Raw genomic sequence first — 72,089 nt, forward strand, 5'->3', positions numbered from 1 at the left:
GGTTAGCTCTATCTCTTGCACGCGTAAAGATGAGACACACTCAGTTTTCTCTTCGGAGATGCTGGTCCCAGGCTACAGAACCGGATTCCAAAATGATTCTGGTCCCATCCTGCATGACAGCGGATCTTCAATGGTGGTCATCCGCCAGCAATCTTTTAGTGGGGACCTCCTTTCAGGAGTCCAGCCCACAAGTAATGGGTACCACAGACTCCTCCCTTCTGGGCTGGGGAGCGACACTGCGTCACCTCGAGGTGTACGATTTGTGGACACCTCAAGACAGGCAGTTCCATATCAATTACTTGGAGCTCCTGGCTATTGTTCGAGCGCTCAGGGCTTTTCAACCAACTATCACCAACAGTGCGGTTTGCATCCGCATGGACAATTCTGTAGCAATGTTTTCCATCAACAAACAGGGAGGCACCGAGTCTCCTCTACTGGTGGACCGTGTGAATCAAATTTGGAATTAAGCTATCCAGCAGAATGGGCCTCATTACGAGGCTGGCGGTAGCTGTGCCTGTAGTACAGGCACGGCTGCCGCCGGTATTCATTTTTTTCCAGCACCCAGAAAAGGGCAATTACCGGGTCATTACGACCTTGCCGGACCCGGTAATTGCCCTTTTCTGGGCGCCGGAAAAAATTCTTCCCAATTCCCATTTGAGCCCTATAGGGCTCAATGGGAATGGGAAAGGTGGTAGCACCGGTACCGTTAATAATGGTACCGGTGCTACCGTCATGTTCTGCTCGCGGGTGCCAGTAGGGCCACCAGGTCAGAGCTGGTGGTTGCAAAGGCACCCACGAGCAGAACTCGTAGTTTGCCAGCACAGTAACAACGGTACCAGCAAGCTTACCGGTACCGTTGCTACTGTACCGGCAAACTCGTAATGAGGCCCAATGTCTGGCTTCAGGCTGTTCACATTCCAGGTCACATGAATGTGTCTGCAGACTCCCTCAGCCGCCCATCGGCAGCGAGTTATGAGTGGGAGATGAACAACGAGGTTGTCACCAGCATTTTTTAGCAATGGGGTACTCCAGAGGTGGACCTCTTTGCGACGTTATCAAACAGGAAACTTCCTCTTTATGCATCCAGGCACGGGCTCAGGGTCTCTTCCTTTGGGGGACCACCTTGAGATTCCATGGGACAACTTGAAAGCTTATGCCTTCCCTCCATTACCACTGGTTCATTGGTCACTTTGCAAACTCAGGAGCACATCGAACTGTACTCTCCTCTTCATGGCTCCTTGGTGGCCAGCCAGGTTCTGGTTTTTGGAACTGCAGCACCTGTCGGTGCTTGCCCCAATCAGGTTGCCACAGATTCCTGACCTTCTTCACCAGAGCAATCACCAGCTGTGGCACCCCTCCCCACAATCGTTCAGCTTGGCAGCCTGGTGCCTGAGTTCCGATCACTAGCGCAGTTCAACCTTTCTGAGGACAACATGCGCATAGTCCAAGCAGCAAGAAAGCCCTCTACAAGAACTCAATACAGGAGCAAGTGGCTCTGTTTTTTTCATTAGTCTCTAGCCAAAGAGCATGATCCCAGGCATGCTTCCATTACACTGTTTTGTCCTTTGTTGCTGACCTTGCAGCTTCAGGGATGCATGTCCTATCATGCAGGACATATATGTCTGCCATTGCAGCTTACCTGTCTATGAACAGCTGCTCTTTTTCGCTGGCTAATCCAGTCATCAAAAAACACTTTGTAGGTCTTCTTCACCTTTATCCACCGGTTCGGGTTTCTCATCTCAAATGAGATTTTAATGTGGTCCTCACTGCATTATGTCATAAATCTTTTGAACCTATTGCTACTACTGAACTTGTCTTGGAAGGTGGCGTTTTTGGTTGCGGTAACATCTGCAAGATGGATAAGTGGAGTTTCTGGCTCTTTCTGTGGAACATCTGTTCCTAACTTTACATAAGGATAAGGTGGTGCTCCACACCCACCATTCTTTCCTTCCTAAAGTGGTTTCGGAATTCAGTTTAAACCAATTTATATCTCTATCGGTCTTCTTCCCGAACCCAGTTTCTGATGCTGAAAGGGTTCTGCACAACCCTGAAAGCAGACGGGCTCTGAAGCTCTACCTCGACAGGAAGAGTGAACTTAGAAGCTCCTCGCAACTGTTTGTTACATTTGGTGACCCAAAGGGGAAACCTGCCTCAAAAGCATCCATCTCCCGCTGGGTTGCTTCATGTGTTTCGGAGACCTACAAGGTTCAAATCCTTCAACCACCTAAAGGCATTCATGCACATCTGGTCCGGGGCAAAGCGGCTGCTGTTGCCTTCCAAATGTATGTCCCTTGGGTGTCCATTGCCAAAGCAGCTAAGTGGGCCTACCCATATGCGTTTTGCAAGCATTACTGCTTAGACCTGAGCTCCTAGGCTGATGCCCAATTTGGCCACGCAGTTCTCAAGAACTTATTTCAGTAAGGGAACTTTCCATCCACCCGTCAGTGCTTGGAAAAATCCCACAAGTATGGAGGAAAGGGGATGGGACATAGGAGTATGACAAACTTACTCACCATAGTGACTACCTTACTCCTAGTCCATAGTCCCATTTCCTCCATACGCCCGCCATCCCCTCTAATAAGTATCCTCTATTGTTGCTTAAATGGTCTCAGACCTGGCAGTAGAAAAAGACTGACAGGCGATTCGCAGGGTGCAGCTTAGGAAGGCGGCGTTACGGTCACGTGCGGTAGCCCTGCATAAAAATAAAAGAAGGACAAAACATTAATTTTATTATGGTTTTTACAAAACTGCTCCGGTCCCGTCCCGAAGGACAGAATGTTCCACAAGTATGGAGGAGAGGGGACTATGGACTAGAAGTAAGGTAGTCACTACAGTGAGTAACTTTGTCCATTTCTATCAGTGGCACTGCAGAGTGCAAAAGGGAGCTGTAAAATGGTGATGGAAGCGCAATTTAAGCCCCAATATGAACTCTGTAGTAAAAAATGAACTAATCCCGCCTGCCATTTAGGTTTAGGCTTGGCAGGTGGCATTTACAATGCCTTTCTATGGAATCAACCTGCTTTTTACTGGTGTAAAAGGCAGGCGGATGCCACAGGAATCCATTGAATAACGCATGTATGAAAATGGCATGTTGGTGTAAAACCAAGTTGTTATTGAAGGCAGAGGGCAAAGGGAGGTGGAAACATAGCTCATGTTCTGCCACCCCCCTCCGCCACCTTCAAAAACCATAACAATGCCCCAGACTGAGAGTGGCAATGTTAAGACAGGTCCTCAGGATCTGCTGAACCCCACAGTCCCCCCAAGATGTTACATTCTCAACCATGTTATAAACGGCTTAGCCCAGAACATCCCCAGGGGAAAGGGGAAGTGGATAAAATAACAAACAGTTCAGATTCCTGGCCTTGACTCAGAAGGATATCTGGATTTCCCTCTACTATATGCAGAGGAATTTTTCAGTTATAACATATTGTTAGAAAATGTTTCTTAACAGTTGTCTAGATCACTCCTAAAAGTTAAGGTGTCCAAAAGTTGGTTTCCTTGCTTCCATCAGCATTCAAGAGTAGTTTAAGTCTTTGTTGCTCATGTATCCTTCTGCATAACTCTGCTTCTTCAATTCCTGAATCTCTGGTTTTGTTTTCAAGAATTAATAAGAGTAACTATTTACAAATATTGTTTCTGGTTGCATTCCTAATACCGTGCTAACCTCTCCTCCAGAAAAATGTTGTTGTCATAAGTTCGAAAACAGAAAGTGAAAACATTTTACTGCTAGCTTGCAGTAACATAGCATGCCCTCTAGATGGCAATATCACAGCGCTAGTTAATGTCACAACATTTGCTCTCATGCTGCCTGGAAACAGTTATATTTAAACATCGACTTCTCTTAGACAGCTATGAGTACACAGCCTTGATAAAATTTAACTCCTGCTGATTTCAACCAAGATAACAAGATCAAATAAGAACTTAGCTGCTGCCTTCTGTTGCTGAAGCTGCTTTCGCCTTCACTGCTTCACTGCTTCACCGCTCTCCTTGACTCCTGATTCACTCCTTTAATTCTTCCAGGAAGTACAAACAACCAAAACTTTCTGCTAGGGTTTCTAGGGCCGAAATTAAAGGGAGCTCAGAAAACATGACCTGCCACTTGGGTAAAACTAATGAAAGGCAGTTTAGAATGTTGGTCAAATGGTCTTTGTTATCACTGTAGCCAATCAGCATGTTGGTTATCTTCCTCCATCTTGGCTTGGGGAAGCTTCCCCACTCAGAGCACAAGAGTTAAGGTCTAAACCAAGATCAGAATACATACTGAGAAATAATAAGAAAAAGACCCACACATACACAGGTAAAACGTATGCCCTTCTGCCCTTGGGCCTGTCCTGAGAAACCAGCAGCACCAGGAGAGTATGTCCATGACTCTGCATCTTATATGGACAGGATGGTGGGGGCATCAAGGTTAAGAAAGTGGAAATAGAGGGAGGAGATATGGTCTTCATTGATGGGTCCTCAAATATAGATTCCAGCACGGGACACAGGTTCCGCAGTGGTATGCCACATGCATGGGGAATTCTGTATTACCTCACAAATGCAGTTGCCATTACACTATCCAACAAAGGCAGCAGAGTTAGTGGCCCTAATAAGTGCACTCCAACTGTACAAAGGACACGTGGCTAACATTTTGTCAGAATCGGCTTATGTTAACTCCATTGTGCACTCAGGATTCCTCCCAAGGAAATGACATGGCTGACAAAGCAGCCAAAGAGGCAGCCTACATGCCCGAATGGAGAACTTGGCTGTATCCAGGCGCAAAGAATAGGATACCTAAGATGATTGCAGGGGAAAAAGGAATATAAGCTTTAATGATACAGAGAATTTTAACACACTGCACAGGTAATTGACCTCCAGGTGGGAACGCTCCAGGAAGAAAAGGATCTATGGATACCGTGGAGGTGCTCTCTATCTCCTGCTGATTTGGTGTGGAGACAGAATAGCACAGTGAAACCAGTAATGCCCAGAAAATTGTTGGCTGTAGCATCGGAACAGCTACACATTCCCGTCAATGTGTCCAAGGAACATGTGGCGGCAGAAATAAATGAAGGATGGTTTGTCCCAGGACTCCATGGGCCTGATTCATGGATTATTTGCGCCAAAAAAACGGGATTTGTGACCCATTCTGCCTGCAAATCCCCATTCGTTAAACAGGGATTTGCGGGCAGAATGGCGCACAAATCCCATTTTTTTGGCACAAATAATCCATGAATTAGGGGCCATATTTTGGTGGCTGAATTTATAGGGCATTGTTTGACATGTCAGAGGTTTTTCATAGGACACACATTAAAAATAATATAAGCAACACAACTGTGACCGGAGGGGCCCTTACAGCACTTGCATATTGACTATGTCGATATGCAGGATAGATGTACTTTTTACAGGTACAGGATTGTTGTTCTCTGTCCTTTCAGACATTGGCTTGAAGCGGGACTGTGCTCATAATGATGCAAAGTCTGCAGCAAAATTCTTGGTGCTAAAGGTGTTCTCAAGATGGGGAATATATGGCGAACTGAGGTCAGATAATGGGCAGAACTTTGCCATTGACATGTTCAAGGAGGTTACAAACCTCCCGTGGATAAAGCACCGCCTATGCACAGTGTACCGCTCACAAGTAAATGGTTTGCTTAAATTTGAGCAAAAATTTGATTTGCTTTATTGACTCCCTTTAGAGCTTTTTGCATTTATTTATTAATTGTGCATTTGTAAGGTGCTTCTACAACAAGTAAATTGTGTTTCAAAGTGCCCACAGGGCTACAGGGAGGGAACATGGGAGAGAAAAAGCAAATATAACAATGAAAGATAGCGACAGACCTACTAGGCTTTGTGAGAAATTCAGAACGTGCAAGTGCAGGGAGAGAGAATGGATGAGGAAGTGAGGGTAAGTGCTAGGTGTTCCCAAGAGTGAAGTGCTAGGGAGTAAGTGCAGGCCTGTGGGGGATAGGCCAGTGGGTGCCAAGGAAAGTGCTTGGAGCGGGCAGAGGCTGAAGGCTATTGGGTGTGGGAGGCCATGACCCAGGAGGACACATAAGGGCCCTGGTCACCAATCTCAGAAGGGGAGGGAGGAAGTGAAGGAGGAGTTAAAAAAGGAGGTCTTGGGGAGCTTATGGAATTTGAGGAGATCTGGCTCAAGACGAAGAGGAAGAGGGAGGCTGCTCCATAGGATAGAGCCTGCCGAGGAAAGCGATTGGCCACCATCACACTGTTTAGCGAAGCGCTTGACATACAGGGAGTTGGTGTCGGAGGAACGTTAAGATCTGGAGGGAGATTATTTAGTGAGAGCTAGTTGTAGACAGCGTGGTCCCTGGCCCCAGACAGGCTTATGGATGATGCAGAGGGATTAGAATGTTATTCTTGCAGTGACAAGGAGCCAGTGGAGAGATTTTAGGGCTGGAGAGATGCGGCCCCTAGGTTTGAGGCCAAGGCTACGTCTTGCAGCCCTATTCTGGATTGGCTGGATGGGTCATAGAGAAGAAGACGGTGGTCTACGTGAAACCTACAGCAGTAAAAGTTACAGACCGGCATGCATGGATCTGTATTTTGGATGTTCTCAGAGACAACAGCGTCGCCCCCTCTGGAGAAGAGGCGAGGGGCCCAACTTGATGGGCAGTATTACTCAACTATTGTTAACTTTTTTATCTGCTATTAGACTTTACAGGAGGCATGTGGAGGAGGAGAGAATTGTGCAGGGCAACGATCGGGGGATGGGAGAAAGTTAAAATTATGATGTGCTTTGAATAGGTGTAGGATTGTTTTGCCTTTTCCTGTTTCTTTTTCTTCTTTGGTTTTTATTGCATAAAGAATCAGACGGCATGTCAAAAGAAAATGATACAAATATATAAGCTAGAAGGAGTATATTTCATATAGAAATGTTTCATGACACAATTGGGGGAGAGCGGGACATGGCATCTGGGAATATGTGGTATGAGGAAATGCAACGTGTTGGGCAAGAGAGGGATAATGGCACCTGCTGTGTGTGCTCTCTAATCCCACATGTCACAGGGACACCCAGACAATTATTGCCCCAAGAGGTAACAGCAGGGGAGGAGGGATGCATAATGCAACTGTCTTTGTGTAAAACCCATGGCTCTCCCAAGGGCAGACAGTAGCTGTTCACTGGATAGACAAAGGAAAGGAGGTGTGCACGAATAATTACAGACAGTTGGAAAGTATGGCCAGAAAAGATGCTACAAAGCATATAATACTGGAATATGTAACAGACCCACAGCAGAGTGCACTGTAAACATTCTACAGGACATGACATTCCATGATGCCACACCAGACTACTGATGAGAATACGGGGGTCAGTGTTTCACCATGGAAGATGGGAAGGGGGCATGGTACTGTGTCGTGCAGAGGGCTTAGTTGGATTTGAGGAAGGTGTGGCAGCAAAGATAAATGAGAGTTGTCAGGCGGTGTTGAACAAGCATGTGCATGCTTTGATTTGGATAGATGAGAAACGTCAACCGGTTCACAAAAAGCCTCTTACACAATTTTCCTTATGTTTCAGGACTATAGGTCCAACAGTTTTGGTGGTCAACACTGGCTGCGTGAAGACGATGAGCACCCCGACACTCCAGACTGGGGTGGAGTGTGTCACCTTGTCACGCTCCACAACCCTGCATTGTTAGTGCTGCAAGCAAACCTAATATCCTTCAATGATCAACCAGCAGTGGTACAAAGAAAGATGATGGGGGTACAATGGGCACAAGAAGGAAGGGAGCACACAGTAAACAGGAGAAGGTAGAGCAGTAACTACCTGTCGGATGAAACATCACAATGTTTGGACACAATTCCTGACCATTTGTTTTTTGCATCACTATTGCTCCCTGGAGTGCAAGCAGCCACTAATGCCAACTGGCTCCAGATCACGAGTTATGACGTGCCACAGCTTGTCAACTAGACTGAAAAGGGATTAAATGCAGTAAGGGAAGAACTTTGTGCAGTCCTATTGGTAACCCTTCAGAACAGACTTGTTTTGGACATGCTTACAGCAATGGAGGGAGGCGCATGTTGCAAAATAGGATGCAGGTGCTGCACGGCGAACCCCACCAACGATGCAGCCAATCGGACACTGACTGACGCCATTGAGGAAATGTGCACTCTACACGGAAATATGAAAAAAGAGACACATGCCATCACACAGGACATTTGGCTGGATTCACTGTTCGCTTCAGTGCCCACGTGGTTGGCAGCAGTATTCAAAGTGACTGTCACCATGCTCGTTTTGGTATTTATCGCCTTCTTTGCAGGCCAGCCGATTATAAAAAACTGTAACTGCAATAAGAGAAGGACAAGCTAAATAATGTCTATAACTGATGGTGGGAAGGAGGGTAAAGAAAAAGATAAGATGATAAAGGCCCCATCTTATGAAATGAATGAATGCGATACGCAGACAGTTTATGTGGTGCCACTGGCTAATACAGAAGGTCACTATGCTTTTTGGGTAGCATACTCAGCAGATGGGCGGGAATGCATAGTGATAGGATCCACCATGAAAGAGTATGAAGAAGGGGAGGCATGAACAGAGTGGAAAGGTTATGGGTGCCCAAAATGGTAAGCAAAGAAATGGTGGGAAAAAGAGTGTCAATCGATAGATCGATTGAAGGGGGGAATGCGGTGAAGGTGCAGATTCAGTGCTGTCAGGTACAATGTGTAGTATATGTGGCGAGTGTGCATGTGCAGCTCAGGAAATTTGGGGGCAAGACGGGGTGGGGCACTCAAGGGCGCTCAGGGCAGAATCAAGGGCTAGAAATGGTAGTATAATGCAATGTGAACCACATAACAGCCATTGTGGGGCGAAAACAGGTAAGTAAACCACTTGGGTTTCACACTAACAGGCCCTGCATAGTGGGCAGACATGAATTTCACAAGCACCTCACAATAGCGGTGAGTGGCAGTAATGTTGCGAGCTGGCTGTTCCCAGGAGACAGCCGTCACGGGGCCGGGGACTGGCAGATACATACAAGGTCAGCGAGCCAGGGTCTCGGGCACTCGTTGGGAAAGGAGAAAATTAAATGCCTAACTACATGCTATGAGGGGCAGATTCACAGTGCAGCCGGTGGTTTCAAATTTCCCCTTGGCAGATAAGACTGAGAAGAAGGCTGTAGAGTGAGGGGACAAGACAGGAGGGAGCCAATCAGCAGGAGCAGGAAGGTATGTGATGTCACATAGGTGGCAATAAACAGAGGGGTAAAGATTTTTTGCTCTCATAATTTTTGATTATCCTATCTCTAGCTATAGGGGACTGACATAGTTTCACCAATCAGCTCTGTAGGACTAAGCAAATAATGTGTAACTATATAAAAGATTTGGTCGTAATGGGACGTTTTGTCAGCACGTAACAACCAGTTCTATTCCACTGTGCTCTTTGATTTGTGCTTGCCCAGCTGTAATAAACAGCATTACTTCTTGCTTGGTGTATGCTCCTTTTTTAATTACTGTTGGTGTTGCCGTAGTAAACTGCTTTTGGAGGATCCCTGATACAATATTCCAAGATGGAAGGCGTTGGCTTAAGATGCCATCAATGCATTGTATTAATAAAATAATTCTGCTAGTCAAGAAATGTGACTATTTGGGTATAATATTTGCCAGGATACCACACATACTAAAACAGACAGTTACATTTAAACAAGCTTTGGGAGTTAGGGGGTTACCTGAGTTATTGGAATGTCTAAATCCCAACCACCCAATTTGATTATGAAAGTGTATTATAGCAAAGCAGCATCAGTAGCAAAGTATGGGGTGACATTGTGGGGGATTTGTTAACCAAAAAGACCTACAGTTGGTAGAAAACTCATTTTTTTTAAAAAAAAAAGTTGCAGGGGTTACCACGCTCGGAGCCCACATGGAATTAGGCACCTTCTTCCTGGGATATGACATAATGGCCCAAACACTTTTGCACTGGCTACGAACTTGGAGTAATCCAAAGGCAGGATTTTCACAACTAATAATATCAGAACAGTGAACATTCCCTGGATCCGTTATATAAAATCCTCCCTTGAAAAGCTTAACATAGCCTAATATTTTACTAATACTTCTATGCTGTGTGCTGGGCCAGTTGTAATCTCAGTTCACTTTGCATAGTACTGAGTGGAGAGAATCAACTGAACTAATAAAGCTAAGCAATCGAAATATAACCACTATTTCTGAACCATCAATGCAAAGGTGTTTGGTATGTGTCCTAACTGCCCTAATGAGAGGATCATTATTTCTAGAGCCAGACATAATTGTCTCCCTCTCAGGGTGATTACTGCTCTATAGAATGGAGAACCCAATATGAACCCGTGTCTGCTATGTCAAGCCCCAACCAAAGACCTTCTACATGTTATCATTTTTGCCCAACTTACTTCTTAATTCCGAACTTGCACGAACAGAGCTTCACACAATGTAGCCCAGCTCTGGGGTATTTGCTTTGGGCAAACATTCTGAGATCAAGTTGGGCCCTAGAGTCATTCATAAAACACACATTGGACATAAGGAGTTAACTTATGGCACCCCTTTTTTGAGTCCCTATAATTCGCTATATTACTCTACTTAATAACTGGAATGTAAAAATATAACCTTATGCATTTTATACCATATCTGAAACATTTCAAAACTTGTTGAACAGATTTGTTTTTACAGTTTTTATAAGCAGATGCACTTTAAAGCTAACCCAGTGACAACATGCCCTCTGTTAATGGGCTGCTTGTCTCACTTTTGGAATGCACACTGTATTTTAAGTAGCTCAATTGAGTGTCACTTTTAATGTTCATATGAGGATGAAATAATGTGTTTGTAAAGATGCTCTTGATGTTTGGGTGCGTGCATTTGCTTTTATGGAACACTTCTTCTTCATAAACATGAATGGATGAATATAATTATACTGCTCCTAAAATATGTTCGGATGGCTGACTAGTGGGCGGAATAAAACATTGTTGACCGCAAAGAAATGTTTTACTGCAATACAATCACATAGATCTATCAAATTATTTGTAATATCACCTTCTTTGATGTCACTGGGTGATGTGACTAATTGAGGGAACTTGTCACTTCACCCCCTGGGGGAGCCCCTCCCTGTGATGCTAGGGAGGTGAGGCTGCTCTGCAACTCTCTCCGTAGGGGTCGAGGCAAGTGGGACCTCACCAGGAGAGACTCCCCTCTCCTGTTCCTGTTAGGAACTCCCAAAGCCTAGCCATATAATCGCATTGATGGGACTGTCTCCCATATCCAATACTTCCAATTATCCAGACTTGAAGAAGGAACAAGAGAAAAGAGCAACCTAGATCCACTGGGACAAGTGGATTTAAAGAGGAGTGTTTGTTAACACCAGAGACGAAATAGAGAGCGAAGAGCGAGCATCCAGAGGAGGAACGGGAACCAAGGAGAGAATCTTTAGAACTTTGAAACTCGTCCCAGTAAATCTGACAAACTTTAACTGCCTTGGTGAAGGAAAGGGAAGCATTGTTCTTTGAACCAATAGAGTTCAAAGAACAAAGGAGTTGTTGCTACGCGTCAACTGCCTAAATGACTGAGAGAATAATAACTAATCCTAAAAGAGAGAGAAAGAGAATTGTAAGAGTTTGAAACACACTGCAAAGAAAGTGAGAAAGGCTGGGAAACCTTTATGGTAAACTACATACAATCAAGTACATTATCCCGAGAGGAAAGGGAGATTATGGCCCTCATTACGAGTTCGGCCGGTAGCCATGCCGCTATTGGCGGCTTGGCTGCTGCCGAAATCGCATCTGTGTCCTCGGAATGAGGATTTACCGGGCCATTCCAAGTTCGGATGGCCCGGTAATTCCTCCCTCAAGGACCCGAACACAGTCCTTCCCCATTCCCATTCAGCCCCTATAGGGCTGAATGGGAATGGGAGAGGGAGCAAACAACAGGCCATAACGAGATGGCCCGTTGTTTGCTTCCTCTTCCCCTCGCGGGACCCGGTAAGCATGCCTGGTTTTCCATGGCGTGCTTAACGTGTCCCGCGAGGGGACCTCGTAATGTGGCGGAACGGGTTGAACGGTGCCATCACCTTTTACGGTGCCGTTTAACCCGTTCCGTCAGGGTCGTAATGAGGCCCATATGTGTGTTAAGTGAATGAAAGGCATGTAAGAACAACAAAATATAACAAACAGAAGGTCCAAGAAGCCTTCACAAATAATACCTGGCAAGGGAATACAGAAGATATAAAGTGGAAAAATACCAACCAGAGATAAGAATCCCCTACAGACTTATATTCTGTCTGAATAATCAAACCCTTTCAAGAGTAACCTAAGGAACCGACCTAAGGATCCGACCGGACTCAAGGAAAGTTATTGCACCAGTGAAAGGGAGCAACAAGAGCCAGTTGAGTTGTCTGAACTAATACGAGGAACCGCGAAAGACTATTTGAAAATGACATAATAAACTGGAGTTTAAAAGACTAAAGCGAACAGTATAAGGAGCACCTGTCAGGAGAAGGGAGACATTTTTCTGACATTATCCTTTTTTTTTTTTGGTTCAACTTGGTGGCAGGGTCAGATATCATTCGTTTTTGGAAGGTGGACACATTCTTTTTGGACATCACACGATGACTGGCAAGCACCTTAGTTAGTAAAGTAGGTAGGTGATACCCCATTGGGATAGTTAGATTTTCACCATATCCTTTAATAAAGTCATTCTTCTTCTGTTCTGCCACAGTGAATGATATCATTCCTGCTAGCCAGGACATTTAGGTGAATTGTCATTTGTGATTACGTTCCAACAGATTATAAACACGCCCATTCATTGGGCATTGGATACCATATTTCCATGTCCAGCAAAACGTCCAGAAGCACCAGACACATTATCAAATTAATGAGCCCGGTCCTCTGTGTTGTTGGAGAACACAATCCAGCAAGAACAACAAATATAAACATGAACAATAGCCTCTCACGAGATCTGGGTACTGTTTGTCAGCAGAAATCAAATATTTTGAGGATGCCTTCAATTTTCCACAAGCTCTCACCTGGGAACTCGAAAACCGAAACAGAATGATTTTAGACTCCTACACTTTTTCCTTGAGATAAAGTTGGTTGTACCATTTAAAACAAGTGTGCTCTTATGGTTTTGTGGTTTGCACAGACGAGAAAGGGTGGAGCTTGGGAAGCACCTCAATACACAATTGCTTTGCATTTCATAGAAAAGAAGTTGTTTGCTCTTCAAACTAGGAACTAGACTGCAAAGTTAAGTATCACCTTTGACCCAATATTATCAACCCAATAGCTCATAACCCACCTTCCAAACGTCCATACCTCCCGCTTGTCCACTCCACCAAAGCCTCCCAGAATTCCCACCACAACCAAAATAAGGGGACCAAAAAGAGGTGTTACATACGGAAAGCCATGCGGCATCCTCATAGTCATCGAAAGGGCGACCATATGCTCAAAAAACATTTACATCTGAACTCTATCCCTTCTCACCCTTCCACTGCAGTCAATGAGGCATAGATATGGGCCGAGCGACCAGATCATTCGTACTTTTTACCATTTAGATCGGCATAGTGGATGTAGATTTAGGCCAACAACTGTTCATATATGCCGGTTATCTCACTCTCATGCTATCTCACGTTTATGCCCCCAATTTCTGCAGGTCAGACGCAGCAACTCCTGTCAGAGGTCCTGATCAGAGCCGGAGCCTTCGTAGCGTTTGTGATTATTGTCTGTGGAATCATCCTCCGATGTAAGTTGTTTGATAGTAACAAAAACAAGGTTATGGCAGATAGAGTCACAGGTCCACAGCGTTTGTATAACAATTAAAGAGATCAACCAGGCTGCAGGTGTCTGGGTGGTGTGGATATCCTGCCAGTATTAATCCACGAGGTAAGTTATGAAAGACAAAAGAGGTCCCAGTCTCTATGCGCCAAGGAATCGAAATTTATTAAAGGTGAAAAACGCCTGACATGTGTTTCAAGCTGTGTACAGCTCTTCTTCAGAGGCTGTAATTCAAGCCTCTGAAGAAGAGCTGTACACAGCTTGAAACAAGTTTCAGGCGTTTTTCACCTTTAATAAAATTTTGATTCCTTGGCACAGAGAGACTGGGACCTCTTTTGTCTTTCATAAGTTATTTAATATCCTACGGTGATCTGTGCACTTGGTTTGCCAGGAAGGTGGCATGTGTTAGACTCTTACAGTTAGGAATGTTGTGGTTATTGGTCTAGGACTTTGTGTCAGAGCAGCTTTGGCTAGGATGAGAGGTTAAGATGATCAGCAAATGCTATAAATAGGACAAAATCATATGTAAAATGTGTTTGATGTGTTTGATGTATTTGGGCACCATATTCATGTACACTCAGTTTGACAATAGAAAAACGGACAAACCCTTTTCTGATGATGTTTTTGATTCATTGTACAAATATCCATAAACAGTTAGGGTTACAGAGAAGAAAAGTAAAAAAAAGGTTTGAAAACAAAACAAAAGAGGAAAGTTTTTATTTTTTTATATATATATATATATATATATATATATATATATATATATATATATATATATATATTCAGTGAAAAAAACTTTGTTAAAGGGACATTATGGTTCCAAGTAAAACCGAAAAACCCTTGAAATTCGGCAGTTATGGTAAGCTTAGCAGCCATAACTCGTGCCACCACCGTGCACTGCTAAGACTAACACCCAGGACATCAAAGATGACATCACAAATGTCATTGATGACATCACTGATGACATCACATGTCTGCCTCACTATTTTTTCTTTTGCTGACATATCTAGGCCACATGGTTTTCTTTAGTAACAGTCAGAAACTAAGAATTATATTTTATTTGTAGACGTATCCTTCTAATAGGTTCTTACAGTAATTCTCTTAGAGTACAGTCACATCATATGAAACATATACATATGGGAAAACACAAGCTTGAAAGACAGCAATCCTTTTTGTGCATAAAGATAATCACTAGACTTATGAGCACTTTCTGACAGTTCTGTTGTTTTTTTATGGCTGTACTTTCCCTGTATATGGTCATATTTGTATACATTGTACTCACACTAATTTCCTTAGCGTCCAATCACATCAAGTGATACATATACATAGGGTAAATAGCAGCTGTCAAACAGAGCAATCATTTATTTGCATGAAACTAATAGTTAAGTTATGAATTGTTTCTGCTACTAATCGTGCTTTTTTGCTAACTTCACTTTCCCTGTATATACCCATATTGGTATGTGTTCTTGTGTCTTTGTGTTTTGTCTATAGTAATGCAATTATGTAATACATGGGTTTTATTAGCTGCTTATTACATATTTCACAGTACACAAAAATCTATTAAGAAAACAATTATCATTTAATTATTCAACATATTAACATTACGAATATCATACCTTCATCTTGTACGCTGCACACAATGTTATGTTTCTGTATGAGTAGCTTAGTATACTAGATAGAACCCCATAATAGTATGCTATTTATATCAATGCATCGTTCAATGTACTTATTAGGGTATATTTCTTGCAATGATTCTTGACATTTTTTTCGCAACATAATAAGAATCCCTTCTACACATATTTCATGAGAAGTACATACACATGTGTTGTCATCAGTGATGTCATCAATGACATTTGTGATGTCATCTTTGATGTCCTGGGTGTTAGTCTTAGCAGTGCACGGTGGTGGCGCGAGTTATGGCTGCTTAGCTTACCATAACTGCCGAATTTCAAGGGTTTTTCGGTTTTACTTGGAACCATAACGTCCCTTTAACAAAGTTTTTTCACTGAATTTCATAGGTTTTTAGTAGCACAACTTAACCATAACGTCCCTTCAACAAAGTTTTTTTCACGGAATTTCATAGGTTTTTTGTAGCAAAACTTAACAATAATGACTTTGACTTTATATACATGTCATATGGAACTGACTAGATCTCTTCTTATGAACTTGATGTCCGCGAAATTATCTAATGTTCGCGGACATGTTCGGAGAACAGTACCACTACCTAAAAACTTGGAGGGGGAGGGGGAGGGGTATGTTTGATTGTTATATCATAATATAAGAACATTTAACAAATTCATAAAGCAGCACACAAACACATTATAATTAGTAATACATAAGAAATCTAACCCATATATGTAACACACTAACCATTCTTTTAAATGCAACATTTTCTGAAATAGAATATACCACAAGAACATAAATTGGCTTCCAACATAATTACCTCACAGACACAACAGAACTGAGAACAAGACCAGACCCACTGAATGCATAGGACTTATCTTACCAGAAATAGCAAGTGTACTTCATGTTACTCATATATTTATAAACTTTCTGTATTAGATTAAAAACTATATTATCTTTTCTTTTTTTTCTCACAGAAATGTCTAGTACTCTGGAATGGCTAGAGAACAATTTCCCACATGAAGAAATGTCACATGATAGTGAAACTAATGGTAAACACTTTATAATATAAACCATTTAAATATTATTTTGTATACATTTAACATATATATATTTTTTTTATACAGAGCATAACAAAATAGAAACTACCTCTGAAGAAGCTGTTATGGAAAACACGCTTGACAACATAAAAGAAAAAATTGATTTACTGTTGACCAATTTTAATAATTTAAAAACTTTGTTGAAGATCATTTTAAAACAAAAACGTCATACCATTGCCCCACATGTACTTGTCCCTCCTCACCATATCCCAGTCAATAATCCCCAAACCCTCTCCATAATCCAAAACGTTTTGATGAGATTTCCATCCCTTCCTCACCTAATACCAATCATGTTGAAACCCCAAATTCTCCTGTTTTTGTTTCTGTTTCTGCCTCACCTTCTCTGTCATAAATTATTAATATATGTTAAATAAAGTTAAATTTTTATATTGTATTGTAAACAGTTTCCGTTTTTTTTAAAAAAACAATAAAAGTGTCCGCGGACAGTGCGAGTGTTCTGAAATGTTCGTACATAAACGAAAATGGAGGTCTCCTAAAGAACACCACACCTGTTCGTACTGTTCGCTAGCAAGTTGAAACTGTTCTAAGAACACACGTGGTGTCCTGAAATGTTCATAAACAAAAAAAAAAAATTAAAGTGTTCTAAAGAACACGATATCTCTCCTTAATGTTCGCTATCAACTTAAAACTGTCCTAAGAACACAATTGCTGTCCTGAAATGTTCCTAAATACACGAAAATGATGTGTCATGAACAACAGTACAACTGTTCGTAGTGTTCGCTACCCAATTTAAAGTGTTCTCACAACACAATTGGTGTCCTGAAATGTTCCTACATAAACTAAATTACACGTGTCCTGAAGAACACTATATCTGTCCTTACTGTTCGCTACCAAGTTTAAACTGTTCTAAGAACACACGCGGTGTCCTGAAATATTCGTTTCACGTGTGACGCACTTTTAATTACTTCAGAACCCGAACAGTGTCCGTAGGACATCAATGCGCATGCGCTAACCAATCTCCGTGCACTTGGTGTCCTGCGGACAGGCGCTTCCTTCGCAGACTAGTTCGCAAAGAGATCATATGACCGCGCCCACGCTCATCGTGTGTCCTGAAATGCGGACACTGTTCGTGTCCCCGAACAATTTAAAAGTACATTTTCAGTTAATCCATAATATTTTTCAATAAAATCTCACCATGCCACAAGTCCCACATAGCAATCTTGACTTTCTATATACGTTTTGAAACTTTCCGATCCTTTTTTTGGGTTCGATCTGTCCGCGCACAGTGCTCATGTCCGTGTACCGCGCACAAGCACCCCTATAAAAGACCATGCCCAAGAGCTTATTCCCATTGTGTTTCTGGCTATTCTTCAGAACACCGTGATTTTTGCTGCCACCTGCAGACTACACCATCATCGACATGGCATCCTTGGCTGCTCAACTGCCACATGGTGCTGCACCTGCTTCAGCACCACCACCACCCCCTCCACCACCACCACCTCCCCAAGGGCCTGAAGAGGGGAACAGGAGTGAGGATGCGGACGAGGAAGAAGAGGATGATGAGAATGAGGTAGAGGAAATCCCTACTGCCCGCACTAGGTGTGAGTCTTGGGTGTGGCGGTTATTTACCATTCATGGGAATGGTCCTAAGGCTCGTGCGAACCATGTCACCTGCAATGAGTGCAAAATGATACTCAGTCGCAGGAAACACGGTAACTACAGCTTTGGGACCACTACTATGAAGCGACACCTGAGGTCATTTCACTCTGGGGCTATTCGCAGGGTTGTACCTTGCGAAGAACGTAGCAAGTTGATTTCCTCTACTTCATCCTCTGTTTCTGATCCTGTCACCACAAGGACCACCTCTGTGGGACAGCGTCTTTCTCAACCTGCCTCACAGGCCATACAGAATTCTGATTACCCTTACCTTTCGAGGGTCACAGTTGTATGTATGTACTGTGACACAGTACTCTGCAGGGGGGAGCGACTTCGGAGTGCTTTTGAGACTATCGTCTCAGAGCACGAGAAGACCTGCTCACTACCCAAATAAAACCCACTCTACATCTTCCTCTCTCAGCTCGCCCTTTCTTATCCCTGTGGTTGGTGTCCCCCCCTTTATCCTCCTTTACCCTCCTCTCCTAGTGTGTTGTGTCTGAAAAACCAAAAAAAATACAAAATTACAAAAATCAAAAAAAAATAAGGCTCTTTTCAGAGCCGCCTTTCCCAGTTAAAAAATAGAAGTGAAAATAAATGAAGCACGGCTCTTTGTATTTTTTAAAAGTTCGCGGACAGTTCGCGAACATTAAAAAAATTGGGTTACTACTCCATCACAAACATTGTAATTTTCTCTGGAAAGAAGTGGTGGCTCTGAAAAGAGCCTTTGGGTGGTGTTTGTAAGTCAAAAATTGTAAATGCTTAACATCTACTTCAAAATCGTTGTTGTAATTCCAAAAAAGGTTGCAATGCATTTTGTACATTTCTCAGATAAATCTGATTGCCAGCATAAGTAAGATGGACTCCATCGCTGCGAAAAATGTATGTACTACAAAACATAATATTTTCATTGTCAAAAGAAGACATGCCAAAATCTCTTAGAAAGCCACAAACAGCCTTATTAACATTGCGCCTTGCTTTTTCCATTTGTGGACCAAATGAAGAAGAACGAAGCCACATTTGTCTCTGCGCAATCCGTGAAAATATCACTTGAGAATTAGGAAAAATGTCCATAACCTTCCTCAGTCCTTCTTTCATGGCAAATTGCAAAAAAATTCCAGTCACATGCCCTAAACTGTTCCCTCCACAATGAATTACAATTATGTCTGGATGTTGCTCTGTCTCCAAAGTAGCACAGAGAGGTAGCAAGTCCAACCACTTCATTCCACGTACTCCATGCCAGTGTACTTCCACATGTGGGAATCCAAGATCTACAGCTACTCCACAGCTTTCTGCATGCACCTTCAACCAATGTATCCACGAATCTCCTAAAATCCAAACAATCTGTTTTCTGAAACACACAGCCATAGCTATCTTTTGTTCTCTCAGCAAAAAGAGTATCTCAAAAAATCTCTCCTGGCACAACACACCCACCAAACTTTCCTGACCAATCCCTTTCAGTGCTTATTCTCATTTGCATGACTTCTGAACCCAAAAATCCCCGGATGTAACTCCCGATGTCCTGGAACTACCGCCATGTCCGCGGACATATCGTAACATGAACAGCCCTTCTACCATTTCCACTACACTCTCTCTGCCATTCCCTCATTGGATGTACCTCAAAAATCACATGACCATGCACCAATCACATTCAAGACCTCTACATCTAACTGCATCATCATAGATCAGCACTGCAAATGTACTCTGAATCTCTCTGAGTACAAGTGTCATATCATTGGCAAGCAGCATCTACCACAAATACTGTACAAGTCTTCAAGATTTCTACTTGCAGCTCCACGCATATCCATATGCATGAACACAAACTTCAGGTATGCATATTTTCTGTATAGTACATGACATAGCTCTCAACCATTTTTGTTTTACAATCGGGTGAAATCACCCGATTTTGTTTTTAGCGGGTGAGACGCCCATTGGAATGAATGGGCGTCCAGGAGGCTTGGCGGGTGAGTCTGCCCTTTACAAGGCGTGTGACACCCGCCAAAAGCGTGTCACTTGAGAGCTATGGTAGATGAACACATTTTCAAACAGACTTTTACCTTGTACAATCTGTTAAATGAATTTACTGTACTTTTTTCAATTTCCTAAAATCAACTACCACTTATACACCTTTATACTTTTTATTTTCTTTAAACACACACACTGAAATCATGTTAAACTAACATTTTTTAAATGAAATATATACACTACATATATTCAAACAAAATTGCATGCAAACACAATCTATGATTAAACCTTTATAAAAATACTTATACAATTTCATATTTTTTGTTTTTATTTATTTATTGACTTAATTACTTTAAATTAGACATGACATTGAGGCGCTATTACCTAGAACAGTTTACTTACAGAAATAGTGGTATTCACTAATATATTATAAATTTCACAAGACATAGTAAAGATATTTTATGTTTGCTACAGTTAGTCATTCAATACAATTTCTTCATTAAGTACATATCATACACACTGAACTAATGCAATGTATCTTATGTCAATAAATTAGTTTAATGGTTTTACAGAAGGCACTGAGGATTTCAATTAAAAAAATCAATATCTGAATTAAAAACAGTGCTATATACAAACAAAGTTATTAATTTGAAGCTTTTACAGTTGCAGTGAAGACCAGTTTCCTGAAAAGAAGCAGCCGATTTCGAAGAAGACAAAAAAACTAAGAAGTTACCTGTTAATTTTTAAAAAAAAGTAAGTAAAATATCACCATAATATTTATATTATTAATCGAATATACTATAACATTAATACCAGCTATTTTGGTTTCTTAAAATAGAGATTTAGTACCATTTTGTCCAAAAATGTCCATGTCGTAAACAGCGATTTACAACCAGAATGGCCCACAAATTTCTATTTTTGGACACACAAATTAGCCAACTGAACCACTACAAATTTCATATTATAGAACAAACAACTGTTTTAATAGTATACATTAGATTTACTATTTGTACTTCTCCACACCACTGCCTTACTTTTTTTTGTCATCTGAACCCCAGTTTAGTGACACATAAATTCAAGAATACCTATCCCTACTAGTTTTAGTTCCCAATACACAATCACACACCATTACATACATCTTTATCATCTTACTCAAACACTCATGCACACAGCACACATACATTCCAGAACACCCCAACCCATATCTTCTTTATTTTTTTCAACAGACCCTAAACAATGCCTACCAAAAGACAACTCCGTAGAAAGCAACGCAAAATTAGAGCAAATGAAAATAAAGGAGTCCAACATAAGCATCCATCTCTAGCAGAATTTGTAAAAAAGTTCAAACAAAACAGCTAATACAATCATTTAATGAAACACAAGAAGTTTCAAGTACAACAACTTCGCTTCCTCTATCAAAATGTAAAACAAACCAAAAAACAATTAACAGAAAATCAGCTATCAGTACAGATAAAACTACTTCTTCAAATTTTAATATAGTGCAAATGAAGCATACCAAGAAAAGTATTTTAGCCAAAATATACCGTCACAAAGTCCTTCAAAATCTTATAAAAACAGGAGAGAAATCAGGTTCAAAGCTTAAAACCTATCGTAGGAAATTAATCTTAGAAGCATTGATGGACAGTGCAATTCTTCTCAAAAGAAATGTATTTATTTTACTGTTAAACAAAATGAAACCACTAACAAAACTAATAACTAAATTACAAAAAAACTTCTCAATAAGTGAAATGTCAACAGAAAGAACTTCTTAAGTATCTGCGGAGGTGAATGGAATCACACTACGAGCACAGAACCATATTTTAATGAAGAAGCGTACAAACAAAAGCAAAGTAATACAATTGCCATAAATAGCAGTGGTAGAGGTTATGAAAAAGTGAATAATACCATAATGGAACAAGAAGTACTCCTTACAAAAATATGCCCTGAAAACATAGAATTACCCCTCCATTCAACTGAATCAGAACGTCTAGTGTACAAATGGCCATGCACGTCAATGTGTAACATTCCCAAACAATGTTTCAAATCTTTACACCAATTCCTCAATAAATATGTAAAAAGCAAAGACAAAATCAAAATTAAATTACTGCAAAATATAGATACCTGTCCAGTGCGCAAGTACACAGGACTACAAGGACATTCATTGGCCTGCATTACAGGACCTACTTGTAAAACCACTTTCCATGATATCAAAAGGATATCAACACATCATTCAACTATAAGAAATCTAGTCTATAAACTCTACTATGCTAAAAGTCCTGCTTTAGCACTAGCAACGTTAAATAACATCCTTCAACATGGTACAGCAAAAGACCTACTTGAAGAAATTCAACATATCCAGAAAAAATATTTTGGAAGTGAAAGCCATTTACAGAATGAAATAGCTTTAAACCAATTAAGCAACAATTCTACACATGGCAACCTTTTTCTAAACACATACAAAAAAGAAATACTAAAATTTAAAAGTACATCAGCTGAAGTACCAAACCATGTATGTGTATGTTGCCGTAGAATTTTTTATAAAAGTAACACAAAAACTGTGGACCTATCATACAAAATAGAAGACAATGAAGATTCTAAATGGTTTGAATTAGCTCTCTACCTTTTAGCAGAAAACAAATATGAAATAACTGAGCCCTTAATACTTTGCAGTTATTGCACTACAAAACTTAACAACCAAACTCCTTCACGTTCTATCACAAATAATTTGGAATTATACCCAGTACCAAAACCTCTACAACAACTTAATTTATATGAGAGCATCATAATTCAAACAGTACACCCATTTCAAGCAATAATACGCCTTCAACCAAAAACAGCAAAATTACCTCCCTCTGAATTGGTAAAAGGCATTCGTGGAAAAGTAGTTTATTTACCATTAAATCTAAATGAAAATGTGCATACTCTAGGAGTGCAACGTCCAATGCACCAATCTTTAATTATATTAGTAAATGGAGTACCTACAAAAGACAAAAAAATATGGCAACAGCTGGTAGATTTATATAAAGTTAGACAAGCCTTCCAATATCTCAAAGAGAATAATGAATATTACAAAGAAATTAATATTGAAGAAAACTTGAAAGATACAACTGAAATAATTCAAGAAACACAAGAAGCTGGTCAATTTGAGCTACTAGATCCTGCTACAATATCAAATACTTTAGACCAGTATACAATTCATCCTTTGCACTGTAATGACACCGTACAAGATGTACTGGAAACTTACCAAATGCGTCAAACAAAAGGATCGCCAATCAGTATATGGGAAAAAAGTATAGAAGCACGTGCTTTTCCTCTACTCTTTCCTACTGGCAAAGGAGGAAGGTATGATGATAGACCTATTCAAATATCAGCTTCAGAATACCGCTCATTACGGATGTATTCTGAAGATCCCAGATTTAGACAATATGTGGAATACATATTCCACCTACTCTTTGAAAGTGAACTAGCAACTTTATGTTACGGAGTTGCACACATATTAAAATCAGGATCACACTTTCACAATATGACAGCTACACAATTATTAGAGAAAGTGCAACAAAAGGATGAGGTTTTACAATCAAATATTACTAATCTATTAGCAAATATGCGTGGTACTAAAGAGTACTGGTTTCGACGTCATGGAGATGTACGTTGTATGATCAGAAACCTTGGCCCACCCACTTGGTTTGTTACATTAAGTTGTGCAGAATATGCGTGGGAAGATTTACATGATTTCCTACGCATATCAAATAAAAACAAAACAAACATAGATATTCTAACACCTGGAGAACTTTGTTCTTTGGATCCTGTTAATGTTTCAAGATATTTTCACCATCGCTTCAATGCTATGCTACATTTTATTTGTAATAAAACTGTTCCTCCCCTTGGAGAAGTGCAACACTTCTTTTGGAGAAAAGAATACCAAGCCAGAGGAGCACCACATATCCACATGCTTTTATGGATTAAAGATGCTCCTAAATTTGGTCAAGACAGTGACATTACAATTTCAAAGACACAAATGTGGAAAATATTGTCGTCGCAAATACAAAAACAAAGGCAAATACTACACCAAATACCGATTTGGTTTCCCTAGACCAGTTACAAATACAGGTCAAGTAAACAACCTCATGTCTTCAGTTAGACATACTGTTAAAGGAAAGTCACCTAAAAATACATATTACATAAAAAGAAAAGAAGAAGAAAAATATATCAATGATTATAATGCAATCATTGCCCACTTATGGAATGCAAACATAGATGTGCAGTACATTGCAGACAATTCTACTGCAGTTGCACGATATGTCACAGCATACTTAACTAAAGCAGAAAAAACAGAGCTCCAAGACCTCTGGAATGACCTGTCATCAGATAAAACAATATCTCAGAAATTATACAGCTTGGGCATAAAAATGCTCACCCATAGAGAATGTGGATCTTATGAAGCAGCTGATCGTTTAACTGGTACTTCATTGTATGGTAAATCTGCAAATATAGTATGGCTAAGTCTTGGTCCAGCTAAATCTAGAAAAAGAGTTCTAAAATCATATGAAGATATAGAAACAATAGCCAAACATGATCCCAACAGCCAAGACATTTTAAAAAACAATTTATTGGACACATACTACCCAAACAGAAGTAATACTTTAGAAAACATGTGTCTATACCAAATAGCCCAAAATTACACATACAAAAATAATATAAAACCCGATGAAAAAAAAGGTAAATATAGAGTGACAACCTGTGAAGGCAGCTTAGTTAAACTCACTAAACCAAATTTAATTAATCATATCAAATTGTCATTGAAGACCCCTCAACATAAGGAAGTATATTACATGTCCCTGCTACAACTCTTCAAACCATGGAGAAAAGAAGAACAATTACTAGATAACTATGACTCATATGAGGATGCTTTCAAAGCAAATGAAAGCACTATAACTGATGTAAACTTTACACAGTACAAAACAATGTTGCACAATGAACAGCAACACGAAGAAGAACTCCAAGCCCAACTAGATAAGGATACTCCTGACAGTAGTCAACCTTCGTTAACAGGAAGCCAAGAACCACTGGGAGAACCACTAATAACAAATGAGGCAGAATTAGCTATGATAGAAGTAGAAAACACCATGTGTCACTATGAAGATAAGGAAGACTTAACTATACTACAATCAAAACTAAACAATGAACAAAGTAGCATTTTCCAAGAAGTAACAAAACAAATTGCACATGGTGTAAAACATGAAAATAAAGAATGTTCCTGCCATAATTATAAACCTATACTACTATACGTCAGTGGTGAAGCTGGTTCTGGCAAAACATTCCTAATCAAAATCATTAGTAAGTTCCTTCAACAATTGACAAACAACAAACTGTCAGCTGTTGTCACTGCCCCCACAGGTTTAGCTGCCTACAACATAGGTGGTGTTACATTACACTGATTACTACTATTACCAGTAGAACACCAAAACAAATTAGACTATTACAAACTTTCTGCAGAAGCTGCAATGGAATTACGCAGAGTATTGAAACAAATGAAAATGCTACTAATAGATGAAGTGAGCATGGTCTCCAACCTGATGTTAGCTTTGATTCACCTCAGATTACAAGAAGTACTCAAAACAGACTATGAAGAGCTCTTTGCAGGAAAACACATTATTGTTTTTGGAGATCTCCTTCAATTAACACCAGTAAAAGGTGAACCTATTTTTAAAACATTAGGGCACAAACTCTGCCGTAAAACTGTTGGCAGCATTGGAAATGTCAACCTTTGGCAACATTTCCAATACAGAGAATTAACAGAAAACATGCGCCAATCTACAGATCTCACTTATGCCAACATTTATAAAGTTTGAGAGTCGGTATACTTTCTAAAGAAGCAGAAACAACATTGAAAACCCGGCACATTAATGCACTTTATGGCGATAATGCATGTGCTACAGATGTTATGCAACAATTAGCCCACAAAAATGTCAATTGTATGGCCTTAATGCCAACTCTTGCAAGCTGTTTCAAATTCAATGAAATCATGCTAAGTAAAGAAATGTAACCAATAATAGAAATTAGCGCCACAGACAAACTAGATGTACATGGTATGACACTACCCATGTGTGACCAAGCCACAACAAGACAAAATAATTTAGAAAAATCAATCTCAAACACAGCAGGCTTAGAAAAGATATTAAAATTATCCTTAAATTGCAGAGTAATGCTTAAACGTAACCTTGACGTGGACCAAGGACTAGTTAATGGAGCACTGGGTGCAGTTGTTGGCTTTCAAACATACCCACGTGACAACAAAATTCAGTTTGTCAATATACTCTTTGACAAACTTTCAGAAGTAAAACGTATAGGACGCTCAACAGCTAGATTCCTTCTCTTCAAAGATATGTATGTACGCAGAGAACAATTTTCTCTAACTCTTGCATACGCAGTCACAATTCATAAATCACAAGGTCTTACCCTAGACAAAGCAATGATAGATATTGGTAACACAGTCTTTAAAGAAGGCATGAGCTACGTAGCACTATCACGCTTACGTACACTTGACAGTCTATTTCTAATCAACTTTGATGCAAGTAAAGTAAACGCTGATATTCCTTGCATTTTAGAATATAATAGACTTCGCTCACTATACACTCCCCATCTAAACACATATTCTGTTCCACAAAAACTAAAACGTTGTAAAAGAAAACTAAATCAAACTGAAATGCAACAGGACGTCACTGGAAATCCTCCAAAGAGAGTAAAAGAAACGAATACTCCATCAAGTACAACAAACAAAAAATAATCAATTAGAGAAAGTAAACCAGGTACTTCTTTAAAGAAGGAAGACAAACTCCAAAAAAAGCAGTTAGATACAGAACTACCTGGACCATTTAAATTCTCAAATATAGTTGGTGTAAGTTGCTATGCAAATGTAGCAATGAATATTCTATTTCAATCACCACCAATTGTTGACAACATTTACTTACACAGTACAAACCCATTGTGTTTGCAAATGTTAGAACTTCACAGAAATGCAGCAAACAATCCTGACAACACATATAGTGTTTTTGGAATAAGACGACAATTGGACTACTGTGCTGGAATGAAATTCACTATAAACTCACAGGAAGATCCACAAGAATTTCTAATGTACTTACTACAAGTACTGGAAAACAAGGAGTCGGGAGCAGGGTCAGGGGTGGTCCAACCACCATTTAAAAAGACAAAACAGTAAATTTGTCAAAATGGGTTTACACAAATGTAATTTCTTTTGTCCTTTGTCAAAATGACAAAGTTGTCAGTTTGACACATGACCCTCCATGATATCTCAAGAATCCTCTAGGCAGGTGAGCTGTGAAAGTAAGGATTCAGTTCAAAGGGTAGTGACGCCACCAGAGTGCTGGCTCTGAAAAAAACAGGGATTAACTAATATGTCTTGAACCCCCAGCATGGAACATCTGGGGATCCAAGAGCATAGACGTTTCAACGGATGCCACACATCTCCACTGTATACACTAAAGAGCACAGCCTCCTCATAACTCTCTGCAAAGCCACCCACCATGGATAACTCTCATAAACCATATAAACACTGAACTAAAATAATGTATTAAACCAGTGAGCATGAGCGATGCCCGAATTCACACAATCACTCAGATATCTGGGCTTCCCAAGACTCTGCTGCACATGGCAGAGAGAATTCAAGCATACATTCCCGAGAGATTGGGCTGTGGCAAATGTGCACCCCCTCTCAGAATCGCCCCATGCACGTGTTGTCTTGTTGAGCTTGCCCCACTATTGGCGGCTGGAGAGGAGCTCTTGCCAACCTCCTCCATGCCAATCATGTCTTCCTTCCAATCTAAACAAGGGGCCAAATCCCAGCAGACACTGTCCGTAATCCCCCTTTTGAATATCTCCACTGCCCATTGTTCTGGGAATAGTGTATGGCGATGGCACAGTGCTTGATGTCCTTCACCCTTATACTTTTTCCCATCTCCTCTGACTTAAACTGGGCACTTTTGTCTGTTAGTAACATTTTGAAAAAACACTTCTCCTAAATATCAGATCCACAATGAATATGATGTCTTCGGTGCTTATAACCTTGGTGAATGAGATTGCTACCAACTGTGTGAGTAGGTCAATCAGAAAAATACAATACATTACAACTACCCCATCATGTACAGAATCAACTACGTCCATGCCAACCCTTTCACAGTGAAGTTTGGGCGACATGGGCCATGGGTAGGTAACACATTGCTCACCCCTTTTCTCAGTTTTCCCATAACACTCACTCCCTGATAGCCATCTCAATATGGATGTCATACTCGTGCCACCAAAGTCACGCCTGATGCAATCTTTGGTTTGTGTTATCACTTGGTGACCCTCATGCCTTAATGCAATAATGTGAATGTAAATGCCGGATGGTGGGACGATCCTCTCACCCCTGTCAATAAAACCACCTTTGATACACAGTTCATCTTTAAATGCCCTTAGGCCTCACCATCTGGGTATCTTAGCATGATCTTCTTGCAGAAATCATTGTTGAGTCCTTCCCAGACCTCGCACACGACTTTGCCTCATCACAGCTATCAAATATGGCAGACTGCTGCTGCTTCATACCCGTTATTCTGGGAGGTCAATCCTGAGGGTGTGCCACAATGGTGACTGTAGGGAAGTGCATGTGCTGCGAGGAAGCTGCCCAGAGCCGCCACTGTGATCAAGGAACACGGGTTGGAGTGCCTGGGCTAGCCTGCCTGCACCAGTGGTGCAGAGACAGTGCAAGGCACTGAACTGGGGCACAACAGCAACAAGGCCGAGATGGAACTGCCAGAGGAACATGAAGAAGTAGGGCTCAAGAGGCTAAAGGCAAAAAACAAGCAGAGGTAACAAGGAGGAAGGAGAGCCAAGGAAGATACAAGTTCCACAGACCACGAGACGAACAAAAGAGTAGTAAAAAAGGGAGCGTACACAACAGAAGAAACTGAGATGCACCTGAGCCTTCCTGGCATCTCCTAACATAAGCGTGGCACCGTAGTGAAGCTTCAGCAAGCGTTTTCCTAGCAACGTTAGGACGTAGAGCATGGCACATTTGTAGAACCAAGGCAGTGGTCCCCAGTGCATGGGCATTTCAGGTAAGATGGTGGTGCCCATGGATCGAGGGTGCAGGAAGCTGGAGAGGACACGGCAGGACCTGGGCTGTGCTGCCTGGCTCCGAGACCAGTGAGGCATCACCGTAAATACAAGCACTGTACATCATGTAAAGCTAACCCACGCACCCAAGTCCCCATGCAGTATGCACGAGGACGGTGCATAACAATAGCCTCCTCCCACTTCCACTGTGTCACTGCCCCCTGTGACACCATAAATAACTATTCTTCCCTACTTTGGTCATCTTCTTCAAATCTCATCATCAGACCAAACAGGCAATCTGCTGATCTGTTGGGGAACCAGGTGCATATTCAGCTTTGATTGCATGCTCCTTCAGCTGGTAACCCAGTCCCTGATCCTTGATGAAACTTTGCCCTGGTCCTTCATGGTAAGTAGCCTACATTGTCCCTCATTACAACCCCGGCGCTAAACCATGGTGCTATTAGCACCATGGTTGGTGCCGGTGTTGTAACGAGTCCGCCATGGTGGAATGGGGAAATACCACCCCATTCCAAGGTTGGCGGGGCGGTATTTCCCATTTCACCATGGCCCTTCCCCATTCCCATTTTCGCCCCATAGGGCTCAATGGGACTGGGGAAGGCGCTAAGTACGGTACCACAAATTGCGGTACCGTAATTAGCACCGAGGTCCCTTTGCGGCACCCTACTTTAACGGCTGGTAAAACCAGCCGTTAAGGTCGGATTCCGCAAAGGGACCTCGTAATCAGGCATTAAGGGTTTAACAGCGCCGTTAAACCCTTAACGCCAGGGTCGTAATGACCCCCATTGTCAATTACTTTTCAGACACAAACGGTTTACGTATGACACAATGTTAGTGCATCTTCGATGTTGCGACGGCAAGGTGGCTCTTTCAAACAGTGTCCAGTGAGAGAAGAAAATAAATTCTCAAGAGCTCTGTGGAAATGGGGACAGGGTGATCTGATTATTCTTATGTCTATAATCCTATTGCACCCCCTATGTCTATTACTGACTACCATCTTTTAGCCACTTAAGCTAAGTCAAGCTTACTTCTACTATTTCAGAAGGGCAGGCTTATTAGCACTCGGCGGATTCCGCAGCCGTCTGTCACTTGCTAGCCATTGCATCAATGTTCTTAGTTCCTGTTGTAAGGCTCTTCAGATGCCTATCGTATAGGGATCTGTATAAGTTAGAAGATGATTTAGAAACAGACATCAGGGGACTCCATCTATTCCACAGAGGTAGCCCAATGCCGTTTGGCCCAGCCAAGAGGGGACATTCTAAAACACCCACGGAGTCGTCACACAACAAAATTATTACAAAATTATTTTCGTGCATCAGGAGCCCTGTGCCTAATTGAACGCAGAGATCTGAGTCAAGCGCATATTGACCGCAGCGTCAGAATACGACTACAAGGGACGCTTACCTCAGTTCTGGTACATGTGAGACTCATCCTGCGGGACGATTGCAAGATTGATTGATCAAGTTTTGTTTCTATTTAAAGAGGTCCGGCGTGAAGCACGGCTATTTACGGCTGTCATTGGGCGATCACGTGACTTTAGATTTCTTTGTTTAGCGCTTCCATTTAAAGGAACCATGGGCTGCTAATTCCCAAACTGAGTCACAGTGTTTTTACTAGTAAATATGGGCGATACCAGAGGCAATATTGGTGTGACATCCACCAATATATCAAACGCCGCCCTCTGCAACATTACTGGCATCAATGAGAGCAGGGACTAGTTGCTAGAATGCCAGAGATGTTTAATGTAAAAAAGAGAATAAATGTTCTGTATGCAACATGATTTCAAGAATCCCTTCAAAAATAGGGGCTGTATCAGAACAACTGGAGGGTGCTTTTACTTTTACAGAGTGGTGATACAGCGTTTATGTTGCAAAATGAAGCAACACAAGGAAACCATATAGGAGTATCGACTAGCAACCATTCGACCGAAGCATTTAACCCCTCTTTGGTTGTGTTGAGGTTGTATATCCAGCGCTGTTCACATTTGCTTAGCATCATTTCTCTATTACCACCTCTTGCTGTGGGAGAGATAGTTTGGATCACAAACCAAAAAATATCATTATATTTATGTTTTTGCTTTTCATAATGGATACCAGTGGTTTGTTTTCTACTTTATTCTTCAGACATGACCTATGTTCGCATATGTGTTGTTTCACACACCTTTTGGTCTTTCCTATATACAATAAATGACATGGGCATTTTATACCATAGATCACCCATGCAGAGTTGCAGTTGGAGAAAATGCGTAATTCCCAGGTTTTGCCATTCAGCCCAATGGATTTTAGATTTTTTTGTCAAAGGGCACGCGAAACATAGGCCACATTTGAAGTGGCCCATGACGGGTGGTAAGTGCCAGAGTGTAGTTTGTACAGTTGTTTCTTGTTTTTTGGGGTACATATGGACTAACATGTCCCTACAACTCCTTTGGCATCTAAAGGCAAAACGTGGTTGGGATGGCTTAAAATCTTCAGTGACTAATATATGCCAGTTGTTCTTTATGCTTTTTCTTAATTTATTGCTAATTGGACTAAAAGTAGCAACGCATGTGATTTTCTCTTCTTGGTTTTTTGGTTCTGGATGTAAACATCGCTCTCTGTTCGTGTGTTGAGCCCTTTTGAAAGCTAAGTGCACGATTTTCTTCGGATACCCACAAGCCTTGAGACATTCTTTAAGGTCTTTTCCTTCCCTGATGTAGTCAGTCATGTTAGAGCAGTTCCTTATGATTCTCAAAAATTGACCGATCAGTAAATTATCCCTAAGTGCTAGAGGATGGAAGCATGAAATTACCTCCCGCTTCAGAAATAGATCCACCTTAAAAAAACGGGGAGTTTAAGTTATGATAGGTCTCATAGTAATAAGTCCATCATTCGCTGAAACGCTGAAGCTGCAGACGACAGGCCAAAGGGCATCTTGGTGAACTGGTAGGTGCCAAATGGGTGATGAACGCAGTTAGTGGCTTGGAGTCTTGGTGCAAGTGATTTCGATGATACGCATCCCTCATGTCTAACTTGGAGAACAATCTGGCTTCTTTCATCATGAGGATGAGCTCATTTATGCTTGGAAGGTGGTAGCTATCTGAGATTACTTCCAGGTTGAGGCTGTGAAGATCAATCCACCCCTCCACCTCTATTGACATCTCTATTCTGGCAGAAAAAAGAATAACCGGGTGGAGTAGCTAAGACAATGTTGGGGCCACTAGACTCCTGTAACTATGTTTCTGTGATAGCCATGATATATATCTGCTGGTCGATGATATAATCACGTATTTCAAGAGCATGTTTATCTAATGATCTAGTGTTTAGTAACGCCGTTTTAATAAATACACCATTGTTTCTGAAGAGAAAGTACATTTTCTATTAACCTCGGCATCACTAAAAACCTGTCTATGAGGCTTGTGTTTGTTGCAGGAATCATCACAGTGATCGCTTACCGACTTTGCGGTCTGGCTCCCCGCTCCACCTTGAGGTTCTATCCTGCAGGGGGTCAGCGCCGGAAGTCTCTTCAATGCCCTTCCTATTTCACAGCTTCGTATTAGCTAAACCACACGTGAAATCGGCTGCCACTAGTTTTGCAAAAGACGTCATGGGGAGTGTGACAACAGCGGTTGCCAACCATCTCACCAAACAGAAAAAGGAGGGGCAAGACTGATCAGGGTTCATTTATAGACCTTGGAGGAGTGTTAAGAGGAAGAGACCCACATCCCATCTACGCAGACCAGTGAAACCCATTAAGAAAAGAAGCTCCAGGGTCCGACGTAGACATCAGACTAAGGAGAAGCATGTTAGCCCTAAAAGACACTAGAGCAGTGATATTTTCTAAAGAACAATGACCTTCTGACACTGGCCCACCGGGGAGTGTGTGAAATCGGAGCTTGATCTTTTCAGGGTACCACCAACCCAAACCAGCACCGAGACAGTTTTTTCATGGAGGTGTTGCCTCTGGCGGCACTATGGCCGCTAGCCCCCATATAATTTTTTGTATCAGGATCGACCAACATGTATCTGGATTTGAACGACACACCATTGCATCTCACCTGTAAAATAACAAATGACGATGGCACCAACATTGTGGTTGACGCGCTAGTGGCTATGATTGCATACCCCATAGCCACAATGTTCAACCAGGTGGATGTAACATTGGGCGAATGAATGATAACACACAGTGATACTATGTATGCCTAAAGGGCCTATATAGAGAGCATATTGAATTATGGGGCTAATGCCTTGGAAAACCAGTTATAGGCAGATATCTTTTAGCAAGACACTGCGGGACAGTACAATGTCAATGTTCTGGTTTGTGAGAATGCAGTGTTCGTAAAGAGAACCCGCTACGCCAGGCTCAGTAGAACATTTTATTTATTAGGTTGTCTGCATTCAGACCTTTTCTTCCAGGATAAACTGTTGATCAGCTGTGTCGACCTTAAAGTGAAACTATCCAGAAACACAAACATTTTCGGTCTCATCAGCGTGGATGCCGAACTATAGAAGCTAGTCATCGTATCTTCTAGAATGTTCTTTTAACGTGAGTCTCTCCCCAACCATTAGACTAGCACATGCAGAGGCGTTGCAAATATCTAACATGAAGTACCCACTTGAGAGGGTAGCCCTTAAAACCTTCAGCATTCCTACCGGTAGCTGTGTTCCCAGTCAAGACAACTAGTTCCTGGGAATACTCCAAAAAATACTCATCATGGAGATTGTTGAAACAGTGTGAACTATGCAGCGTTGCATAACGGTGGTGTCTTGATCCAAGCCAAAGCATACATACCTGATTTTGGACTTCCAAACATAACCAGGGAGTACATGGGGTTGGTGTCTATTGCGGGGAAGCACATGTGTGATGTGGCGGTTGCATTCCCACACAATTACTGCACACTACTGGCCTTTGATCTAAGATCCAACAACACATCATCTGGCCATTTTAACCTATTGAGGAGTGGGAACCGACGAGCTGATATAAAGTATGCAGGAAACCTGATAGCTCGCTTCTAGTTTGGAGCGTTTTTGATAGCGTTGCCAAGATAAACACACAACGAAACATACTCTTTCATATTTAATGGATAGTCTACAGATAAAAGGATTCTGGCGTAACCATAGGCACACCAGGTAAACATTTCATGGCGTGTATGCCAGCGTTATATTCTCCATGAAACTACTCTCCACCCGGCTGGTTAGCCTGTTGGTGAACACCGTTCCACAGACCCGGGGTGGAATGCATTGGATAGCTCTGTGATTGGAGGAGGATACTCTAAGAGTGTTTGACAGCTTGGTACACTTCCTGCAACACCCCATATGTGCCTGTGTTTTAACGGATTATGTGAAAAGCATTGTAACGTATTAACGTTATACCACTGTGCCGCTCCAAGACTCCAAACGTATTACATGCGGACAACACTATGGCCCTCATTAGGACTCTGGTGCTAAACCATGGTGCTACTAGCACCATGGTCCATGCCGGAATCCGCCATGGAGAAAGGGGGAAGGAATTACCACCCCATTCCAAGGTTGGCGGGGCGGTAATTCCCCCTTTCTCCATGGCCCTTCTCCATTCCCATTTTTGCCCCATAGGGCTCAATGGGAATGGGGAAGGTGGCAATTACGGTACCCAAAATTGTGGTACCGTAATTCCCATCAAAGTCCCTTTGCGGGTCCCTACTTTAACGGCTGTTCCAGACCTGCCGTTAAGGTCGGGAGCCAAAAAGGGGCCTCGTAGTAAGGCGTTAATGGGTTAACGGAGCCGCAGCCTTTTACGGCGCCATTAACCCCTTAGCGTCAGGGTCATATTGAGGCCCTATATATTCTTTATCAGTCAAATGTCAGAATGGAGATCGCTGTCGGCTGTTTTCAAAATGTACTCAAACAATCGCAAACAAAATGATCAAATGGTGACAAGATTCATTAATAATAAGAAATTACATCTGTATAGAGCTTGTAGAATTTTTACCTACCCTGTATCAGACATTCAGATGTGTTTGTTCTATTTAGTGTTATTGTGTATGGATACAATAACTGTTTAAAAATCAACAAGTGTTGTGTGTAATTATAAATAGGTACTGCAACATAATAAACAATCAGTCCACTTTATCTTTTGTAAAAATATGTATTTATAAAAGACATTTAATTTAAAAAAATTAGAAAAGGCAACGGCTATACTTAAAACAGTATATTTAAGACATAGAAGATAAAAGGCATCCGTTGTACTTAAAACAGTTATATTTTTTAAAATATGTCCAAACTATCGGTTATTGGCACTAATCAGACAATGGACCGTATGCGTCTCCTGCAAAGCCGAGGCGCTTTAGAGGTATAGACAGCGGAGTCATCATAGTAGAATGAGGGGGTGGGTAAAGAGTCTTTAAAGCCCCATTTAGGCCCCTGCCCTTGTGACTGGGCGATCAGAATCTGTTTGTAGGTGTGATTGCCCTGGGTGTATTTATAGGACTGTGTTGTTGTTGTTGTGTGGTAGTGGGGGAACCCATTTTTAGCCTCTCCAGTAGGCATTGTTGTGTTACAATACTGACAATGGATGTCGGGATATTTAAATCAGCAAATGCCTGCATGAACTCATTCTAGCCGCTGGGGGCATTTTTATAAAAGTTGGCTGTCGAATTGTAATTCCCCAAACTAGATCATAGAGGTTTGAGCCCCTTACAACCTGACCTCTGTAGATACATTAACCCTTATCGGTCCATGCCGCCACATCCTTTTCAAGCTCCATTTTATGTAGCAATAGATCCATATTAGGTTTATAGCACTGTCTAAGTGTATTCACTATGTCTGCCTTAGCAGGGTCTACTGCTTGTGGAACCTTCACACTGCTATATTCATCTGGGGACATGTGTAATGTTAGTTTGTTCTTTTCTGCATCACTTTGCTCAGCGTGTTTTAAGTATTCATGCAGAATATCTGCTTATAAGGCTGCTTTGTCATGAGCCATTAAATCAGTCTTGTTTAAAACATTCTTCATTCCTGAGTCGACCGCTTGCTGTTAACCTTCCGTATATCTCAATCCTCTGGGGGTGCGGGTGCCAGGTTTTTTGAATGGTGCTTGTCCACCAAATACAATTTATGAGCACGCTCCATTACTGACCCTCAAGCAATCTGCTCATTAGAGGTAGGCAATGCCTATGAGAGATCCTATGAATCCACCGGCCTGTGAAACAACTTTTCTTTTAGTCCATATTGATCCCTGCTATTAACCAGTTTCTTGATGGCGCCCTTTAGCAGACTTAATTGGCTCTGTGTTAGGGGGACGTGTTCCTTTAAAGTGTTCTGGGCAATCTCCAAAATGGTGGAATCCAGATCGCCAGAGGGAATTGCTAGAATGGCCTGCGTTGTTGAGCAGTGGCGTATACAAGCATTTTGAGCAGTGCAACATTTCTGTGTATGCATGCCAACAGGTTGAAAGCTATAACTGCTGTTGACACTTGATAACTGTGGTTAAGGGTGTTTTCTAGAACTTTTAGATTTCTTTTTACGGATGTAGAAAATGGGTAGACCAAGTGGGAATATATCAGTGCACAATCTATAATCCTCTGGAGTGGTTGTTTTTAAATCAATCAACAGATATCCATAGGGGTTACTAGTAGCGTCTTCAAAAGCCCATATGGAAAATGTTGTTTTGGATAGAAACTTCTGTCATGCTATCATGCCTAGTTGTTGCTTATTACAGGGGTTTTTAAATAGCACTATATAACTAGCATTTCGTGTTATAGATATGTTGCTCACGCCCTTGTTCAGCATGATATAGCAAATGCTTAGATAGCAGTGATGTGAATACTGAGTGAAGGCATTTTCTAGTTCAGCACTCTGACCACCCTTTGTCGTCAAATCACCCTCTCTGACCATATTCACTATGCTCTGAGGTAGCAGGTGATCATCGTTGAGACTGTCCAGCATATCTTCTACATATTGGAGGGGTTTAAACTGGTGCTATAAAGTTGTATAGAGCCATTGAATAATTGTGGGTATGCGGGCCATCACTGTGTGGGCATTTTCTAGGGGTTTTCTGACAAAACAGCGCATATCACAGCTGGAAGAGCCGGCCAGCACAAATGCAAATGGATATTGCAGTCTGGTATCCATAACACCAAGTACTCAAAGGCCCTAGGGATGCGTTAGGCCACCTATTATCAGCATCCTTTTAATAAACACAATGCTTAGAGTCTTCTGTAGAGTACTTGTGCTGATTTCCCATTGTCTTTTTATCGCGCACGATACATGGCTGTGCAACGATGATAGACCGTATTGTTAACGTTCAGCGTTATGCCTTTCACTTTCATACTGATAGTCCCTAGAGATGTGCGATAGGCATATGTTTTAGGCAGCAGGTACAAACTCCACAATGTACTAATCAGGGCCTAGCTCCTCAGTTAGATTGCCTAGATAATCGCCGGTGGGCTGATTGACATCCCCCAGCGGTTTTCAATAACACTATCAGTGTCATGATACAGAACCCTCTCTTGCAATCGCTCCATCACATCATACAGCTTTAAGCACACGTGAGTGGTTATGAATGCGGCTATGCATATATTAGTGTTGTCAGAGGTTTTTGGATATTTCTCAGTGTATCACCAGCATAAACAAGCTGTTTCATCATCTGTGAACACACAGCTGCTCACATCATAAGAATTATCGAATAAATAAGCATGAAGCTCATCAGGATCTGTGATGATGGTTGTGTTTGACAAATTACCTCTTTGTGCAAACTTGCCCCACAGTGACTGAAGGCATAGTTTTGCCAACAGCCTCTGAGCGGGGTTGTCTCTGATGTGTCCCATATGCAAATGTATGCCCTGGTGTTTGTAATAATCATACTGGTAAGCCTGTTTAGCGGCATTGTCCACACACCACAATGGAAAGCCATAATCCTCCTTTTTTTTTGCTGGTGGAACATCTGGATATAACCACTGAACAGCTATAGGGTGATTGTTTTAAAATACTTCCTGTGTGCTCCCTTCTGTCTGAACCCTCCCCTCTAGTGCATTCTGTGTTGTTCATTTCCTCTTTTACTCTCTCCTCTTTCCTCCTTGCACCTTCCAAGGTGCTCTCAATGTTTCCCATCTTCTCAAACTGCTACTCTATCTCCTATCCCATCTCTCTCACTAAGTCTGGAAAGAAAAAGTTCAAGCCTTTTCTTGTGGCAAATGTAGATGGCATTTATACAATCACACAATAATCAGGGTGAGAGAAAACACACACTTTCATGATTATACACCTACAAGTAGAAAGATCCAGTATTTCAAATTGGTAAGGGTTAGGAAAATGTTGGCCCCAATATGTTTAATATATACATTTGTTTAAAACAACCAGGAACACTAGTTAATTTAGAATTTTGTACACAACATACCAAAGTACTGTCCAGTCAGATTGACTGGATTTAGTGAATATAGAACATGTTGTCTATAATCTGAGGAACTCAATCAACAAGTAACATGTAAACACAGTACAAGATTCTGGTGAACAGATATCAGTGTTAGCAATGAACACTGGTGTGGTGGGAGGGTCGTTGACACTACTGTGTTTCGGTCAAATTGTTGAAGCTGTTTAATGAAGCTTGTATGTTGTTAGCCTTCATCAGGACGGTGGAAATGATAGTGGAGAAAATGTCCTGTTGGTCTCTGTCAGAACAATTACAAGAGGTGCGTGGATTTACCCACCTGGGTAAATCAGGGTTTATCCAGGAGCCCTTGAAATGTAGATGGCAGCCATGAAAATGCGAAAGGGAGTTCTGAGTATAATCTAACCTTCGTTTCCCTGGGCGGCGGATCAGAGAGAGAGGCATAGTGTGAGGTAGCAAGTAAATGGGGTATGGGCAGGAGTGGGGTTGGCAGGAGGCAGGTGGGCAGGATAAGGGTGAACTGTGGGGCGAAGAAAGGACCATGCAAAAGCGGTGCTTGTGTGCAGGTGGCAGGTTTCTAAGGATAGAGACCATTACCGGTGGTGTCAGCCCACCATTTGAGCATCTGGATGGGCCATTGCATCCTCTGTGGGTGCTAATTAAACTTAATGTGTTCCTACCACCTACAAGTGAAACATTTTGGGGGAGTATCTGAGCACTACTGGGCAGAATATGCACACCTTTAACATTTATCATTTTATGTCTTTTACAGATCAAATCAGCTGTGAAAACACAAAGGAAAACGTGAGTGTATTATTATAAAGTTCATATATTACACAGTATTCTGCTAGCACATAGAATGATAAATATCACTTTTAGGACATAGTAAATATCAGCCATTTCGTATTATGTTACTACCTTTAAGCAAACAGGTGTACCTCTGTTGTGTATGAGATTGCTATATCTGTAAAGGAGACATCAGTGGAATGGAAATACTGTTGTTTATCCCTATGGTGTTGCAGCCAGCAGTGTGCCAGAGTACAACAGTGTCACACAATTGCCTCCTTCAGATGTACAGAATGCAGCAACCAAAGCTGTGTCTTGCAGCCACAAACCCAGACTGGCTCCCAAATATGCTGGATCCCTCAAAGCTCTTAAAGCTGATAACTGCTGAGTTATGGATCTGTGACTGAGCTGTGACTTGTCCATCTCCTCTGCATTCTCACTAGAGAAGTTTTGGAAACACACTCTTAGGTGTGTCCTTCACCAATGAGAGCAGAAGACAGACAACTGTCAAAGGTTGAGTCTGCCTGACCAGTCGCCATTTGGGCCCCGCACCTCCCAGTTACAGTAGGTGAAATCCTGTTACTTTTTGCAAGTGGAATAGAGCTGGAAGAAGGTGTGGAAAGGTGTCATAACACATTTTTGGTGATGGACAATTAGAGCGGTGGCAGTGTGTGAACACAGCGGTTAAGACAGTGATAGGAGACACCATGTATATGTTGTGTGTGCTTCCACTCCCTACCCACTGGTGACTATAGTTTTGGATAGAATTAGAAGGGACAGGGAAGTTCCTGTACAAAGCCTACGGCACAAATTTGAATGGCTTCTTTATCTATAACAACCAATTGTCTTCTATGACATGCTCTGGGTCTCTTGGTGCAAAATAGCCCAATTGTGAATGGTGCAAAATTCAGAAACCTATGAAGCAAAAGAAAGTGCTTGGCGCTAGTGATCCAAATCTATGACTTGCACGATGGAGCCAGCTGGGCTGATTTTCTTGCTGGTTCTTGGAATTAAACCAACAAAGGGAATTGTAAGAGACAAGTAGAGGAACACCAACATATATTGAATGTAGTCACGACAACAGGGCATAATTGAATCTGCTGAGATTGTACTGGCTATAAATATGAGCCTCAACTGAAAGGGTGAAATTGTTTCCATTAGCATCCTTAACCTCTAATAGGATGGCTTTATCATTCAGTGACAGAGCTGTCATTTCAGAAGCGAACAAATATTGTACGTTGATGTCCACTATTTGAAAACTAGGGCATTGTAGCACACCACTCTACTCTGACTAAAATCTGCATCAGAAGTTCAGGTATTGCAGTCCAACACTACTGGCCATCAAACATCATACACATGAAATACAAATTCCTGTCATCTCATTGTATTCCTTGTCATGGCCATAAAGTCTCTTCTGCAGAGACTCTGGAGTTGGGAGAACAGTTATTAAGGGTATGTATTATTTTGTTCTGTCTTGTGCAGGTAGATTCATCAGCTGCATGAAGCACAAGCATGAAACAAGATCTGCAGCATTACATGCAGTCTGACGTGAAATATCCAGTGACTCTACTACCGAAGTTCACAGCAGCCGCACATCGTGAAGCAGTGCTACAAAAAACATCTCCAAATATTCATATTGATTTATGGGCAATAGAACAACCCATCCGGGCCTCAGATAACTTTGTTTGACGTGCAAGTGTCAACTTGGTCTGCATGTCTACATACTGTTTTTAGCAACTGACCAATCTCGAACAGTGTTTTGCAACCCCTGGCTTTCCAGATGTTTTTGACAACACCCATCAGCCCTAGCCAGCATAGTCAATTATGTGTGGTTACAAAGGCACTTTCTGAAGCATCTGGAGAGCTACAGGTTGCTGACCTATGATGTATATACGTTTTTCTATGTATCTGTGCATTTCTAAATACCTGTTTCGATATGTATCCAGGACTATACCATTGCTATCAGTAATTTCAGTACCATTAATCAATCCATCCATCCATTCAGCCATCCAGCCATCCATCCATCCATCCATCCATCCATCCATCCATCCATCCATCCATCCATCCATCCATCCATCCATCCATCCATCCAACTCCCCTGTCTAACAAACAAGCCTAACCACCCAGCCACATTCTTCCATACATCCATCTCTTCAACTCTCTCTAGGTCTGATGAGTTGATCATCTCTCTAGAAGTTAGAGAGTGTCTGAAGAATCGTAATGCAAACTGTCAAGAGAGCCCCTTTTGGGTTTATGACTGCACAAGGTCTAGGTGGAAGACATAGACTGCCAGGATGATATTTTCAAAGACATAGGCATATATGTTATTTGATAAGCTCATAGAGGTTTAAGATTGTGGTGTAGATTGTCCATCGAAAAAACAAAAGGGGAGAACCCAAAAGGCCACTCCCAAAATGGGGTGGACTCCTACCTTGGTTTTGGGGAAATAGGAATTCTTAATACATAAAAGGTAGGAAACTGAAAAGTCAACAGTTGCTCCCTCTCAATGAAACTCATCAATCAATCAAAAAATATATATTTTATTAAAAGTTCCAAGATAAAAATCTCAAAAATAGAGAAGAAATATTCATATTTAATAATGAAACATAACATCAAACAATCCAAAAAAACTCTAAGAATATATACGGATGTAATAGTGACATAACACACACAAATTTGTAAAAACAGAAAAAACACTAATGTTAAAATACATCAATTCGTAATTCAACCTCAGGAGTATATCCTTTTAAATCAGGTTTCTGATCACTCAAGATCTCTAAATGCTTCTAAACAATCTGGTATCGCTCCTAGATTGCAAACTCAACATGTTTCAGTCCTCTCGATGGTAGTGGGACTTTAATCAGGAGTAGTCATTAACAGTATTAGAGTTTATACAAAACTGATGTAGAATCTTCTTTTACTGAAGGTTCATTCAATGTATAGGGAGTAACTGAATTCCCTAGTGTAGTTGATCTCTCGAAGGAGAAAAAGTCCACAGCAAATGGGCGATTTTAACACGGGAAGGTAGAATTTCTTCCACAAACTCCTCTACACAGAGAGGTGAATACTCTTGGATCAATTTCAAAAATGTAGGGCAGATCGTCTGGTGGCTTTCCATCTAGTCGGGAATTGTTTTGACTGGATGTTGCTGATCCATGTCATGAATTACTATCCGGACGCCGTTTTAATCAGTCTCACGGTCGTGTTCTCTGCGGTCAGGATCTTTTCTCCTCAGCATTACTGTGAACTCCCTGATGTAGCGAGGATCAGGGAGTTCACGTATATAAAGGGCAACCAAATATCTTGGTTTTAATAAATCCAAGTACTTCTCACACTGAAAATACAATTTTGGGACCAAATAGTCAGATGTCGAGAAAGCCTTGACCCTCAGTGCCTGTTTGAAACTACAATCCAGTAGGTTCTTACTTGCTACTATTAGTTGCAGATTCTGCCAAAGTTCAGCAAGTTCAAGCTCCTGTAATGTAGAGCGAACATGGGAACACTATTTTAAATTCGGATCGCCACTCTGGGACAAAATATCAGCCATTGCCTCTCTTTATTTACAGAGATGAGGCAACGACCTTGAACGTAGCCGATGCAAACAGGGGCGATAGCAATTATGTCTGATATAGAATACTGGTTAAGTTCCAGCCATAAAGTCACATTTGGAGTTGGAGACAGGAGGCACAGACATTTTTTTAAGAAGCGATTTTCAATGGAGGCCAATTTAACTGCCGACGAGTGGCCCCATAGTTCCGCCCCCAAAGCTCCCTGCAGTCGTTGCCTGTTCGTTCAATCTGCTCCACTGCTATGCCTTTGTTGAATTTAAAAATTGCTTTGCTCTGCCTCTCTAAGGCCAGCATAGGCATATCCACCTGGCCTACCCAGCTTCTGTTCCGGTGAATTTAACGCCCCGAGATATACAAACAAGTCCACCGGCTCAATGGCATGGCGGTCCATGGTAATCCTCAGAATCTGCCCTGGTTTGTAAAAATCCATGGACTTGGTTTTATCATAATTTATGATTAAGCCACAGGATTTACAGGCCTCATGGAACCGTTCTACTTGCTGATGTAAGCCGACAGGGGTGTTGACAGCAGCACAGTGTTATCAACAAATAGTACTGGGGGAATTTTGTCCTTTCCTAATTTGGGTGCATCGGCTTCAAGAGTGCTAAGTCTCAGAAAGATTGTATTGATAAACAAACAATATAAAGTCAATGCCAAAACGCAACCTTGACGTACCCCGCCTTGGCTGATCGATATTTGGGTTGTCAATTCTCCAGCTAGGTTCCACCTAACTATAGCAGTATTGCCATTGTATAAGCTGTGAATTCCCTGTAAAAGCTGGGGGGGAATACTAAGCTCATAGAGGGCCCTCCACAACTTAGCCATAGGCACAGTATCAAATTCACTTCTCAAGTCTATAAATGAAACATATAGGCACATTTTCTTAAGCGATACGCACAGCTGGAAGGCCTGGAATATGGTACTGAGGCCCAGCTGAAATCCGGCCTGTAAACGGCCGATTATATTCTGACTGTTGGCCCACTCTACTAGCTTTCCCAGCAATATCCTCGCAAAAACTTTGGCAGATAAATCCAATAGTGAAAAGGGCCTAAAGTTCCCAGGACAGTCCCGCCCCCCTTTGTTGTACAGTGGGACAATTGTAGCATTAGTCCAATGATCAGGTATCCTGCCCATCTTAATAATAGAATTAAGCAGTAGAGGATTGTTACCCAAATGTCAGCTGATTCCTTAAATAGGTCCCCAGGAACCATGTCAGGACCTGGGGACCTTATCCAATTTCTGCAACTCTAGAGCTTTGTTGACCTCCTGCAAAGAAAATAAAAACTCAAGGGCAAAGTATCCCTTTGATACTGGAGGGATTATATTACCATAACAGACTTGTTGATATCTTCATGCATATAAATTGGAGAAGTGTCAGACCACTCATTCACTGGAATACAGCAGGACAACTGGTTCTTCTCTGCATTAATGTTTAGATAGTTGCAGGGGCATGTGTATTCCCCTTGAGTCACTGCAGCAGGGAGCGATGAGCAGGGTCATGAAGTGGTAGTGACCAAGGCAGCCACGTTTATTTGATGTCAGTGTCCATCTTAGAGCAGGAGACATGGCATTCCAGGCATCTGAGAATGCACAGATGTCATCACATCCCTCACATCAGAAGAAGCAGCAATTCTGTAGACATTAGCTGTGTGGGTGCACCATGTGCAGTGTCAGTGTCCGTTTTAGAGCAGGAGACAGGGTATTCCAGGCGTCTGAGAATGCACAGAAGTCATCACATCCCTCACATCAGAAGAAGCAGCATCTCTGTAGACATTAGCTGTGTGGGTGCACCATGTGGGGCCCGGGAGGATAGCTCAGCGGCAACGTGCTTGGTTTGGAAACAAGATGACATGAAGCAACACAGGTTCAATCCCCTGTTAAGTGAGTAATAGGCAACTAAGAGGCATATTCCTGTAACAGCGCCTCAATGCCCCCAGGCTGTGTGAGCGCTATAAAAATGCAAATCATTTCATTTCATTTAATGTGGTGCTCCATGCCTTGCAAATTTAGGGGACCTCGTCCCTGCAATGATCTGAAGGCCACAGACCATTAAGACCAATGTGTGCTTCACCCAGAAAAATAATGGCCGCCAGTGCATATAGCAAAGGATTGGGATGGCATGCTGGAAGCACAAAATGCGTTGCAGCAATCAAGATTCTGAATTCTGTACCAGCTACAGTGCTCGAGCGAGGCCCAGAGACATGTTTGCATACCACTAATTACGTATACACTACCCATGAATCACCTTCAAATAGTAATTTTACTACCCCAAAGTAAGTTAAGTCAGTATTGTAACTCCATGAATGTGAAGGGTAGTCCTTTTTATATCGCAATTCATGATTGTAAATTGAAACCATTTTCCAAAAGACATTTTAAAAGAAAAGTGATTCCAAAATGCAACCTGTGACGACTAAAATAACCAGAGGGATGGTAGCAATCCCAAACGATGCACTTCCTTCTGAGCGGATAGGCAAATTCCCATCACAATATCTACATGCCAGTGATGTCTTTTTAACTTGTTTTGGGATGGGGCACGCTCATCATGACCCACATGGGCATTTTTCTCTGCATTGCAATGAGGTACTACATGTTAATGGCAAGATAATGGTTTATGGTCTTTACATCGAAAAAGATCCATCGATTTCAAAATCCATCGAAAAAAATGCACAGGAAATCGATGGAAAGACCAGATACCCAAGATAATACATCGGGAAAGGAGCAGTATATGGGTATATGAAATGATGCAACCTCTATCCGTCTTGGGTACACTTGTAGGTGTATTACATGCTTCTTAGGTACCTTTACAAGTAGTTACTTATAAGATAAATATAGGACAATAACACTGGCGGCCCATCATCCAGGCAGAGGGCTAACCAACTGCCCAGGCTAAAACCTTCACCCATACATTCCAACATTCAGGCATCAACACTCACCTTCCTTCTTGCCCAGTCAAGCCATACACAACACATCTCCTCCTTTGCATTAGCACAACACACACCACAAAATGCTACTCAAGCCATCTCCCCTCTTTGCATTAGGCCAACATACACAACGGAAAACTACACAACACACACCTCCAATCACACCTACACAACCCATTCACACTGACTCTTATCACCAGGGCATGCACAGAACATATGCACTAACACTCTTCCACTCACAACACACCCGATGTATTGGCCAGGCACACCAAGACCAACAACCAATGTCACAGAAACACTCTGGATCCGATTGAGGATGAAACGAGTCATAAACATGCACACAGTGCAGCCAAACACAACTGCCTGTGTGCAAGAAAATAAAATGGACGTGGTGCAAGACCACAAAATCGAAGTGCATGTGTGACCCCCACATGACTATCACCACAGTCAAGCCCACACCATAACCGGGGGTGCTACAACCCAACACACATACCTCGTTTACCAAAACGCAAGACATAACCCGCAGTCTCACCCATTACCTCATTTATCAACGCAAGACATAACCCGCAGTCTTACCCATGTCTCAGTCTGGGGGCGCTACCTCCCAGAAACACTACCCATTGACCCTGCGTGCAACGCACCACAGTCATGCCCACTTTCAGGTGATGGCGCTACCACCACAGACACATACGTCTTTTTGACCTGCATGACAAAATACACAGTCACACCCACACACCAACTGGTGGCGCTACCGCCCAGAACTCAACAAACATTGTTATTACCCTGGATAACTTAAATCCACAGTCACCAGGGAGGAATGAAAATTGGTGAAAGGCGCCATCAATGTTGATCTGACACTAACACGCCATCAGCTTAACCCAAACTCATAAATATGGCATACACCAACACACACCTTATATGATGACCTGGCACTCAGACCATCAGCTCACCCAAACTAATCATTCCAGCATGCACCAACACATGCCTTACATGCTGACTTGGCAAATGCCATCAGCATAACGGAACTCATAAATGAAACTTACACCTCCAAATGCCTTGCATACTGAACCGGCACTCACGCACCATCAGCACACCCAACTTATACACCTTGCACACAATCCCACAAAGCTTACCAAGCAACATTGAAGGCGCTACCCCCGCAATAACCTCGTGGCATATCCACACATATACTATTAATAATCGATGGCGATACCTCCAATCTGACCTATCCCCCATGATATGATGGGGATCCATACTTTATAGCACACAACAACAACCTCTTCCAATACTGCACATGGTGTAATATGATCTCCCAAACAGCCCAACAATACAATGTTGTGTAAAAGAGGGCGGAGCGACGTCTGACGGGCCCATGCGAACAGAGCTCACCCTCAAGTACTTTTAAGATGAGATAGCTGCACCTTGAGGAGGATGGGGTGCAGGATTATCTTACTCCAACACCAATCAATAAGGACAAGTCAATGGTTTAGCAAAGGGAAGTCCGTTTAATGACAAGTACAAAAAACGGGGAAACAAATGGAAATCAACAGTGATGTGATCGCCTGTCTCGCTTCAACTTCCAAATTCTTCATTTAGACAGCAATTCTTATAGGCAAAACTCCTCATCATTGACGTGTAACACTCAAAGTTTGTCATGCAATTCTATTGGTCGGGAAAGGTAACTTAAGTATAGGTGCTATATCTGTGTATGGTAACAAAGTGTGAGGATTGGATAACTCTTATCGAGTGGGCATCTACGCCCATCCCTCCACATCACTCGTGATAGACGTCACTACAAGTACGACATCTTATTGGTTCTACTAGCTAGAGGACCCTAGATTATTTGGTCCATTGTGATTGGGTGGGTTGCACCGCTAGGCATAAATCTCCATTTTAATTAGCAGCATGCAGAATGGACACCCAGATGCGGTGTGCCCCAAGATTCACCCTGCCTCCCTTCCATCAATCAGTACTTTAGGGCTATGTGCCAATTAGTTGGCTGAAGATGGCCTCGAAACTGTAGCTTCTTATCAGGAAAAGTTATGGCATCCTCGGGTTCTGGGTGACATCAGACATTGGTACCTCTTCACGCTTGGCTGGTCATGTGTCTGTTCACCGTGAATCTGCTTCATTTTCCTTCATGTGTCTGTTCACCGTGAATCTGCTTCATTTTCCTTCTTTTCATGTATTTGATTCTTCCTTAGCCTTGCCACATGCCTGGGGCCTCCTTATCTCGACCATCACTGGCTGGCTGCTATGCTCTTCAGTTTCGTTTCTTCGAAGTTGCCGCTCTCCTCCCTTTTTGGAGTTGACCTCAAATTCCCAGGCATGAGCTGCTTTGTGCTCAGTTTCGATTCTGCTCCTTCTTTCTGGCTTTAGCTGGAATATGAATCTCGGCCTGGTTGGCCCCTTGCAGCTTGGGCTTAATTCTGCTTTTGTAAAATGGAGTCACACTAGTATAATGTGCTTATGAGGTAGATATATAGTTGGCGCTTGCCGCTCTATCCTTCTACTAAGCATTGCAAGCAGTATCGTTTCTTTAGCTTCTTGCGTTCCAAGCCTATTTACAGGCATTTGGCCAGTTGCATAATTCAATCCTGGTTACGTCTCCTTTTGATTTCAATGTCGTCTCTTCTTCAGTGTTCATTACGTCATTATTCATAACATAGTATCTTTGTGTGACTTCTTTTGATCCGCGTTTTGTTCATCTATGTGTCCGTCCTAGCCCTTGTGTTGTTCACCATTTGCCTTCGATTAAGGCCCTTTGGGTCTCTTCGGGGCCCGTTTGTAAGTAGTCTTCATTTCCTGTCAACTGTTGGTATGGTTGTCTCAATGGGTACCGTGCAGCCCATGGTTGTCTGGTTATTGGCACTTCAATAGGTATACAAGTCCTTCTGATGGGTACTGGACAGAGCCCCACTGTGGCTCTCTGCTGGTTTATTTGATCCTTATATGTCACATATCTTGGTGAGAATGCTTCTAGTATCTCAGAGTGGGTGGCTGGAGTGCAGGCCATATTTGGGACCTCCTCTACACTCCCCACTATGGTCGGTTCATCGACCACTTCTGCCTCCTCCTTTGTATTAGTCTTACTTGGTTCTTCTGTATCCACTTATTCCTCTTCTGGGTTCGTACAAGATGGTGTGAAAGTGTGTTTCTTTGGAGTCCATATTTTTATCACTCATTTCAGGCTTCCTGCTGTTTTCACGTGTTAGTCTTTGTTCCAGGTCATAAGCCGACATTGTCCATTTGGGCTGCAATAGATCCATTTTCCTTCATACTTTTTTCGTTTTCTGGGATACACAAACTTTGTTCCTTCTGGCGCAAATTCACTGGCCTTCACAAAGTCTCTTATTTCTTCATCTGTCAGGTCTCTTGGCTTCCATCCTGGTTTGACGTTGATCATGATCTTCATCCCAATGGCTTTCTTCGCAGTTTTCTGACATTGCGTGATGATTATCTTGATAACACAAAATCCTAGTAGTTGTTTGTTTGTTTGTTTGTTTTATTATTTATTATGCGTGGTTGTACCCAGGGGTATCAGGGCGCAGTATGTTTAAGAATATGCAAAGCTTAGTTACAAAATATAAAATTTACATGTTTGCAGAGGGAGAATATACAAAGCAGAAGAGGAAAACAGTCAATATATACAGTATATAGAAAGTAAAAAGTGGGCACACAAGGTTACACAGTGTGCGGATCGCATGAAGGGATAGCCTTGGCACTTAGCTATCTTGGTGGTCCTTCAGTTTCAGCCATGAGACCACCTTAGAACGGAAATTCAGGTAAGGCATGTCTACTCTAAGATTGGGAGGCAAAGAGTTCCCTAATTTGGCTGCTTTTACCGGGAAGCTGTTACCTCCTATGGTGGCAAGTTTGAAGTTTGGGACAGAGAGGCAGTCTTTGTGTGCAGTTCTGAGGGGAATCGAGGAGGCTTGTCTATGGAATCTGTTAATCAAGTAGATCGGGGCGGCATTGTTAAGAGATTTGTGGGTAAGTGAAGCCGTTTTTAGGAGAATTTTATCTCTAGTGGAGAGCCAGTTCTGTTGGTTGAGTCCTGAGAGGTACTCTCTTCTGGGGTTGCCTAGGGCTGCTCTCAGGGCGTTGTTCTGGAGAATTTGTAACTTGCTAGTGGTAGCCTTGGAGGTTCCCAGGTAAAGGGCGTTAGAGTAGTCAAGGCGGGATAGTATAAGGGCTCTAGCGAATGTGAGACAACTAGTGTCTGACAGAAATGGTTTAGCTGAGCGGATTAATTTGCACGTATATGCAGATGAGGATGCCAGGGAACTCAGTTGTCTTTTGAAGGAAAGGTTAGAATCCAAGTAGAATCCTAATGTTTTGACCTCCTGTCCAACTTTGGGTATACACGCATTTCACAGTGGTATTTTTCATCGCATGTTTTTTCATCGCCGTTTTTATTTCGAAAAAAACTCATAGTTTTTTTTTGGGGGGGGTTAAAAAATTAAATATATGGTTGTGAGTGTAAGGGAATAACAAAAAAAGGGGTGGCTTGGGGGGGGCAACCCCCCCAATAAAAAGAAAAAAAAATTATGAGTTTTTCGAGAAAAAAAACGCCGATGAAAAAACCTGCGATGAAAAATACCACGGCGAAATAACATAGAACCCCAACTTTGATATTGTTCCCATCTATCATGAATGAGTTGTAGGCAGGGCTGAGTTTCTTTAAACTGTGCGTAGTTCCCAGGATGATAAGCTCTGTTTTCTCATCATTCAGGCATAGTCCATGAGTGGCCATCCATGCCTGGATGATCATGTACACCCTATTTAGCAAGGCCAAATCCTTTCCATAATCTCCAGAAAGCAGAAGGAGGATCTGAGTATCATCTGCATAATTAGTGTAGGTGATACCGAGATGATCCAAATCATCGAAAAGGGGCTTGGTAAATATGTTGTACAGTGTGAGGGAGACGCAGGAGCCCTGTGGGACACCACAGGTAATGGGTATGGGGTCTGCTGCAGCTGTGGGAGAAAAGACCCTCATAGTTCTTCCGTTAAGGAATGAGGTGATCCATGTAATGGCCTCGCGAGAGAAGTGTGCTGCTGTGTGGAGATGTGAGCATAGGACAGAATGGTCGACCAAATCGAAAGCTGCAGATAGGTCAAGGAGGAGGAGCAAGGCAACTTGTCCTTTGTCCCTGAGTGTATCAATCTGAGATTTCAGGTCGATGAGTGCAGTCTCAGTCCCATGTTGAGGGCGGAACCCTGATTGTCTGGATCCTAAAAGGTGGTGTCACTAGTATCATCAATAGCAGGGCTCCCAGAAACTTAAATAAATCTGCCATCCTTTGTGGGACCCATGAGAATATAGTTCCAAACAAGCTTTCATCATCTACTTCATCAGTTTCATCAATCATCTGGTTCTGTAGGTTTGTCAGCATACTTATGTCTTCTATTAGGGCTCCATTTTCTTCATCATGTGAAGGTATAAATGTGAAACATGATTCTCTGATTTTTGCGCAAACACCTCCATCCATTGCTGTGATCATGTCAAGTACATATCTGTTCTGGAGGGTCATCAATTGGATTGCTCTTAGTTCTTCTTTAATCGCGTTGAATCCCTATATGGTAGTGTTTATGGTCTGCAATAACTCCCATCTGGTTATCTGTAACCATTTGGTATTTACTCCAACTTGGATTCTTGGCATGAAGATTGTTGTGAATACTGATGAAGTGAGGCTAAACAGCCTGTGTTCATATGGGATTGCATGAAATGCTTCTTCTGATTTGGCAGAAAAGTAATTTTCTCTCTTCATTCGGGATACCAGTTCCACAGTTCTCCTTTTCCTCAGATGAGCATCTACTTTCGGGAAACTGTCAATATTCAGGTCATTTTTTGGGATCACTAGTGCAGGAACGTGGACGTTCACTATTGTGCATATGCCTCCCCAGTCTCTTGGCAGTCTGATGTATGCTCTGGATCCATACGCCCAATAATGATCCATAATCACTGCGGTTATGTGCGTCATTCCTGGGGCCTCGAAGATTTGTCCACAGTTCTGATTCTCTTCCATCTTCCTTGTGCCATTGTTCCTGAAGCACAATTTTGGGCTTTCCAGTGGCACTATCTGCAAGGGTCCTCCTCTGTCTTCGACCCAGGTTAGTAACTTTACCAACTTCGGCCATAGAGGTTTGCAAGGTCGTTGTGAATTTTCTATCACTTCTTTGCAGGCTCCAAGGACCATCCAAGCTCGGCAGATCACCACTCCTTCTTCCCATCCATTTGGAGAAACCACTGTTCTCCAAATCTGCATTTGGCCTCTGTTCTTCCAAATTTGAGCCTCTTCTGGAGTCTTTCCTTGGACGTCCAGCCTCGGGTTTATTTCCCATCTTGTTCCTGCACCTTTAACTTAAGGCTTCGAATACCTGATCACGTGATTCTTAGTATGCGCTCTGTTTCTTGTTTTGATGTCCTGGACGTAACCGTCTTCATTGGGATACTCTGTTTCAGTCGCCCATATCAATGAGGCATCTCTCCCCATAAATTGTCCTCTGGTGTTGCACATTGCTACGTGTGAAAGACAGTGTGCTGTAGGGACATCAATTTCTACAGCCACAAAGATTTTGGATTTTCACATGCTGTACGGTAGAAGTGCACAGACGAAGCAGTCTCCTTCTGAATTTCTCCTTCCGAACTCTTTCATGTGTTGGTACCATATGTTGTTTCCTAGATGTGCTGTGTTGTCCAGGTAATCGTTTAGTTCATTGTTATCTTCATGTGGGCTTCTCTTGATTCTTAGTGTCTTTCTGTAGTTAGTTATAACTACATCTCTAAATGCGTCTGTGTAACTTTTCCTTGCTGGGGGTCTCTCGGGCATTCTGGTCGGTGAAGCGGTTTTCATTATCTGCATCGATGTGGTAGGAGGAGGTGTTGCGATTCTCTTCCTCTCCTCTTGTATTCTTTCGATGAGTGTCTTTAACCACCATTTGTCTGTCCTCGGCCCAACGTAAGGCTGCATTGTGGGCCTGGTGCTTGTTCCTTGTGTTGGAACTGGTGTGCTTGTCACTACAGTCTCTTTGTTTCTCATTTTCAGTTCCTCATGTAGTTTCTTCGCTGTAGCTATGAACGGGAATAAATCATCTATCAGCATTTGTGTCCTCGCAGTGAATTCTCCCGTAGCCGCTTCTGTCTTCTTGAGGGCTTTTGCTATGTCTGCTTGAGTTGGTCTTTCACTGGATTCTTTTCGATCACCTTTACTATTTTCTGGGACTGATTGTTCGGTAGGCAGTCTCGTAATTTTTGTTGCCTTCGTTCGAGGTTCTGTAGCCATCGACAGTTGCCCTGGTTCGTGTGGATTCAGTGTGTGTGTGTGTGTGCGTGTAGTGGTCAGTGGTACATTGTCATTCATTCCGCGCTGACCCTGTCTCCAGCTTTTCTCTTCATTCGTTACCTAAAGTGTGTATGAATCACTACTAATTACATTCAATTTTAGTTTGTTTACCTTACCATCAGATTTTCTTGCAATTGGAATAACTATATAGGGTCTGGGCGCTTTCGTGGGACTCATGCGTACATTATCTGGTGGGTGCACTGAAATTGGAACGCTTCGTGCACCAATAAAGAATGCAGTTCTGATTGTGAATGACAGAAAGACAATGATAATCACTATACATATACACATAATCGTGCGGTATGACAATTTCCTTTTCCTTCCCGGGAAGTGGGAGCACCCTCTGTTTGTGGGAGGACCAGATTACTGTTTTGGGCCCCCATTTCAATCATAGCAACTGTTAAAGTTCTTTTCTTTTCACTTACTCCATTATTGTTTCTCAGAAAGATTGTATCTTAAAGTGTCTTGTGCTTCGCAAGTGTCCCCCCTCTTGCGGGTGACGATTGTCTCTGGTTATGGGATACAGTTCCCTTGCTAGACTATGGAAAAAAGGTTAGACTAACACCTTTGGTGAGGCACGTTCATTGTGCATATTCAAAATAGGTCAGTTCCCAGTCCACCCCCCCGAATTTGCTTCAGTCCTGAGGACATGCTGGAACCTGTTCAATGTGAAGAAATAGAAAAATAGCAAACAATCAAAATCAGAGTCGAAAATAAAATAAAATAAACAGTGAAGTTCTTGTCTCTGTTCCCACGATCTGTTCCTCGGAGGAAAGATGAAGAGCTTTGACTCTGTCTCCTGGATCTGTCCCTCGAGGAAAAGATGAAGAGCTGCCTTGGCTTCCTTGATCTGTCCCTCGGCGGAAGGTTTCACTGGAATCTCCTCAGATTCTCTCTTTGGAAGTTGGACAGTTCCACTTGGAGCATAATGTCATGTAGGAGCGTTCCCATATGCGAAACATTAGCTGGATCTCTGATGAAGGTGATGACGTCAACCTCGGCAGGTCTCCCCACCATTTCTGGAAAGTCAGTGACTAGACGAAACAGGACGTTGTGCGCCAGTCGGCTGTCCTCGGGAGACAGGGACAATTGTCGTGCTTTGCTGGGTTCTGGGTTCTGGATCACAGGCCTTTCTTTTGACGTGAACAGTCTCTACACTTTTCTGCTGCGTGGATTGCGACCAGGTAGCTGAGCTTAGCCCACAGCTGGTGCAAATGCTCAGTGTTTCTTGGATCTCTAATGAACGTAAGAGTGTCAGTGGTTCTCCCGATGATTGCTGGGCACTCCTCTATGATGCAAAAGAAAAGCGTGTTTGTGAGTTCATCTACTATCGCCTATGGTGGAAGCATTTGTGTCCTTATCACTGTATTCTGGTAACACAGAGAAGGCTTCCGCAATGACAGTCAGCAGTTGCCCGATTACTTTCTTGTTGGCAGGATCTTGAATAAAGTCTGTGACACTGGTGACTCTCCCTACAAGTGACATATATGTCTCTAGTACTGATTGGAAACAGGACAGCACATCCCTTATAATATTTCTGCTGGGGGATACCTTAAGTTCTGTGAAACAAGGTCTTAGTGTTGGTTGCTTCAGGATACTGTGTTAGTTTCTTAGGGCAAAAGTCCTCAGTCTATTAGAGTCTTGTGTCTCAAATGCTTAAGCGTGGCTTGGTTTACAAGTTCGTGTCAACAAACGTGTTGTGGCTCTGATGTGCAATTGGCCTTTTTTACCCTACAACTGAGATGCATAGAGTGTCCGTTATGTCCATATCCCCTTTTTTGCTAAGAGTACCTGTCCAGTTTAAGCCACAACTTGCAACCGTATTCTTTGTCTTGGCTTTGCTGCTCATGCATCCTTCTTCCTCATCATGGATCTCGTCTGCACGTGCTGAGGTTCTTCCCCGTTGTCTGTAATTTCTTTGTGGTGGGGTGCAGCTTGTGGGCTTTCTCCGATATAGGGCTTAATGTCATTTAGAAAATCCATGCTCTCCTGCCCTGCAGTTTAACAGCTGACGGAGTGCAGTCCACTACGATGAGAGGGCCATTGAATCTTGGCTCGTCCCACCTTTTCCTCGTGTGGTTTTTCACCAACACGGCGTCTCCAGGGAAGATGAGTGGCATACGTAGACCTTGAACTGCGTCTGTTTCAGCATCTCCTGCTGTGTTTTGTGCTGTGCTGCACCCTTTTCGTCATCGCTGTAGTTGGTCTGAAATTACAGTAAGGCTGGATGTCTTGCAGTTTCATTTTCACTTCTCCCACCCCCTTCAGGAGGCCTACGTCATAAGGTAATGAGGTCCATACTGAGACAGGCACCTGGGCCATGTCGTCATCAAAGTATTCCGGACGTATCAGTGCCAACATCATTCTCTGAGGCACTTTTGATCATTTTCACCCAAAATATGAGACTCACTTCCACTCTCGTCTCTTCTGAGTCAGGTTGTTCTTCAAACAGATCATCATCGGTGACGGCCATTACTCAATACCCTTCTTCAATGGCGATAATCGCACACCATTGTCTGCCTTCATCATCGTATCCTTCGACCAATGCTACCTTCCCTTGTCCTGCTGCAGTATGTATCATCAAGGGAAATACTTGTCCCTCCTCTTCATGCATAGGTATTCTTGGTCTGAATAGAAACTCATCAGGGGTTCTCATAGTTCTACCTGCGAGGCCTGGCAATCCTGCCATAAGCACACGCATGCAATATGTGAAGACCTCTGGCTCCAGAGGCGCGGCCCTCATGGCTATGTGTCCTGAATATGCCCTGATTTTTTTGCACACGTTTGAATAATGCATTCCCGGAGAAGAGCATACTATGCCCTCCTCTGTAAACGAGATGGTCATATTCAATTTTGTCATTAAATTTCGACCCAAAATGTTTACTGGGGTCTGATGCAAATACAACAAAGGTACATTCATTTTGCATTCTCATATGGAGACTGGGAGTGCGTCTGTAAAGGGAACTCAACTGTGAGCTCCTGTAAAACTCTGAGTATCTATGGCCTCACCGGACAAGAAAAACTTGCCCTCCCATATGCACGAGCGGTTTGCACCTGTGTCAACTAGGAAGGAATATTCTTTACCCCCTATGACGACATTCACCCTTGGTTCCATGTTAGGGTCTGCTGTCACTGATAGAATAGCACATCAGGGTTCCCAGTGAGCTGTCCTAGTTCATATATAAATTCAGACCACTGTATACTTGTGGATTTTCTCCATTCCCAGGGTTGCCTCCCCTTCTGGAGTTTGAGCCCTGCGACTTTTGCTGTGGTGCCTATTGGAATTGCCCTTGTGGCAAGTTCCCCATGCTCGGGGGTTGAACCCCCTGCTGCGCACCCTGCTGCATGTCTGGTGCTTGCTGCTGCACTATGTGAATCTGTGCATCGCCCTGTTGAGAAAAGGCAGGCGGATTCACTGTGCCTGCTCCCATTCCTTGGCCATTTTGCCATGCGCCTTGTCTTCTGCACGAGTGCGCCAAATGCCCTGTCATTCCACACAACCAACACACTTGCGGTGGTCGGGCTATTTGTCCATTTGACATATCTGGATTGCCCATCTGCACGTTTTGAAAGCCTCCTTGATTACTCTGCCATCCCCTTCCTCTAGATCCTCTTCCCCTGGGGTAAAACCCTGTATTGCCCTGATTATTCTGTGGTGCGATAACCACCTGTTGTACATTCTGTTCAGCTGGGCTAGTCAGCATGGCTTCTTCAAGAGCGTACTTGGATAATTTCTTTTGCACCAGCTTTGCTTCCTCACCTTTCCGAGTTGCCTCTTTTTTCTGATTCTTTTCTTGCAACAATCCACAGTAGTGTGCGATAGTCAGCCGTATTTCAGCCCAAGGTTTGGCCTCAACTCCTACCAATTTCTTGAGTTGCTTCTGCACTTGTTCCGGCAACGTTGGCACAATATGTGGTAGAATACAGGTATAGCTTTCATCCAAGATTCATGCGTTTTGAGCACCCACGCGTTTTGGAAATTCTGGATATAAATCAACGGATCTTCTGACTCCTTCATTTTTCGAGTCATTATAGCTCCCATATCGGAAGAGTCTGGGTAAAGCACTCGTAGCGCTTTCCATACTGCTGCTCTGCAATTATTAAATGGCGCTCTGTTGTGGGCAGTGTTAATTATGGTAACACCAGGGTGCCCAGCTCGTGCCCATACATCGTCTGCTCTCTCACCGAGTATGGCAATCAGGAGACCCTTAATGTCCCCTATAGCTAATGTGACACCCCCTGTCATTTTTTCTAACTCATGTATACATTTCCCAGCTCCCGATGTCAGCATTGGAAGCTTGTTTTTCAAGTTCTCTCGATCCATGTGTGGCCATGGAATATATTGTGGTCTTACTCCCCCCTTTTATAGCAGCGGAAATTGAAATGCGCAGTCTTCCTTCTCTTTCCCCATAGCTCTCCTGTCTATCGCTGGGGTAATATTCCCGCATCGCCGTCTGCCTGGCAATGTCCTCAGCCTGTCTGCATAGGCGGATGCTGACACCCCCCTCTGACCCTGGGATGTTCCTTTGTGTCGGTCAGACTGTGCGGTAGACTATGATGTCCTTGGTGCGGACTCGCTAGCATCTGACCATCGTACCCCTCTGTCCCTTGGGAGCCGCTGTTCACGCCGTCTCCCTTCTTTATTTGCCTCGCACTCTGTCTCCTCTCCGGAGTCGGAAATTGATTGTTCCCAATTTGCGCAACTCCTCGCGTCATCATCATTCTTACTAGTTTCTAGCCTGTCCAGAGACAGTCTCCTGCTCCTACTACTTCGGGTGACATCCTCAGTGTCATATAGCTGGGTGCTTTCCAAGCGCTCGTCTGCCCTTTCCCCTTGGGATATTGGTTCCAACCCCATTTCATCATATATTTTATCGATCGTTTCCCCGATGCTTCTAGTGTTGAAGTCATCTTCAATATTTGCCTCACTCGTGCCTGGTACTGAATCGTATGCAGGGTAGAATTCATCAATGTCTTCCCATTCTACAACAGGATTGGGTTTTTTAACTTCCCGCTCCAGATGTTCGAGCTCACGCGCCCTCTGTCTACGCTTAGATTCAATATCATCATCAAATTCTTTATGCTTCCTGGCTTCTTCTCTTCTTTCATTTCTACGTTCATTAGCCCTTCTAACTTCCTCATCTTCTCGTCTCTTTACTCTTTTATCACGTGCTCTTTGCTCTTCTTCCAACCTTTGCAGGTTCTGCCTGTACTGATCATAGGCTGCACTCTGTTTGCAACTGAGCGGCTTTCCTTGATCTTCGCGATATAGCTGTTCTTGCCTCAGCCTATCCTTCCTTTTTATTCTCTCGTCCCTTATTTCTTTATCCTTCTCCTTCTCCCTTCTCTGTGTCTCATCAGACTTCTCTCTCGGTCTCACATCATCACTTCCTTTTCCATCGAGTTTCAACAATAACTGTCCTCCCATCCATTCGTCGTTCGTGAATGCTATCCCATCAGTTCTGTCTTCACTTCCTTTCCATTTCGTCCCCTCTCTCTCTTTATCGAGAGGGGCACTTGTCTGTGTCTGATCCTTCCTCTCATCATCGCGTCTCTCCTTGTCTCTTGGGACTGTGGAGGCAAGATTTTTATCCTGATCCTTCCCCTTAATTTCGTCACTACTATACGTAGGCGACCCATATGTGGGGTTTCTATACCCTGTAGCTGCCTTGAGCTCTCGGAGTGGGTAGAGTCCCTCTGACTTACTTCCCTCGGTTTCTATTTCAGGCGGTGCAGGTGGCGCGGTAGGCGTCTCACCCCCCACTGTGCATACCTTTAACATCCAGTCTGCAGGTGGCTCTTCCTCTTTCGACTGTTCGAACATTTTATAAAGTTGTAGAACAGCGAGGCATTTCTCTAGTTTTTTGCCGGTATATGTGGCGTGCAAATAAGTTGTCATATGTTATAAGACGGCTTTAGATAAGGACCCGTTCTGTGGCCACGGCATAAACATCTTGTGGGCGGTACCCTTAACCCACTCTGTACCGTATTTCTTAAGCTTGCGTGCATGTTTAGGCATTTGTTTACATAAGTGAGCAAGTGGAGTAATATCTTCCATGCTTGAATTCTGTTTCTAACAATACTTTCATGCAATTTCACCACTCCCAACAATATGAGCGAGCAGCAAATACTGCAAGCTCCAATCCAATCTTTTCCCGCCAAAATGTTATATCACCAATTTACTCAAAAACATCAATTCAGGTGCGATTCCCTCTCAACTATAGAATCGCGTAAAACCCCTAATCAATTTCAAACATCAAGGAGACAAATTTCCGTACATATGACACATCAACAGGACATGTATGACAAACGTTAAACAGACTAGAAAGACCCAGCTGGACACAGATATCTCTGCCTTCTAATCAATACCCCGACATGGAGTTTAAACAAACTCCTTTTACAATGTCTTTAATCGTCATAGTAGCCTCATTTTTTCCCCATTATGTGGGACTATGAGGTCACGTTTCTTCTGACCGCTATATTAAAGCTAAGGAACAAGGCGTATCCTCTCTCTTCTCGGATGTCCGCTCCGGTATCCTCTCTCTTTTCTCTTCGGTGTCTACCCCGGTATCCTCTCCCTTTATCTCAGGTGTTTACCCCGGTATACTCTGTTTATATTCAGTTATTCTAGAGTCATTACCCCTTATATATATACAGTCTTCTCTACTTCTGACTATTTTGTTTTTCTCCACCTCCCTCTGTTACCTTTCCCTTACTTGTTCTAATGCCTAAGGACATTTGCCAAAGCATCAATTTTTTGTTTCACTCACCGCTCGCATCGTTCCTCTCTGAATCTTCGGGATCACCGCCTCCTTTAACGCCTCCTTCGGTCTTTTCGTCCGATCGGCTGCCCGTAGGAATGAGAAGGGTTATGCTTTGTAAGGCAGGTTCCTTCAGACCCACTGCAGTTTTTGATGGACTTACACTATCACTGTCCATGGGAAGCATCTCAGTATACTCAGCCGAATGGCGAAGGTCTCGTGATATTGCCGAAGACCTAGAGTTACTTCGTGTCGAAGGTCAATAGGTGTCTTATCAAGAATCAAAATTGACTAATTGATGGTCAAAACCATCCTCACCACTACCAAGTGTACAAGAGGGCGGAGCGACCTCTGACGGGCCGATGGGATCAGAGCTCACCCTCAAGTACTTTTAAGATGCGATAACAGCGCCTTGAGGAGGATGGGGTGCAGGATTCTCTCACTCCAACACCAATCAATAAGGACAATCAATGGTTTGGAAAAGGGAAGTCCATTTAATGACAAGTACAAAAAAAGGGGGGAAAAAAATGGAAATCAACAGTGATGCGATCGCCTGTCTCGCTTCAACTTCCAAATTCTTCATTTAGACAGCAATTCTTATAGGCAAAACTCGTCATCATTGACGTGTAACACTCAAAGTTTGTCATGCAATTCTATTGGTCAGGAAAATTAACTTAAGTATACGTGCTATATCTGTATATGGTAACAGAGTGTGAGGATTGGATAACTCTTATCGGGTGGGCGTCTACGCCCATCCCTCCACATCACTCGTGATAGACGTCACTACAAGTACGACGTTTTATTTGTTCTACTAGCTTAAGTCCCTAGATTATTTGGTCCATTGTGATTGGTTGGTTACACCCGAGGCATAAATCTCCACTTTAATTAGCAGCATGCAGAATGGACACCCAGATGCGGTGTGCCCCAAGATTCACCCAGCCTCCCTTCCATCAATCAGTTCTTTAGGGCTATGTGTCAATTAGTTGGCTCAGGATGGCCTCGAAACTGCAGCTTCTTATCAGGAAAAGTTATGGCATCCTCGGGTTCTGGGTGACATCAGACGTTGGTACATCTTCACGCTTGGCTGGTCACGTGTCTGTTCATCATGAATCTGCTTCATTTTCCTTCTTTTCGTGTATTTGATTCTTCCTTAGCCTTGCCACCTGCCTGGGGCCTCCTTATCTCGACCATCACTGGCTGGCTGCTATGCTCTTAAGTTTCGTTTCTTCGAAGTTGCTGCTCTCCTCCCTTCTTGGAGTTGACCTCGAATTCCCAGGCATGAGCTGCTTTGTGCTCAGTTTCGATTCCGCTCCTTCCTTCTGGCTTTAGCTGGAATATGAATCTTGGCCTGGTTGTCCCTATGCAGCCTGGGCTTAATTCTGCTTTTGTAAATGCAGTCGCACTTGTATAATGTGCTTTTGAGGTAGATCTATAGTTGGCGCTTGCCGCTCTGTCCTTCTACTAAGCATTGCAAGCAGTATCGTTTCCTTAGCTTCTTGCGTTCCAAGCCTATTTACAGGCATTTGGCCAGTTGCATAATTCAATCCTGGTTACGTCTCCTTTTGATTTCAATGTTGTCTCTTCTTCAATGTTCACTAGGTCATTATTCGTGACATTTTATCTTCGTGTGACTTCTTTTGATCCGCGTTTTGTTCGTCTGTGCGTCCGTCCGGGCCCTTGTGTTGTTCACCATTTGCCTTCGATTAAGGCCCTTTGGGTCTCTTCGGTGACAGTTTGTAAGTAGTCTTCATTTCGTATCAACTGCTGGTATGGTTGTTTCAATGGGTACCGTGCAGCCCATAGTTGTCTGGTTATTGGCGCTTCAATAGGTATACAAGTCCTTCTGATTGGTACTGGACAGAGCCCCACAGTGGCTCTCTGCTGGTTTATTTGCTCCTTATACGTCACATATCTTGGCGAGTATGCTTCTGGTATCTCAGAGTGGGTGGCTGGAGTGCCGGCCATATTTGGGACCTCCGCTACACTTGTATTATACTATACATTTCCCAGTTAATACCTACCCACATAGGATATATGTTATAAGCACCAATTCCAGTTTATAGTCTCTGAACCCGTGTCCATGTTGTATCCATGCAACATCCCCTGCAAAGCCTCAAAAGGTAACATCTACATATATAAACTACACTGCCTAATATACCCACTTTCCACCATACCAAACATATGTATGTAACCACTTTGCACCATATCAGACATTACTTTACTGCTAAAAGTCCTTGTCACCTCCTGTGACTCTAAGCTGCAAATCCTCAAAACGGTTAAACCTAGATACTTCACAGCACTGTGATATTCCAAACCCACCCATCCAAGCCGTACATATAACCATCCACTCTTAAAACACCAGATACCAGACTGAATGCTATCCAGCATATCAGAGGAAAGAAAACACACATGGATCACCATCTTGCCCAGTTCCAGACTATACGGATCTGTACCATGCCGTACCATGGTCATCTCATTACCTCAAAGAAACGCTGGTCCGCCTCACAGCATAATATATCCTGACAATGCTCCAATCCTTCCAACGCTGCAGTTCAACCCTTCAATGCGAGAAACCACGCTGCCTCACTTCGTACCATTTACTGCCCATACTCCGATGCAGCTCGGTAGACCCCTAAAACGACGTTTTCTAATATGTCCCACTCCTCCTTCCTCAAATGCCTACAAAGTAACTCAACCCAGTATTGGCTGCCGTGTACCTCTAACGCAGCCCGGGCTTGGCTGCCATACACTTCCTGGTTACATTGTGGATGTTGTAAGGTCCCTTATTCACATAACCCAGCCGCTCCTTCCTTTAAAGCCAATACAGGCTGCATCTGCATTAACAGATCACCGGGTGACGAACAGTTCTTTTGTTTTGAATCACAGCAGACGTTCCACCGAACCGCCAACTCCCCACAGCAGCATAGTGACGTCATCATTTCATCCACAGCATACCGCTGTGAAGAACTCTGCCTCAACCGTCGATTCATACCAAACTGGTACTTTTACATGCTTAGCAACTATTTGTGCTGTAATATTTCTCTGACAAAGTCCAGCTTATATGCCCCTACTACATGCGGGCTTCCGATGCTCCTGATCCACTTTTCCTAAGCCTGCAAGGCACAGGATACTAAAACGCGCCTTTAGCTCAGGAAGATTTCCATCACGCCAACCTCCTTTCTTCTGCCCCTACAATGCCCTTGTTTACAGGTGCAGCACTTAACTCCTGCATATGGACAGTGCTCCCTTTTGGGAACTGTACCCTTCTCAACCTTACGGGAACATTTCCCTTTCCTTTTCCTTCTTGGGGGCACATTAGCTTTCTCCAATTTATGAGCACAACAACCTCTATGATTACTGGGGCTCACCTTTTCCTTTCATCTTCTGGCCAATCACCCTCTCCAGCCCCCCGGGAATCAGCTCTACTTTCGGCTTATTAACAGCTGATCCCTCCTGTTGTGGGCTATCTTCCTCCCTCTTTGCCACCCTGGGTGATGGGTCTTACTTGTTATGGGGGCAGTCTTGTCCTTTTCCTTCTTCCTGCGCCCCACGCAGCAGGTTCACCAGTTTTCCTTCAGTTTCATGCGTAGATCCTTCTTTAAAAGACCATCCTCGTTGCCAATGAAATGATGCAACCTCCATCCTTCTTAGGTACACTTGTAGGTTTATTACATACTTCTTAGGTACCTTTACAAGTGGTTACTTAGGTTACATATAAGATAAATATAGGACAATAACACTGGCAGCCCATCACCCAAGCAGAGGGCTAACCAACTGCCCAAGCTAGAACCTTCACCCATACATTCCAACATTCAGACATCAACACTCTACATCACATCACACCATTCCTTCTGGCCCAGGCAAGCCATACACAACAGCATACTAAGAATAGATCTGAAACAGTTCCATCTGTCCATACCCATAGTCGTCGCTGGCTGCTAAAGTAATTTACACATTTCCACTCAGTAGCCTCATTCAGGCCCCTCTCAACGAACTTAGACAAGATAATTAATTGTTCATCGAATTTAGATAAGATGGTCTCAGCAGTTGTAGTTTCCTAGTGCACAATTACTCTCAGCACAGTCCATTTCACATAATTCTCTGTATTTTTTGTAAAAACAGTGCTTTGCTACCAGTGCTGAAAATATACCACAGTTAACAAAAAGTAGTCAACCAAATTTCAAATGGCCAGACTCTGGAGAAAAACAATGAGCGGGTGAATACGGTTGTCTCAGTGGTTGGATGAATATATAAATATGGTTGTTTGGGTGGATGAATGGATACAATGGTTGGATGAATGTATTATTATTATTGTATTTATTGAGTGCGGACCTAGCTTTGAGAAGCAAGGGAGCACTTTATATAGGTATACAAGAATACAGATGCACAACAGAGCGCTTTACAGAGGTATACAACAGAACTGATGCATAACAAAGTTTTTTTTTAGAGTTAACAACAGAACAGATATACAATGGGGGCAGGATACAAAGGGGCACAGAGGAGGGGTACAGCTGTAGCAGGCCGTGGGGAGAAGATGGGCGGGCGGCAACTAGCGAGTCAGGTGGCACGAGGGGCGATGTGATGGCCTAGGTGTTGAGGCAGAGAGACTCCTTGAAGGGATGGGTCTAGAGTTCTTTTCTGAATTGTAGGAGCGTGGGGGCTTATACATACGGTTGTATGGGTGGATAATAAGGAACTGTGTTGGGAGTTAGTAGCAGATGTTCCCAAGTTATATGGGAGAGTATCAACATTTGGACATTGGTAAAACAGACTTCCAGAGTCCGAACCTCTGCCTTTTCTCTTTGGCCCCAAAAAATATATTTTAATTTCAATGAGAGTGGGAATTTCCCGTATTTACACATGTGCCTACGTTTTGTGGAGGGCGAAAAATAGTTTACTGGGGTGGGGGTGCAATAAGGAGTACGTGTGCTCCAGTTATATAGGGAAACCTGAAGCACACAGGAAATTATACTGATTGATATTTCTTGAGACAAACAAAATAAATGTAATATATATATATATATATTCAGTGAAAAAACTTTGTTAAAGGGACGTTATGGTTAAGTTGCGCTACTAAAAACCTATGAAATTCAGTGAAAAAACTTTGTCAAAGGGACGTTATGGTAAAACCGAAACCTGCGGCGTCCCGGTGTAGGAAGGAAAATCTTTTACCAAGATGGCCACCATGGAAAGGGAAGGCGGGGTGTATAAAGAGAACACAACAGGGCATGAGCGGGGGGTGGAGGGGGAACAGGGGAGACACATGGGCATGAGCGGGGGTGAGAGGGAACAGGGCACAAATGGGGCATGAGCAGGGGGTGGGGGAAAGGAAGGAAACACGGGGCATTAGCGGGGGTGGAGGGGAAAGGAGAGAGACAAGGGGCATGAGCGGGGGGTGGGGGGACACGAGAGAGACACAGGACATGAGTGGGGGGTGGGGGGAACACGAGGGAGACACGGGGCATGAGCAGGGGGTTGGGGGCAACAGGAGACACATGGGGCATGAGCGGGAGGTGAGGGGGTACATGATGGAGACACGGGGCATGAGCGGGGGTGGGGGCAACAGGAGACACACGGGGCATGAGCGGGGGGGTGAGGGGGTACATGAGGGAGACATGGGGCATGAGCGGGGGATGGGGGGAACACGAGGGAGACACGGGGCATGAGCGGGGGTGGAGGGAACAGTGCACATGGGGCATGAGCGGGAGTGGGGGGAACAGGGCGCACACAGGGCATGAGCGGGGGTGGGGGGAACAGGGTGCACACACGGGGCATGAGCGGGGGGTGGGGGAACAGGGCGCACACACGGGGCATGAGCAGGGGTGGGGGGAAAGGAGAGAGACACGGGGCATGAGCGGGTGGGGGGAACACGAGGGCAACACGGGGCATGAGCGGGAGGGGGTGGGGGATAACACGAGGGAAACACGAGGCATGAGCGGGGCTGGGGGGAACACGAGGGAGACACGGGGCATGAGTGGGGTGTGGGGGCAACAGGAAGCACGGGGCATGAGCGGGGTGTGGGGGGAACACGAGGGAGACACGGGGCATGAGCGGGGGTGGGGGTAACACGAGGGAGACACGGGGCATGAGCAGGGGGTGGGGGAGTAACACGGGGCATGAGCGAGGGGGTGCGGGGAACACGAGGGAAACACGGGGCATGAGCGGGGGGATTGGAGTACAGGAGGGACACACGAGGCATGAGTGGGGGTGGCGGGTGGGGGTACAGGAGGGAGACACGGGACATGACCGGAGGGTGGGGGGGCAACAGGAGACACGGGGCATGAGCAAGGGGTGGGGGGTACACGAGGGAAACACGGGGCATGAGCGGGGGTGGGGGGGAACAGGGGAGACACGGGGCATGAGCGGGGGTGGGGGGAAAAGGAGAGAGACACGGGGCATGAGCAGGGGTGGGGGGAACAGGGGAGACACGGGGCATGAGCGGGGGTAAAACAAGGGAGTCACGGGGCATGAGCGGGGGGTGGGGGAAAGGAGGGAGACATGGGGCATGAGCGGGGGTTGGGAGAACAGGGGAGGCACGAGGCATGAGCGGGGGGTGGGGGGTAACACAAGGGAGACACGGGGCATGAGCGGGGGGTGGGGGGTAACACAAGGGAGACACGGGGCATGAGCGGGGGGTGGGGGGAAGGGGAGAGAGAGAGACACAGGGCATGAGCGGTGGGTGGGGGGAAGGGGAGAGACACACAGGGCATGAGTGGGGGTGGGGGGAACAGTAGGGAGACACGTGGCATGAGCGGGGGGTGGAGGGGAAGGGGAAAGAGACACGGGGCATGAGCGGGGGGTGGGGGGAAGGGGAGAGACACACGGGGCATGAGCGGGGGGTGGGAGGGGAGGGGAGAGACACACAAGGCATGAGCAGGGGGTGGGGGGAAGGGGAGAGACACACGGGGCATGAACAGGGAAGGGGGGAACAGTAGGGAGACATGGGGCATGAGCGGGGGGTGGGGGGAAGGGGAGAGACACATGAGGCATGAGCGGGGGGTGGGGGGAAAGGGGTGAGACACACGGGGCATGAGCAGGGGGTGGGGGGAAGGGGAGAGAGGCAAGGGGCATGAGCAGGGGGTGGGGGGGAAGGGGAGAGGGGCATGAGCGGGTGGTGGGGGGAAGGGGAGAGAGACACGGGGCATGAGCGGGTGGTGGGGGGGAAGGGGAGAGAGACACGGGGCATGAGCGGGGGGTGGGGGAGAAGGGGAGAGACACAGGGCATTAGTGGGGGGGAGGGGAGAGACAGGGGCATGAGCAGGGGGTGGGGGGAAAGGAGGGAGACACAGGGCATGAGCGGGGGGTGGGGGGAAGGGGAGAGACACACGGGGCATGAGTGGGGGTGGGGTAAAGGGGAGAGAGACACGGGGCATGAGCGGGGGGTGGGGGGAAAGGGGAGAGACACACGGGGCATGAGTGGGGGATGGGGGAAGGGGAGAGAGACACGGGGCATGAGCGGGGAGGTGGGAGGAACAGTAGGGAGACACGGGCATGAGCGGGGGTGAGGGGGAAGGGGAGAGACAAACTGGGCATGAGTGGGGGGTGGGGGGGAGGTGAGAGACACACGGGGCATGGGCGGGGGTGGGTGGGAAGGGGAGAGAGACACGGGGCATGAGAGGGGGTGGGGGGGAAGGGGAGAGAGACACGGGGCATGAGCAGGGGTAGGGGGGAAGGGGAGAGAGACACGGGGCATGAGCAGAGGGTAGGGGGGAAGGGGAGAGAGACACGGGGCATGAGCGGGGGGTGGGGGGAAAGGAGGGAGACACGGGGCATGAACGGGGGGTGGGGGGGAGGGGAGAGAGACACGGGGCATGAATGGGGGGTGGGGGAAGGGGAGAGAGACACGGGGCATGAGCGGGGGGTGGGGGGAGGGGAGAGAGACACGGGGCATGAGTGGGGGGTGGGGGAAGGGGAGAGAGACACGGGGCATGAGCGGGGGGTGGGGGGAGGGGAGAGAGACACGGGGCATGAGCGGGGGGTGAGGGGGAGGGGAGAGAGACACGGGGCATGAGCGCGGGGTGGGGGGAAGGGGAGAGAGACACGGGGCATGAGCAGGGGGTGGGGGAAGGGGAGAGAGACACGGGGCATGAGCGGGGGTGGGGGAAGGGGAGAGAGACACGGGGCATGAGCGGGGGGTGGGAGGGGAGGGGAGAGACACACAAGGCATGAGCAGGGGGTGGGGGGAAGGGGAGAGACACACGGGGCATGAACAGGGAAGGGGGGAACAGTAGGGAGACATGGGGCATGAGCGGGGGGTGGGGGGAAGGGGAGAGACACATGAGGCATGAGCGGGGGGTGGGGGGAAAGGGGTGAGACACACGGGGCATGAGCAGGGGGTGGGGGGAAGGGGAGAGAGGCAAGGGGCATGAGCAGGGGGTGGGGGGGAAGGGGAGAGGGGCATGAGCGGGTGGTGGGGGGAAGGGGAGAGAGACACGGGGCATGAGCGGGTGGTGGGGGGGAAGGGGAGAGAGACACGGGGCATGAGCGGGGGTTGGGGGAGAAGGGGAGAGACACAGGGCATTAGTGGGGGGGAGGGGAGAGACACGGGCATGAGCAGGGGGTGGGGGGAAAGGAGGGAGACACAGGGCATGAGCGGGGGGTGGGGGGAAGGGGAGAGACACACGGGGCATGAGTGGGGGTGGGGTAAAGGGGAGAGAGACACGGGGCATGAGCGGGGGTGGGGGGAAAGGGGAGAGACACACGGGGCATGAGTGGGGGATTGGGGAAGGGGAGAGAGACACGGGGCATGAGCGGGGAGGTGGGAGGAACAGTAGGGAGACACGGGCATGAGCGGGGGTGAGGGGGAAGGGGAGAGACAAACTGGGCATGAGTGGGGGGTGGGGGGGAGGTGAGAGACACACGGGGCATGGGCGGGGGTGGGTGGGAAGGGGAGAGAGACACGGGGCATGAGAGGGGGTGGGGGGGAAGGGGAGAGAGACACGGGGCATGAGCAGGGGTAGGGGGGAAGGGGAGAGAGACACGGTGCATGAGCGGGGGGTGGGGGGAGGGGAGAGAGACACGGGGCATGAGCGGGGGGTGAGGGGGAGGGGAGAGAGACACGGGGCATGAGCGCGGGGTGGGGGGAAGGGGAGAGAGACACGGGGCATGAGCAGGGGGTGGGGGAAGGGGAGAGAGACACGGGGCATGAGCGGGGGTGGGGAAGGGGAGAGAGACACGGGGCATGAGCGGGGGGTGGGAGGGGAGGGGAAAGACACACAAGGCATGAGCAGGGGGTGGGGGGAAGGGGAGAGACACACAGGGCATGAACAGGGAAGGGGGGAACAGTAGGGAGACATGGGGCATGAGCGGGGGGTGGGGGGAAGGGGAGAGACACATGAGGCATGAGCGGGGGGTGGGGGGAAAGGGGTGAGACACACGGGGCATGAGCAGGGGGTGGGGGAAGGGGAGAGAGGCAAGGGGCATGAGCAGGGGGTGGGGGGGAAGGGGAGAGGGGCATGAGCGGGTGGTGGGGGGAAGGGGAGAGAGACACGGGGCATGAGCGGGTGGTGGGGGGGAAGGGGAGAGAGACACGGGGCATGAGCGGGGGGTGGGGGAGAAGGGGAGAGACACAGGGCATTAGTGGGGGGGAGGGGAGAGACACGGGCATGAGCAGGGGGTGGGGGGAAAGGAGGGAGACACAGGGCATGAGCGGGGGGTGGGGTAAAGGGGAGAGAGACACGGGGCATGAGCGGGGGGTGGGGGGAAAGGGGAGAGACACACGGGGCATGAGTGGGGGGTGGGGGGAAAGGGGAGAGACACACGGGGCATGAGTGGGGGATGGGGGAAGGGGAGAGAGACACGGGGCATGAGCGGGGAGGTGGGAGGAACAGTAGGGAGACACGGGCATGAGCGGGGGTGAGGGGGAAGGGGAGAGACAAACTGGGCATGAGTGGGGGGTGGGGGGGAGGTGAGAGACACACGGGGCATGGGCGGGGGTGGGTGGGAAGGGGAGAGAGACACGGGGCATGAGAGGGGGTGTGGGGGAAGGGGAGAGAGACACGGGGCATGAGCAGGGGTAGGGGGGAAGGGGAGAGAGACACGGGGCATGAGCAGAGGGTAGGGGGGAAGGGGAGAGAGACACGGGGCATGAGCGGTGGGTGGGGGGAAAGGAGGGAGACACGGGGCATGAACGGGGGGTGGGGGGGAGGGGAGAGAGACACGGGGCATGAATGGGGGGTGGGGGAAGGGGAGAGAGACACGGGGCATGAGCGGGGGGTGGGGGGAGGGGAGAGAGACACGGGGCATGAGTGGGGGGTGGGGGAAGGGGAGAGAGACACGGGGCATGAGCGGGGGGTGGGGGGAGGGGAGAGAGACACGGGGCATGAGCGGGGGTGAGGGGGAGGGGAGAGAGACACGGGGCATGAGCGCGGGGTGGGGGGAAGGGGAGAGAGACACGGGGCATGAGCAGGGGGTGGGGGAAGGGGAGAGAGACACGGGGCATGAGAAGGGGTGGGGGAAGGGGAGAGAGACACGGGGCATGAGCGAGGGGTGGGGGGAAGGGGAGAGAGAGACAAGGGGCATGAGCGGGGGTGGGGGGCAAGGGGAGAGAGACATGGGCATGAGCGGGGGGTGGGGGGAAGGGGAGAGAGACACAGGCATGAGCGGCAGGTGGGGGGTAACAGGAGAGACAGGGCATGGGTGGGGGGTAACACAAGGGAGACACGAGGCATGAGCGGAGGATGGGGGGTAACACGAGGGAGACACGGGGCATGAGCGGGGGTAGGGGTTAACAGGGGAGACAGGGCATGGGTGGGGGGTACCACAAGGGAGACACGGGGCATGAGCGGGGGGTGGGGGGTTAACATGAGGGAGACACGGCGGGGCATGAGCGGGGGGTGGGGGTAACACAAGGGAGACGCGGGGGGTGGGGTAACACAAGGGAGACACGGGGCATGAGCAGGGGGTGGGGGGTAACAGGGGAGCCAGGTCATGAGCGGGGGGTGGGGGAACAGGGGAGACACAGGGCATGAACGGGGGGTGGGGGGGAAGTGGAGAGAGACACGGGGCATGAGCGGGGGGTGGGGGGAAGGGGAGAGAGACACGGGGCATGAGCGGGGGGTGGGGGAAGGGGAGAGAGACACGGGGCATGAGCGGGGGTGGGGGAAATGGGAGAGAGACACGAGACATGAGCGAGGGGTGGGGGAAGGGGAGAGAGACACGGGGCATGAGCGGGGGGTGGGGGGGAAGGGGAGAGAGACGTGGGCATGAGCGGCAGGTGGGGGGTAACAGGAGAGACAGGGCATGAGTGGGGGGTAACACCAGGGAGACACGGGGCATGAGCAGAGGATGGGGGGTAACACGGGGCATGAGCGGGGGGTGGGGGGGTAACACAGGGAGACACGGGGCATGAGCGGGGGGTGGGTAACACAAAGGGAGACACGGGGCATGAGCTGGGGGTGGGGGGTAACACAAGGGTGACACGGGGCATGAGCGGGGGTGGGGGGTAACAGGGGAGACAGGTCATGAGCGGGGGGTGGGGGGAACAGGGGAGACATGGGGCATGAGCGGGGAGTGGGGGCGAAGTGGAGAGAGACACGGGGCATGAGCGGGGGGTGGGGGGAAGGGGAGAGAGACACGGGGCATGAGCGGGGGTGGGGGGAAGGGGAGAGAGACACGGGGCATGAGCGGGGGTGGGGGAAGGGGAGAGAGATACGGGGCATGAGTGGGGGGTTGGGGGAAGGGGAGAGAGACACAGGGCATGAGCGGGGGGTGGGGGGCAGGGGAGAGAGACACGGGCATGTGCGGGGGTTGGGGGTGGGGGGAAGGGGAGAGAGACACAGGCATGAGCAGCGGGTGGGGGGTAACAGGGGAGACAGGGCATGGATGGGGGTAACACAAGGGAGACACGGGGCATGAGCGGGGGATGGGGGTGTAACACGAGGGAGACACGGGGCATGAGCGGGGGGTGGGGGGTAACACAAGGGAGACAAGGGGCATGAGCGGGGGGTAGGGTTGTAACACAAAGGGAGACACGGGGAATGAGCTGGGGGTGGGGGGTAACACAAGGGAGACACAGGGCATGAGCGGGGGGTGGGGGGTAACAGGGGAGACAGGCCATGAGCAGGGGGTGGGGGGAAGTGGAGAGACACACGGGGCATGAGCGGGGGGTGGGGGGAAGGGGAGAGACACACGGGGCATGAGCGGGGGGTAGGGGGGAAAGGGAGAGAGACACGGGGCATGAGCAGGGGGTGGGGGGAAGGGGAGAGAGACACGGGGTA

At 45.2% G+C, this 72,089-nt stretch overlaps 1 long non-coding RNA gene across 1 annotated transcript; it reads left to right on the forward strand.

Annotated features, from left to right (window-relative positions):
* Positions 1-13,619: 13,619 nt before the first annotated feature.
* On the forward strand, positions 13,620-41,214 carry LOC138513090 (uncharacterized). Its single transcript, XR_011281700.1, has 3 exons — positions 13,620-13,683; positions 39,258-39,289; positions 40,754-41,214. It is a non-coding gene; the product is annotated as an uncharacterized lncRNA (long non-coding RNA).
* The last annotated feature ends 30,875 nt before the right edge of the window (positions 41,215-72,089 follow it).

The sequence above is a fragment of the Ambystoma mexicanum genome, chromosome 12 (genome assembly GCF_040938575.1).
Source record: "Ambystoma mexicanum isolate Mex_15411 chromosome 12, UKY_AmexF1_1, whole genome shotgun sequence".
Taxonomy (NCBI): Eukaryota; Metazoa; Chordata; class Amphibia; order Caudata; family Ambystomatidae; genus Ambystoma; species Ambystoma mexicanum.